Source organism: Macrobrachium nipponense, chromosome 46 (assembly GCF_015104395.2).
Source record: "Macrobrachium nipponense isolate FS-2020 chromosome 46, ASM1510439v2, whole genome shotgun sequence".
Classification (NCBI taxonomy): Eukaryota; Metazoa; Arthropoda; class Malacostraca; order Decapoda; family Palaemonidae; genus Macrobrachium; species Macrobrachium nipponense.
The window spans coordinates 25,823,646-25,884,648 of NC_061106.1; the positions used below are offsets into that span (position 1 = coordinate 25,823,646).

The 61,003-nt window shown below is 40.9% G+C and overlaps 1 protein-coding gene across 1 annotated transcript; it reads right to left on the bottom strand.

Annotated features, from left to right (window-relative positions):
* Positions 1-11,663: 11,663 nt before the first annotated feature.
* On the bottom strand, positions 11,664-56,304 carry LOC135214815 (protein CASC3-like). Its single transcript, XM_064249194.1, is given in 11 exon segments — positions 11,664-12,607; positions 15,025-15,198; positions 15,201-15,457; positions 19,689-19,928; positions 20,052-20,230; positions 20,386-20,581; positions 21,339-21,616; positions 29,912-30,103; positions 30,385-30,500; positions 30,759-30,875; positions 56,147-56,304. Coding segments are annotated over 11 exon segments (2,466 nt in total). The 5' UTR covers positions 56,255-56,304; the 3' UTR covers positions 11,664-11,998.
* Between the last annotated feature and the right edge of the window lie 4,699 nt (positions 56,305-61,003).

Consider the following 61,003-nt stretch of genomic DNA (forward strand, 5'->3'; position numbering starts at 1 on the left):
AACGGCAACCAGGAACTACTCACTAAAGGAAACTTGCAGGAAGGGAAGCACATGTATGCAAGGTGCTCTGTAGAACTGAGGGAACATTCGTCCGTGCCAAGAAAGACAAAGGACTGACGGCAGACACGTTCGGTGAGGAACGTCGGGGAAAGACACAGGCATGATGTACAGCAAAACGCAAAGGCATGACTCGTGCATAACCAACAACTAAAGCATTAGAGGTAAATTAGCTATTGAAGCTATGGCATACAGCAACAACATTTACAAACCCAAACTGAAGTAGTGTCATCTTTGTCATTCCCATCCTTAGTACATGTCCGAATGTGTAACTTCAAGGGAAGCAAGCATTCTGAAAGACTGTTATACAGCAAAAAACAATTATGAAAACAAAGGCAGCAGTGAAATTATAGAAAAGCTCTCCTGGGACTTCATCATCCTCTAGAACAAGAACGAAAGGAAGAGTAAGGAGCAAAGGAAGCCAACTCGCCCCACAAGGTAGAGTTAAAAAGAGATGCCTACCATGTTTCTATGATCCAAAGGGACCAAAGAAATCATTGGCACCTTTCAAATCTGTTGCAGAACTTAGAGGTCTGGCTCTGAACATGCTCTACCGTGGCAATATTTTCATGTGTGAATGTGAAGGAATGAAGAAAAGTTTATCCGCATACTTGACACTTACTCAGGTTTATAAGAATCTCAGTCTAAGTCCATTGACAGGGGACAGAAGAAAACAGTGACAACCACAGAGATGCATTAATTATAGAAAGGCATGGCAGTGCAATATCTCCAGGGACATACATTTTCACCCTTGCAGAGCAAATTTTTGGCTAAAGACAATCTGAAAACTATATGAACAAAAGTCACAGCGTAGCCCTCTGGAAAACTGCGGTGGCATTACTGAAAACAGCAACCAGGAACTGTTCTCGAAGGAAAATGCAGGAAAGGAGATCCTAGTACGCTAGGAACTAGTACTCTGGAATGGAAGAAATGCTCGTCTGTGTCCTGAAGGACAACAGAAGGGGAAAGACAATGGTCTGGGCAGGAGCAGCACTGACAGCAGACATATGGTGGGGAAGACACCATTGTGGCATATAGCAGAGGCAAAGCAGAAGGTTCAACTTCTGCAAAACTAATGTTGAAAGGGAGGACGGACAAAGTAGCTTTTGAAGTTATGACATATAGCAACGAAGCACACACCTAAACCAAAATAACTGGCTGAACGCGGCTCATTGCTGCTGCTCCGAAGGTGAATCGTCTTCATCCAGTCACAATATATTCTTCCACCCAACATGTCTCTAGAAGGGTAAGAAGAAAGAAATTATAATACAGCATACTAGATGAAAAGAGCAAGCTAGGCAAAGGAACTCCATCAAGAAAAGCTTCCACTTTTCATCCTTCAGAACAGGAACGAGAGGAAGGGAGGTTTTGGAGTTTAGAAATCCCACCCCAAAATGGAGCAAGAACCATAGACAGAACAGCTACTGGTCTTGGACAACTTATCAAAATCAGAAACTCTGTCTAAAGGTCCTACAACATTAACCTCTGCTTCTTCCTCATGTCAAGAGGGGATTCGATGCTGGAAGGCTAGCAGAGGTCTCGTACAACAGTTGCATAACCACCACCATTGTACCAAGAGAACCCTTCTCCGTCTCTGTGTCTCTCAAACTCTGTATCATCTGGAAGATTAAAACATTACAACATTCCAAGGAATTGTGTAGTCAAAAGAACAACTGCTTGTCCTTACTATTAATAGGGGTTAGTTTTTCCAGACCTCTGAGTCTCAAGTAGACTTCTCAGGCTGGTTATTCAACTGCTTGTTCTGAGAAAATACTTTGTTCCAGAACAGAAAACAAATGTTGAATAAGAATGTTCAATAAAACAAGGCTGAGATGTCTAAAACCAGAATGGTTGGCTGGTGAGACAGAGGCCTCTCTATTGAGGTGCATAATAGAAAAAAAAAGATATATCAACAGAATAAAACACCAAGACCAAGCTGGGTTTGTGTTATATCAAAAAGGTAAAACCAAGTTATTGAGGGAATACAAGAGAAAGGCTCTTGTGTAACAGAATACAAACAAAAAAAGTAAAATGGCAGGCAGCAGAAGAGACCCGTCTGCCTCAGATGTGGCCAAAATGTAAAGTGGATGCCTACTACCAATATCTACATAACTTGTTTTAAATTAAATGGCTGGCTCAAGCCTGCACTGTGTGAAGACCAAGGGTTTGTATATGTGTAGTAATAACTCTGAAATGTATGTATACCTAGGACAAATAAACTTGATAAAAAATGACACATTTTCTAAGACAATTTGTATTTTTCATAGCTACAAACCTGAGGTCTTCACAATAGGATAGGATCATTTCTAGCGCCTAGCTGGATCCGGTAAAAAAGTAGATGAAAGCAAGGAATCTTGTGGTATCTGGCAACGCATGCATAGAACGGGTGAAGAGTGGTCAAACGCTGAACATCTACGCCAGTCGTTCCCAACTCAGGATGACTTAACAAAAAGAGGGGCGGCTATAGGTGGGCAGTATAATGTTAAGACCTCAGGTTTGTAGCTATGAAAAATACAAATTGTCTTAGAAAATTTCTCATTTGTTCATACGTGAACAAACCCTCGGCCTTAACAATAGGATAGACTCATACTTGGAGGGAGGTATAAGACATCCTAGACCGGCTGGGGGCCTACCCACCAGTCCAGCTCTCAAAAGAAATAGATTTTAGAGAGGGACTGAAGCCCGTTGAGAAGCTAGATAACTAAAATCTAACCACTCGGAACCTGAGAGACATACAACGATATATGGGATAACCATTGTATAGGGAACCAAAGAAAAACTGTGACTGTCCAAAAAACAAACCAGGGCACTAGGGTTTGTAGTACTCCCGACTCCTCCTTCCCCAGGAGCGGAGCCTATGCTACTAAATAGTGGGTAAGATATTGAATACTGCACGACCACACTACCAGTATGACTACCTCACTCACCTGTATCAGACCAGTCCAGCAAATGACGTGTCAGTTCCTTAAACTGCCCAAAGGAAGAAGGAAAGGTACAAGAGAAAGGAGGCCAGCCAACTCACTCCTCCTCTCATCCACACAATCATCTTAGGTAAGATACAAAGGTGCCCCGTTAAGGGGAACTATGAGTTACACAACCTGTTGGGCAGCCACCACAGGACCCAGGAAAAATGTGTCCATAGATCTGTGGGCAACATCCTTAAGATAGAAAGAGGTGAACGTGGACTGGCATAACCAAGTACTAGCGCTCAGCACTCTATGTACAGCCAAGTTCTTTTAGAAAGCCAGAGAGGGACCAATACCCCTAACGTCATGTGCTCTAGCCTGCACAGAAGTGGCGATGGAATCATCAAGAGTCAAGTATGCCTGTCTGATGACTTCCCGATCCAAAAAGAGATAGTATTCTTAGACACCTCTTTCTTCATACGTCCTGTACTGACAAAGAGCCTGCAGCAGCCTGGTCTAAGGTGCAGAGTCCTTTTAAGATAGTAACGCAGGGCCCGGACAGGGCACAACAAAAGCTCTTGAGCATCACCACCCACAAAGTCAGTCAGTGAGGGAATGGAGAATGAAGCAAACCTGTCATCATGCACCGAGGGATTTAGGGTCTTGGCCACAAACTCCGGAACAAATTCGGACACAGACTTCCAACCCCAGGTGTGCTTCACCTCGTAACTCAAACCGTGGAGCTCTCCTACCCTTTTGGAAGATGCCAAAGCCAAAAGGAAAACTGTCTTAGGCGTCAGGTTCCTATCAGATGAATGCGCAAGGGCTCTTAGTCAAGCTCTTAAGCACCAAGGAAACATCCCACGTTGGGGGCTTGAGCTCTCTAGGAGAAGACGACTGCTCAAACCCCTTAACTAGCTGGGAAAGTTCCCAGGAAGAGGAGACGTCGATACCCTTCAGGCGTAACACCAAACTCAGAGCCGCGCTGTAGCCTCTAATAGCAGACTCAAACATTTCTCGTCTCTGAGAAAGGTTAAAAAAGTCTGCTATTCGCTGAATAGAGGTCGCGAGTGGAGAAAAACCCCGTTTACAACACCAATCACAGTATATCGCCCATTTGCCTTGGTAAACCGCGGAGGTTGACCTCCTAAGACTGCTGGACATGTGCCCAGCTGACTTCTGAGAAAAGCCTCTCTCGGAGGAGATAGTTGATAGCCTCCAACCGTGAAGAGACAGGGATTCTACTGACTGGTGGAACCTTTCTGCATGGGGCTGACACAGGAGATGTCGCCAAGGCAGAATCTCCCTCAGAATCTCCGACAACAACGATAGCAGATCTGGAAACCATTCCGCCTGAGGCCACAGAGGGGCCACCAGAGTCATTCTGAGACCCTGTGAATCCAACAGCCTATTCAGAACCTGATGGATCAAGCAAAACGGAGGGAAGGCATACACCTCCAGGTTGTCCCAGGGATGTTCTGCCAATGCCAAGGGATCTGGGACCACTGAACAGAACATTTCCAGCTTCCTGTTGTAACGTGTCGTAAAAAGGTCCAGCATGGGTCTCCCCCAAATCTGGACAAGTCTGTCCGCCACCACTTGATGAAGGGACCACTCTGTGCCTAAGATCTGATCCCAGCGACTGAGTTTGTCTGCGACCACGTTCTGTTTCCCTGGGATATACCTGGCTGAAAGCTCTACCGAATTGCTGATTGCCCACTGGTGAAGCTCGACGGTCAAGGCATGAAGCTGCTGAGAAACCAGGCCTCCCTGTTTGTTCACGTAAGGCTATCACTGTGGTGTTGTCCGACATGAGAACGACAGAGTGACCCTCTACCATCCCCCGAAACTCCTTCAGACCCAGGAAAGCCGCCTTTAACTCCAAGACGTTGATATGCTGCTGCTTGTCCTCTAAACCCCAAACGCCTGAAACGATGAGGCCGCCTAAGTGCGTACCCCAACCTGCGAGGGAGGCGTCCGAGAACAGAGGGAAGTCCGGAGGGAGAGAGTGCAGAGGGACGCCCTTCAATAGATTCTGGTCATCCAGCCACCAACGAAGGTCTTCTCTCACTTTCAAAGACAGTGGGACCATAAACAGGGGAGAGTTCCCTGCTGGAGACCAGAATTCCCCCAATCTCCATTGCGGAGACCGAAGATGAAGACACCCATGAGGGACCAGCTTCTCCAGGGAAGATAGCACTCCCAGAAGAACCTGCCACTGATGAGCTGACTGATGGAACTTTGAGAGAAAGTTGCACGCCACAGCCCACAACTTCTCCAATCTCTGATCCGACGGAAAAACTCTCGCCACTGTCGTATCAATGACCATGCCCAGGTAGAGAATCCTATGAGTTGGTACGAGGTTCGACTTTTAATGATTGACTAAAATGCCCAGGTCCAGGCAGAACCGAAGACGACGATCCCTGTCTTGCAGCAGCTTTTCCCTGGAAACTGCCAAGACCAACCAATCGTCAAGGTACCTCAACAAATGGATCCCCTGACCATGGGCCCAACTTGACACAAGAGAGAAGACCCTTGTGAACACTTGAGGGGCTGTGGTCAACCCGAAGCACAAGACTTTGAACTCGAAGATCTTGCCCGTCAGAGAGAAGGGAAGGAACTTCCTGGACGTGGGATGAACAGGGATTTGGAAGTATGCGTCCTTCAAGTCCATCTACAGCATGAAGTCGCCTTCCCTCATGGCTACCAACACCGAGCGTGGGGTCTCCATCTTGAACCGTGACTTTCTGATGAAGTGATTCAAGGTGGATAAGTCGATCACAGGCCTCCATCCTCCCGATGCCTTGGGCACCAAGATGCGACTGTAAAACCCCGGAGACGGACTCACTACTTCCACTATCGCATCCTTGTCCAGCATCTTCTGCACCTCCTCCTGAAGAGCTAAGAACTTCAGAGAAACTGGTGGATACGTCTTCCTGAGCTGCAGCTTGTCCGACAGAGGAGGAAAGAAGTCGAATGGCAACAGGTGTCCCACCCGAAGGACATTTACCACCCACTTCTCAGCCCAGTAACACTGCCACTTGGCCCAATGGCCAGCCAGGCAACCCCCCACCCGTGGCGCAGGAGGGAGAGGCACCCAACCTACAAACAGCCCCCTGAGAAGATAAGAGGCAATTCGAAAAGCTATTAGATATGCTACTAGAATACAACATTCAACAAATAAATCACCTGCCAACAAGAAAGGAAAATACTTTAGACCTAGTATTTGTGAACGAGATGAATTATGTTAAAGAAATAATAGTATATAATGCGAGTATTTCAGACCATAATGTCATAGAATTAACAGTCCATTCCAAAGCAAGTGAAAACAGAGATAAGCAAGAAATGAAAAAGTGGGAAGGATATGGAAAATACAACTTCTACAGTAAAAATATAAAATGGTTAGAAATAAATGAAGAATTAAACAAAGATTGGGATAACATTTTCGTAAGTGATGACATAAGGGTAAATATGGAGATATTATATAAAATATTAGAGAAAATAGTGGATAAATATATACCGAAGAAGAAAAGTAAACATCAGTCATGCATACCAAGAGACAGAAGGATCTTGTTCCAGAAAATCAGAAAGTGGAAAAAAGGTCTTGCAAAAGAAAAAAATGCATGGAAAGTTATAGAACTAAAAAATAAGATAGAAAATGCAGAACAAAAGATTATACAATCAAAAGAAAATGAAAAACAGGACTTGGAAGAAAAAACCCTAATAAATATCAAGCAAAACCCCTAACTATTATACTCATACGCGAAAAAGATGAATAAAAGAAGAATAGAAATAGGCCCTTTAAGAATTTAAGGGAGATTAACGAATGAAAAAAAGGAAATTTGCAACATATTGGCAGAACGATATAAGAGAGAATTCACCCCTACAATAGATAATGAAGAAGGGACGAAAATAGTGAATATTTAGCTGGCATAGATATTAATGAAGCTGATATTGTGCAGGCTATTAATGAAATAAAAAATGGAGCTGCAGCAGGGCCTGATGGAGTTCCTGCTATTTTGTTAAAGAAAGTAGTTCATTCTATCGCAAAGCCACTTGCAATATTATTAAGACAAAGTGTAGATACAGGCACGATTTATGATGAGCACAAATTAGCATATATTACCCCTACATTCAAAAGTGGATCAAGACTAGAGGCAAGTAATTATAGGCCTGTGAGTCTAACATCACATATTATGAAAGTGTATGAAAGGGTAATGAAAAAAATATGAAACATTTAATAAGAAATAATCTGTTTAATATAGGACAACATGGTTTCATACCCGGAAAAAGTACACAAACCCAACTGTTAGTCCACCGTGAAAACATATACAAAAATATGAAAAGCGGAAATGAAACAGATGTGGTTTATCTAGACTTTGCAAAAGCTTTTGACAAGGTAGACCATAATATATTAGCGAAGAAAATTAGAAAACATAATATAGTGGATAAAGTAGGAAGATGGTTAAAAGAATTTTTACACAACAGAAAACTGATAGTTATTGCAAACGATGAGAAATCGGATGAAGCTAAGATAATTTCCGGTGTGCCACAAGGTACGGTGTTAGCTGCATTACGGTTTGTTATTATGATTGCAGACATAGACAGTAATGTTAAGGACTCGGTAGTGAGTAGTTTCGCCGATGACACGAGAATAAAGTAGAGAAATTACTTGTGATGAAGATAGGAACGCGCTACAAAGAGACCTTAACAGAGTATATGATTGGGCAGAGGTAAATAGGATGGTATTTAACTCTGATAAATTTGAATCCATAAACTATGGAGACAGAGAAGGAAAGCTATATGCATATAGGGGACCTAATAATGAGACAATCACAAATAAGGAAGCAGTTAAAGACCTTGGTGTGATGATGAATAGGAACATGTTATGCAACGATCAAATAGCAATTCTATTGGCAAAATGTAAAGCAAAAATGGGAATGTTGTTACGGCACTTCAAAACAAGAAAAGCTGAACACATGATTATGCATTATAAAACATATGTTCGTAGTACACTTGAATATTGCAATATGATATGGTACCCGCACTATCAAAAGGATATTGCACAAATAGTGTGTGTACAAAGGTCCTTTACAGCTAGAATAGAAGAGGTTAAGGACCTTGACTACTGGGAAAGACTACAATCCTTAAAATTATATAGTCTAGAAACGGAAGAAGAAACGCTACATGATAATTCAGGCATGGAAACATAGAAGGAATAGCTGAAAACATCATGGAGCTAAAAATATCAGAAAGAGCAAGCAGAGGTAGATTAATAGTGCCCAAAACTATACCAAGAAAAATAAGGAAAGCACACAGGACATTAATCCACTACGCACCAGCATCGATAATGCAGCGTCTATTCAATGCGTTGCCAGCTCATCTGAGGAATATAACAGGAGTGAGTGTAGATGTGTTTAAGAATAAGCTCGACAAATATCTAAACTGCATCCCAACCCATCCAAGATTGGAAGATGCAAAATATACCGGAAGATGTACTAGCAACTCTGGTAGACATTAGAGGTGCCTCATACTGAGGGACCTGGGGCAACCCGAACAAGATGCAAGGTCTGTAAGGTAAGGTCCTAGGGCCTCTTCTTGGTTTAAAGGAACGAGAGCGAAAGGGACGCTGATCGTGAGACTTGGGCTGTGACGAATGGGAAGCCCTGCCAAACTCGAGGTCCTCGATGGCCTACCAAGGGACGATCTCCTCGATTGCTGCTGGACCGAGGGAGGAGGGGGTCCAAACGTCTCCGAGGGCGGGGCTCTGATTTAAACAGAGCCTGGTGCACCAGACGGTCCTTGGTGGCAGCCCGACGTCAGTCTATTGCATTGTCGAGTTCGGTCCGCGGAAACAAAAATTGCGATTCTAACAGGTCACTGTTCCTGAAGGCCAGCAAAGACTGTGTGTCAAGCGACCTCTCCATCCTAGACAAAGCCGTAACCAGAAGGAGATTAGCCCATAAATTGGCACCGAGGTGAACTAAATAAGAAAACGCCTTACCCCCGAATAGCAAAAGACTGGCAAGCAAGGTGGCACTCACCAACCCATCAGGGGACCTGTCAGAAGCTATCTTGGTAATCACCACAGACCAGAAGTCCAGCCAAGAAACCGTCTGCAACATGGAGGCCGCCGTAGATTCCAAGGCTAAGGCGTCTTGCAGAGATAAGGACGGAGCCACTGACCTCACCTGTTCCAAAGTCAAACCCGGCTTCAGGCGAATGACGTCTGGGTTAAGGTGGCGTGACAAAAATGCAGAGCTCGTAGCATAGTACTTCCTGTCTTGTGAGAGGTGGGGGTAGGAGTTTGGTAGAGCCTCTAGAGCGAAGTGAACCGTCCCAGTCAGAAACAGAGGTGTTAACCTTCTGCAAGACCGACTGAACGTGCCCTGACAACAGGCAGCTGGAGCAACGATTTGGGGTCCTGAGCAGCTCCCACCAAGACTTCTAAGCAAGAAGGAGTGTAGAACGACTAATCCTGAGTCCTACTTTCCAGATTGTTGAACCCACGAATGAGATCAACAACCTCCAAATAAGGAAGACAGAAACTCCTGCGTGTCCCCTTCTTCCTGCTCTGGTACCGGCAACCGATGACGAGAAGGATGTGTACCCTCCTCTAACACGTTTTCTTCACCAAAATTCACAGAAGGGTTAGTTGGCAAACAGTCTGAAATCTCTACTAGCCTATCTGGGCTGGGTCCAAGCGTCAGCCTCCGAGACGGACCCACTGAAACATTAGGCACATCACTTACCTCAACAGGCGACTCCAGACGGCCACGAACGGACACGGGCATGGCAGCCGTACATACGTAAGATGGGGGGAAACTCGAGCACTCGAGATTGACGGAGAATCCCTTATAGTGGAAGACTTGGAAGCACCACCTCCGTGCTCACTTCCTCCAACCTCTTGACAGGCGCCTTCAGGCCTTTACGGCGATGAATAGGCCTGGGAGAAGAAGGGGCACTACCATCACGTGCACAGACGGGGGAGGTTGCCACACGCTCGCAATGTGCAAGGACGGGGTGGCGGGGTGGGGTGGTTGCATGTACGTGGTTCGGCGGCGAAACAACCCCTGCAGAACACACATCACTAACACTGCCCGAAACCACAGCACTCTCAGGAACGCGTCCGTGCTGTTCCTCCCTCGGCGGCGAAGGAAAGGCAAGGTCCTTAGCCTTCCAATGCCTAACACGCCCACGAGGCGTAGAGGGGGAAGAGGGAGGGGGAGACAGCACCAGCTTCTTATGCGCACTCTTCTCGGAAGGCAGGGACGAAGCAACGCATTTCCTACCAGCCCTCCCAACCGATAAGGCAGCCAACTTCACAACCAAAACAGAGTCCAGCCTCTGAAGTACCGCCTGGCATATGAGCTCGGACTGATGCGCCAGAGAAGGCTCTGAAGACAAGGAAAGGAGATGATGTCACGTCTAAGAGAGGCGGCTCAGAGGCAACTGGAAGATACATCATCGATGAGAGTGACGTCACGACCTCCCCTCTGAGTGAGGGGGAAAGAGACGCCACTGGCGGAGGAATACACAAAGATGGGCCCCGTGACGACAACAATGGGGCTGACGCCGCAGCATCACTCAGAGACGAGGCGGCGGCAGCTGGCGGAGCAATACAAGATGGCCGACTGTTCCCTCCCGTGGAGACTGGGGGGGGGGGGGGGGGGGGGGGGTGGGGGGGGGGGGGGGGGGGGGTTAATAGCCTGGCTGGACTGGGGAGGGGGGGTTGCGAGCCTCCAAAAAATGCGCTAGCAACTCCCCTAAGGACAGGGTACCCCCTAGCCCAAGCGTCTTCCAAATCGCCGCCATTTCAGATGCCTCCGACTCTGGAAGAGAAGAGAATGATGGAAAAAAACCTCACCCTTCTCGGGAACCGAAAATAACTCCCGAAGAAGAGGGGGTTACATTACAAATAATACCCTGGCGACCTCCCTATACTTCCATCAACGAATCAATGGAAGATAAGGAAGGAGAAGCAGAGGCAACACTACTATGGGGGTTGACTACTGTGGAAGACAAAACATCGGGAATAGGAGTAAAGCCCTCCCAAGAAGGAAGAGTGAAGACTCCGACGTTCCCTCTTACCATAAAACTTCCTCCACTGCTCCAAAGGCCATGCCCGGCATTCCATACAAGGATTCGTAATCATACAAAAATTGGAATGGCCCTGCTGCAAGTGATGTGAGGGTCGCTGACGAAGTCAAGAAACGAGAACACGGAAATCCAGGAATTCCGGCGCACCAACGCAGACGTCGAGGAGCAGCAGAAGCAGCCATAATCTTAGGCAAAAACACACACAAACACACAAAAGGAACGAAACGGGCAAAAACAGGGAAAAGGCCAAGAGAGGAAAAACCCACTCTTGTCCCAAGGCGGTAAAGAAATGACTGGTGTAGGTGTTCGGCGTTTGACCACTTTTCACCGGATCTACGCATGCATTGCCAGATACCACTAGATTCCTTGCTTTCATCTACTTTTTTACCGGATCCAGCTAGGCGCTACAAATTATCCTATCCTATTGTTAAGACCGAGGGTTTGTTCGCTTATGAACAATTGGCATTTTCCAGTTATGCTTTTTGTTAAACAGGAGTGAAAATTATGCAAAATATAAAATCAATTTATGACAAAAAATGCCGAGTTAACAGAAATATGAACCAATTCAGTATACAGGTTACAAAAACGTCAGTGCAAAAAAAAGGTTTTATAATACTTTAATAGTGTTTAACATATGAGGGACCCCAGTTACCATAGCTCAAGAGGATCTACTTAAATAATATTCCACTAACATTAACCATGCATTAAATGCACAAGTAAATTATTTGAAATGAAAAAGATAAGATTAAAAAAAATACATAAGCTATTCCAGTATATAAAATGCATTTTCAAAATTTTTTTTTTTGCAAAATATCCATACATTACAGAAATAGTGACTGCATAGACCCACAAAGGCCGAGTGATGTAACTGGAAATAAATACGTATCAAGTCAAGAATTATTTTTACTTTATACATTCCATAATATAACAAAACATTAAGATGCTTCTACAGAGCCATCAGTAGTTTTTAATTCTTCCACTGGCTGCCCTTCACTAGCTTTTTCCTTTTCAGGATCTTTACTTTCAAGATTATCTATACTATTTTCCTCTGGTTTTTGCAGTGTCTCTGACAGTTCACTTTCTATAGGCTGGATACTAGTTTCAGGTTTGTCCTGAGCTGCAGCATTCTCTGGTGATTTACTGGCAGGTTCTTCTGTAACTTTAGGGTCTGCAACAGACTCAACCTGTTGTACGTCCTCTGTTGTAGCAGTCTGATCTTCACTTTGTCTCTCAACTTGCCCTTCAATTACAACCTCCTGGTCTTCCTCTGGGTTTGATTCAGTTTCTGCAGGAATTTCCATCTCTGAAGATTCCTGGAGAGCTGATTCAGGAACATTAGTAGAGTCTGCAAATTGCTGATCATCTTGACTTCCTTCTACTCGAGAAAATGATCCATCCTGTCTTTGTTCTCGTTCAGGAGGTGGAACTATTGGGATGGCTGCTTTTGGCCTTTTTTGCAGAGGTACACTGTTTCTCGGTAGCTGCTGCTGACTCTCAGTATTATAATAGGTAACACCATTGCTGTATATTTCACCAGGTTGTGACTGCAAAGATAAAAAAATATTTTTATAGTCGAGCAAATATTTTCAAAGTTTTAACACTACAATCGTTCTATGTTTTACCCATAGATGTCAATAAAAATTTGATTTTTGCACTTCCAAGTATTAAAAGTAAAGAGCATTAAAAAATCAAGTACTTGAACATACTATCATCCACACAATAACAGGGAAGAAAACCTAATAAAAAATCTGTTCATAGAAAGGTAAAATACAAAAAAGTTTAATGAATTTAAAGTTGCAACAGTCAAGAGCAACATTAATGGCCCACTGGCTTGGAAAATAAAAACAATGAACTTAAGAGAACATCTGCCTTGATATTTTAAAAGGAAGACTAGTTAAAATTTATAGTACATAAATATGACTTGAGGGTCTATATTTAATGTTCAACGTGAAAACCTGCTTTGTCAGAATCCTGGAAAAGGTGCTATGAAACTCTGAGGACACAAAACAATGACTGGCAAATTAGAGACTTTGTAACAAGTAACTAACTGCCACACCTGAAACGGTGCTCGTTGGGTAAGGAAAGGTGCTTGAAAGCCTTCAAAAGTCAAACCATACAAGCTATCCTTTGAGCATATATAGAAGGTCAAGGCAAACAAACTCTAATTCCTCTTGGTATAATGATATCCCAAATTTTGACAGAGTGCATTAATGGGGCTGACAGCCAGGGCTTGTTCCACTTCCCAAATTGGACTGGAACCTACTGACCAAGCCATAAAACAAATTACACCAAATCCTGAGATCTAGTAAATGTGCTGCCATCATGTCATTTCCATGAAGGATACCTTTTAATTCTAGATGATTGTGTATGCCCTGCTTGCCTGCTCTTCAAGAGCTTTTGGTTGCAATGTCTTGCAGATGAGCAAAAATCTATCAATGATACTTAGTGTTTTCTAAGAGTTCTGGGTTTGGATCATTGAGGTACTGTATAGGTACAAGAAGACCCTCAAGGAAAATGAAGTCCTGAAACTAAAAAAACAAGTCTTTGTGGCAGATAAGAAACTGCAGTTCCTGGCTCTCATGATCTATGAGGCTCTTATGTCTGTTGGATTAATCTGGTGAAATCCTAAATCATCATCATCCACGAGGCAGTAACTTGGCCAAGAAAAGGGTGATCCAGCTTTAACTGTTATTTGACTAATGGAATGTTCTTTTCAAGAATTTACAAACAGTTTTCTTCATTTATCTAAGGGCCTTGAGCAGAGTATACCAGGACAGAAGAAAAGTTATTATTCAGATGGTACAAACTCTCCTAAGGCATGAATCAAATTCATGCTGAAGTGGATCCACAACCTCATGCAAAGCGAGAGCAGCATCTTGATCATCTCAATCTTGCCTCATGATGGCCCAGTGAGTAGGCCCAACCATGGATAAGCTGAAACACAGGGCCTGAAAACCAAAAGCATTCACCCTTCTACATACTGAGAAGGAACTGACAGAAGGGCCTAATGAGTAACTTAAAAATGCCAGTATAGAAACCTCAAAATGTCAATGGTCACAAAAAGATTGTGAATTTGGACCCTTTCCTTATATTAAAGATGAAATTTTTGGCAAATAAATTTTACACAATGTAGTTTTGAACCATTTTCTCACATAAAACCCAAACAAGTTTTAAAGTGCATAAAATAGAAACAAATAAGAAAATTTAATACAAAATTCATGAAGTTAACATAGCCATCAGAAAAAATTTCCCAAAGAAGAAATTTTTTTATAGTTTACTTAATTCTAGTTTAATAAGTGATTGTTAAAAATAGGCAACTAATTACAGTTGACTGTGACCTTTGGACATTTAAGAATAATGCATAATTCCACTTTTCTGATAGGTAAAAGCAAGCAACACTAATTGCATGCATGAACATTTAACTAATGTCAATGACTGTTACTCAACAGGGGGAAAAACAGGGAACAAAAACTAGAAAAAATATGGCGTTAAAGGTAAAGGAATTAAATAGTGGAGGATTAATACTTGATTGTGTAGCCCTTTCACAATAACCAACCCTGACAACTTTAAAAAGAATAAAATCTAGTTTTCTTTATGGTGAAAAGATCCCCGAGAACACATTTTTAAAAAGCTATGAAAAGAAGATAGGTTGGATATGTGTTATAGCCTACTAAAATAACCTTTGCATAAATTATACTCTTCTACAATAATGTATTATGGTACATAACAGATGGTGATAAAATTGGGTTACATCTAAGAAATACAGTGTATTTGCATTACAAACTAAAAGAAAAAAATACTAAAGGTGTGCATTTATATGTAAAAAAATTTGTGCGCACTTAATATAAAAATATTTTAAACTGAAATGTATTTATAACAATTTTTTTTCCTACAAAAGCATAAAATTCTACAAAAGCATAAAATATGTAAGGTGAATTAAATGTCTATGGGGCTAACTTACCACAGGGCCTGGGGTGAAGCCCTGGAATGGCGGGAACTGAGGTGGGTGGGGGCCTGCTAGCGGAGATGCTCCCGGGAGAGGGCCTGCATGTGGCCCAGGTTGGGGGCCAGGGTGAGCAGCATAGTTAATTTCGTGGGGTATAAATGGTGGACCAGTAACAGGGGGACCAGGTGGGACTGGGGTGCACCCACCGGAGGAGCACCTAGAGGAGGACCAGTGAAGAGATGAGGTGACTGCGTGACTGGCGGGAACATGCGAGGCGCTGGTGGTCTCCCCAGGAATGGCTCTGGAGGAAAAGTGGGAGGAGAGGTAAAGGCTGGTGGAACAAAGGAATGGGGAGCACCACCAGCAATCGGGAGTTGGGAGGGAGGTGCCGATACTGTATGGCTGGTGGCTGGGTTTACCCCTCCCTCATACACTCCTCCCTGATAACCTGTAAAATTGGAAACGTTAATTAGATCACTGTGGTGTTTAAATAATACAAGGGCCAACATAAAATATACTGGATCACTTTTCAAAACTATGCAACGTGACAATGATTAACCCCATGCCAAATATAATTTCTGCTCATATTTTTCTTTTTCAACTTCAAAATAAACCAGTGTCAAATAGGTAAGCATTACAACAGTGACTTGTGATAAGGAATCTTGATTCAAAAATGAGTGACCCTAATTTATAGTTTTAAATACAGATTAGAATACTACACTGGTGTTATTTGTCTTGAAAATTTAGCTTTTACTCCAATTAGAAAAATAAAGATGAAAATCTTTTTTAATAAGAAAATGTAGCTAAATCCGAGTTTTAGAAATAATTTTTGCATTACGTACTTGCTGTGGATATCAAAAGACAAGTTCAGATACAGAGACCTTTTTAGAATCCAGAGCTTTCTCAGTGTAAATAAAATCTTTCAAACCATTTTTGAAATACTTTGTTATATAAATAATAGAAAAATAAGAAAACTTATATCAAGATGAAAAAAAAATATGATGTTTTCAACAAGCTGTGGAACTCTGCACTCATAACACTTGCTAGAGGTTACAAAAATGCAGTTATAACATCTTTTATCAAACCATGAATAAAGCTTTATCTGCATAAAATAGTCAAGGCAATGTCAGGTGCTTGAATATTTACTGAAAATGCAACAAATATTTCTTGCTTTCTGCTGTAGGAATTATAAGAAAAGGATAAGGTGCTACAAGAAACCCAATAACTGAGCTTGCTAGATAAAGTGTCTCTCACCACATATGCACACCAAATTCAAGCCCCCTATAACCACAGCTGAAACAGGAATATTTCAAACTGCCAGTAAAAATAAAACAAAGAAAGTTGCATCCTAGTTCTATCTACTAAATACTGCTAGATATAGAAAACTAATCTCTATCCTAAAAACGTCAAATATTCTCCAAAAATAGTTCTTGCATTGACTTCAACAAGAAATGAATCAAGTCGTCTAAAGATCAATTGTGAACTATACTAATGCTATAAAACTTCAAGTTCAAGGAAAGAATCATAACAGTTTACAAAGTTGAGACATTTCATCTCTTCAATGGCTAATAATGAGTGTCACACAAACTACAAGTTTTATTTTAATAACATATCCAAACAAAGAAAGTGTGTCAAAAATGACTATACTAAGATAACTGTACTTGTTGAAATCACTTTAATTCTAATTATACTTTTTGAAATCACTTTAACTCAAGTTATTTAATTAAGGCAACTTTACCAAAACAGTTACTATAACTTTATTAGCTATGCAACAGTACTTGAAAACAATGAAAACATGACAAAAATGTTGATTTGTCACACACAACAGAAAATACCATTGCACCAAAATCACTAATGGTTTGAAAAAACTGTTGTATATTACATATAATTCAATTACTGAAAAAAGATCAAAGAACTTCCTAACATTTCAAAACAAAATTTTAATACAAAATAAATTTAAAAAGGCAAACAACGAAGGGGCACTAACATAACTCATCCGTATTTTCAGTTAACCAAAAAAAAGTAGCCACTGGAGGGTAGTAAAAAACTAACTAAAACTAAGATTTTAAATTGTGCATGGTTTGCTGTGCATATCTAGAGGCACTTATCAATTCACACAAGGAATAATAAATTTTGTGTTTAGCATTTAGATACTCAGTGATATGCACATGGAAAATACTTTCCCACTTAAATGACATAAAAGTAAAAAAGTAATACAAAATATGGAACAATGTTTCACAGTTGGCAAGGGGTTAGTACAAATCATGTTAAATCTTATAAATTAAAATATAATAACTGAGAGCTTTTCTAATGCAAAAGAATTAAGTTTTAGATGAAAAAATATAACATACAAGTTGACAAAAAGGAACTCAAAAATTCCAAAATAATAAATACAAAAGTGGCACAATACTATATATAGCGATTAAGATGTATGCTAGTACTGTAGTTAGTTCATTTGAGAAAGTCAAAGTAATTTTTCAGGACACAAGAATCCCAAGAACTACCGAAAGAGAAAAACTTCTTCCTTTGTGATGTTCCATTATAAAAAGTATCTTACATAAATTCAGAAGGAACTACGTATATAGAGAAGGAACATGGCAGACCCCACCAAAGTGAGGCACTCTTTCCAGAAACACTGGTAGTTGCTGCAGTTTCATTAAACTAACTGTATAAAAAAAATAGTACATCTCAAATAATCTTGCAATACGTATTCCACATAAAAGAAAAAACATACTTTTTACATATTGCCTACACTATCACACAAGGCTAGTGACAATGAAGAAGTTCTAATCTTGACGGTATGTATCATCAAACATGGGCAATACAAGAACAAGTTAAAATGTATGGCCCTTAAACAAAAATCACATCAGAAGACTGACATTCAAAGAGGGTAAGGATCCAACAGAAAATGGACCTTAATGACATGCCAAAGATGCAGAAATACAAACATCTTACAAAATTTAATGGCTCTACAAAATGCTACTCTTTCGGCACTTGTGAGTTTTATGACATGCATCAACACACTACAACAATCACTGATACTCTAATCTATGCACATTTGAATGCAACTTCCTAAAGCAAATGAATACAAATAAAATTCTTGGTATTACACTCATTAACCCAAGATAATAAAATAACTATATTGCATCTATAAAATAGCTCCACAATAAGTTCTTATGCATCAGTTTAAAATAGCAGTAGCAAAATTTTGTTAAAAACTACATTATTCTGATACTACTTGTGAAGTAATTTATGAAATAAAAACGGATCAAGGGTCAATGTTCATCCCTACCATCTTCTTTTGCTAAAAGTGAATTGTTTATCAAGTATACCAATTTGAGTGTGTTCCTTGAAAAACCTGAAATTATCTAAGTTAATTTTCTTGCCAAAAGAACCCAAAACACAACACACTGCATACAGCTCCACAATAAGTTCTTATGCATCAGTTTACGATAGCAGTGGCAAAATTTTGTCAAAAACTACATTATTCTGATACTAATTGTGAAGGTATTATATTACTGAAAATTTTCCACTCTCCTCCCCGTCTTTTAATCACCCCATAACTGCTCTGATAACTATGCTCCTGAATAAAAAAAAAGCCTAATAATTTCTCCAGGTTAGTTCTCAACTTTTCATACTTAGTTCTGTAAGTAAAGTATTTATTTATAATTTCCCTTCCTCCTCCCAGCATGAATAAAAGAGTAAGTTCTTTATGATGAAGAAGATAAGTAAAAAGTTAATGTCAAAAATTAGTGAAGAACAATCATGACTCAGAATGGAGGATGCAGATAAAAAAATGTAAAAAAACAAACATAAGAGCATTTCCTCTTAAAAGTTATCACATATGAACAATTAAAGTATACAGTACTTTAGAACATACTATGCACTATGGTACTAACATAACACTAAGTTCAAACAGAAAGGCAACTTATGAGAAGAGGTAACTTATGTGCTGCAAGAGATGAAAAATTTGGGAAGATAATCACATCAAAGATTGTTGACTTATAAGCCATATTTTTGAAGGAAGACCCCTATGAAAATTCCAGTAAACACAAGATTATCAACTTTATCCATACACCTTCCCATTCTGGTAATATTAATGAAAAAAAAAATTAATACCATTATACTACTATCTGTAATGCAAAAGATACAGAAATTACTTTTATCCTGAAAATCTTACATCACCGATGGAAATTATTTAAAAAAATAGAGAGAAGTCATGTCATTTCAAAAGACCACTTTACTTGTTTAATTAATGACTTATCCATAATATTATTTCATAATTTCAAAGAAATTCTCAGGTTATCTCCAAAGATCACAACACTGGGAAAAGCTGTCCCTGATGATTCACACACTAATATCCAGAGTAAATGGGAAACCTCCAACAACTACTAGCTGATTAGTGTCACCAGTAAATAGATAGTCTTTATCCAAACAACCTTTCTCAATATAAAGATTGTAGGAAAGTCAACAATATATCTACATATGCTTAAATTTCTATTAAACAAAAAATCCCATAATAACAAACTCCACAGAAATACACTTGAGAATTTTGATTACTCACACCTACTACAGACAACAAATTTTTTTATCGCTAGAAAAGCAGTTCCAACAAACATAAATTTACATTGTACTCTACATGAAAAGCCAAAAGACTAAAATATATAAGATTCACTAACCGGCTTCCAGTGCTGGATCAATATATCCTTGCTGTTGCTGGAAGGGAGGCACTGGTTGGTCAGGAATTGACCGTTGTCTCTGTGAAGAGTATCTCTTAGGTCGTGAGGAAGCAGAACCATCTCCTCCTGGTGAAGAATTACTACCCCGTCCTCTGCCATGAAGATTAGCTGCTGCTGCTGCAGACTCCTGCAGTCGTGGAGGTACAGTGTTTCTTCTGTTCTCTACATTTCCACCTCCTCCTACAAAGACAAGACAGTTAAAATAAATTCTGACAATGAATTCTAGTATAACAGTAACAATGACTTTTTCATGTCTGATCATCATAAAAGTGGCTACTATAATTAAAATACTCAATTACTCACTACTTTTCTTATGTCTTTCATCTCTATTTTGAGTATTTATGTTTACATTCTTCATGTCTAATGTAATATCATCAACATGTGTTTGATGCTGCACTGGCCCTTTCTGCTGGTAACCACCACGATTTCCACGTCCTCCAGGATGCATATCATGATTGTTTGCACTTCTCTCATCAATATGCCTTGAGAAGAAAGCCATAACAAATTATTAAATTCTTTCAAATGCTAGTTCCTAACCTTCATGCTCATTTCTCAAAAATATTGATTTACTGCTACTACAATTACAAATTTTAATAAACAAGAAAACAACTGCAAAAATTACTCTCTCTCAGCATACCTATGTTGATCTCTACTTAATCCTCTCCCAGCACCTCTACCTCTGCCTTTTCCTCCTCTTCCTCGTCCACCCATGTTGTCAGTTTTCAAGTCTTGGAACTGGGGACTTGATATAGAATTCCTGTTCTGTAGATTATGCTGATGCTGCATTTGCATTTGCTGTTGCTGCTGATGCATTTTTGATACATCATTGTCAACTGAAATATAAGACAAGAATATAGAATTTATTTTTTAATTAAATGTCAATTAAATAAGTATCATACAAATGCAGCAAAATCCATTCAAAGCTGATTACTCAGACATGTAAAATGCAACATGTTCAAATGTTCCAAAAATAAAAAAAATTACAGTAATCTGGATGAAACTAATCACCAAGACACAGGCCTTATATTTTAAATACTTTCTAAACAACCCAATTCAGAGGGCATGGAGGGTGATCTTTCATATTGTGGTTTGAACATAAATAATTTTCCTTTACTATTTTGAAGCTCTGAAATATACTGAATATCTACATTAATAACTGAACATCTATATTGCACATTTATACTGTATATCTGCGATTTATCTATTAAGTAGAACCCTGAAAAAAATTCCAGAAATTAATTAATTTGAATATTTTTCTTTTTGGGGATTTCAGAAGATTCCCCTAAAGTACAATACAATTCTTCATACATACATAATAGTATACAACAAAACTGTTCAATATGAAGTTTCTTTTACATAAAAAAAAACTGCTTACTACTATCCATACAACAGGGATAGCATATCATCAAGCGATCTACCCTGTTAATTCTACTGATTACTCAAAAGTAGCTTGTTCTGCCTAAGACATAAGAAAAATGTTTACAATGTTAGATTAAAACTAAAAACCACAAAAAATTCATACCAAAAAGTTATTCAAATTAGTTAGAAGAGTACCATATATTAAAATCTGATGACAATCAGAGGGCTTACTTATTAAATGTTCATCTCCAGGAGCTCTCTGGATGTCATTTTTAGGTGAATGATGTTCAGCACCACTTCTGTGATCATCCTGTTCACTGCCTTGGTACTTCTGCTGGGTGGAATTTAAGGCTGGGAACTCTTCATTATTATAAAGAGCTTTCTTGCTACCAGCCAAAGACCTGTTTCCTCCTCTTCCAGGCCCTCCCCCTCGGACAGTTCCTCCTCTGACAGGTTTGGCATAGGCATCAAGATCTTCCCAATTGCGTGTATATTTATTGGGTCCACGGCTGAAAAAGGGTTTCATGACACATGAGAAACTCATTCTTATATTATACAATTAATAAAAAAGGAGAAAAAAATTCAGTTTACAAAGTTATGCCCCCAGTAACTTCATGTTAATTTAATAGAAAAATTAATTACATTGCCCATTACTTCTCAAATCTAATTTAAACACCATAAAAGGTACGCAACACGATACTTTGCAAAACCAAACTTTTAACAGATCCAATACTGTCGTGACCAGCATCTACATCAATTTAGTCTGTACGTACTTTAAGCTGTAACATAAAAAATTCTTCCAATAAACGTCTCTGTACTGAGGTTAGCTGCTATACAATGAGGTGATATACTACATAAAATCGTTATGCTTCCATCTTTGTTATTATGTAGCAACTACATAACATGACAATTTGTCGAAAATTGCATTTTTCCTAACTATACAAACCTGAGGTCCTTTAACAATAGGAAGTAGCTAGCGGCAGCTGGAACGGTCGTAAGCTTCGAACAAGGGGAGAACGGTAGTTAACTGCTTGTCCGATCGTCGCGCGCCGCGCGACTGGGAGGTAAACAAATCACTTTTGCTTTTGGCCCATGCAAAATACGCAGAGTGAGGGGTGGCATGAGGAGGGACTATATGTTAAAGGACCTCAGGTTTGTATAGTTAGGAAAAATGCAATTTTCGACAAATTGTCATTTGTTCCGATACGTAATACAAACCCTCGGTCCTTTAACAATAGGAAGACTCACTTCTTGGTGGGAGGAATCTGAGTCTTTTTGATGAACAGACTGGTGTTCGTCCATCCCTGGAATGCCTCCCTGGTCGTAAGAGCGAGGGAGGGATCCAAGCCTCTGTCCGATTGATCGGGGTGTGCACCGCAGGATCAATGGTCAGACCTCTGGGCCGAGTACTAAGAGAGAGGCAAGCGTATCTCTTTGTACCAGCATTGTAAGAACTTTTTCCTTTACATGAGCAAATGTAAAGTAATGGGTTTGTCTCATGTCGGCATCCACTTTCTCCCCCTTGTTGGAGAAAGTGGTGGATATTTACTCCTATCTCTAGTTAAAGAGGTAGGATGGAGCTCTGTTGAATAGCTTACCTGCATCTGACTCCCTTCCAGCAAGGTTAGAAACGACCCGTATCCCTCTGCCCACAGGTAGAGGTAGAAAAAGATGGTGAAGAGAAGCCAGTCACTCTCTCATTCACGCATTCATTCTCCCAGTCATACCAGGAATCGATGCGTTCTGCCTGCTCGGGTGCTGGGTAAGCTTACACAACGTGTTGAGCAGCCACCACAGGTCCCAAGGAAAAAGTATCCAAGGACTTGTGGGCAATATCCCAACCCGAAGGTAGAAGGACGTGAAGGTAGTCTGGTTGGCCCAGACGCCTGCCTTCAGGACCTGCGCCACGGAGAAGTTCTTACGGAACGCTAAGGAGGGTCCGATACCTCTGACTTCGTGGGCTCTCGGACGGAGCGTACGGATGTCGTCGCTACCATCAGCTTCGTACGCTCTCCTGATCACCTCACGCAGCCAGAAAGAAAGCGTGTTCTTGGAGACTTCTTTCTTGGTAACCCCAGTGCTAACGAAGAGAGGCGTCGACACTCAGGCCTGAGATGTCGAGTTCTCTTCAGATAGCGCCGTAGCGCCCTCACAGGACAAAGCAGCATCTCATCCGCATCATTATCGGTGAAGTCCAGGAGGGAGGGGATCGTGAAAGACTCGAACCTGTCGTCAGGGATCGACGGATTCTGAGTCTTAGCTACGAAGTTCGGGACGAAATCGAGCGTCACAGATCCCCAGCCTCTGGTATGTTTAACATCATAAGAAAGGCCATGTAGTTCCCCTACTCTCTTCGCCGATGCCAGGGCCAGCAAGAAGAGGGTCTTGAGGGTCAGATCCCTGTCTGACGACTCTCGGAGTGGCTCGAAGGGTCTTCGAGTCAAACTCCTAAGTACGAGAGTCACATCCCACGCAGGGGGCCTGAGTTCCCTGGGTGGGCAAGACCCTTTCGAAAGCTCTCATTAGCAAGGATATCTCGAACGAATTCAAGATGTCCAGTCCCTCAGTTTTAGGACGAGAGCCAGGGCGGCTCTATATCCCTTAACTGTGGGTACTGAGAGGAGCTTCTCTCGGCGAAGAAACACGAGGAAATCCGCTACCTGCTGAAGAGTGGCGCGCTGAGAGGAGACAGACCCTGTCTACGACACCAACCACAGAAGACGGCCCACTTCCCCTGGTACACAGCTGCAGAGGACTGTCGGACGTGTCCAGCCATCTCTGTTGCTGCGCTACGAGAAAAGCCTCTCGTTCGCAAGAGATGGTGGATAACAGCCAGCCGTGAAGTTGAAGGGACTGGACTGCTTGGTGGTACCGTTCTACGTGTGGCTGGGCTAGAAGGTTGTGCCAAGTGGGTAGCTCTCTCGGTGCGTCCGCAAGAAGAGCCAGCAGGTCCGGATACCAAACGGCTTGTGGTCGTTTGGGAGCCACCAGGATCATTCTGAGATTGGGAGTGACCAGCGCTCGACTGATCACTTTCCGAATCAGACAGAAGGGAGGAAAGGCGTAAGCGAAGAGGTTGTCCCAGGGGTGTTGGAGAGCGTCCTCTGCAGCTGCCCATGGGTCCGGCACAGCTGAAAAGAAAACCTGAAGTTTTCTGTTGTGCCGGGTGGCGAACAGGTCTACGACCGGTCGCCCCCACAGGTTGAAGAGCCTTTCCGCCACGTCTTGGTGTAGAGACCATTCGGTCCCTATCACCTGATCCCGACGGCTGAGCTTGGTCTGCTACTACATTCCTCTTGCCTGGAATGTAGCGTGCTGACAGCTCTATCGAGTGAGCCGTGGCCCACTCGTGCACCTGCACCGTCAACTGATGGAGCGGAAGAGACACTAGCCCCCCTGCTTGTTGACATATGCCACTACTGTGGTGTTGTCGCACATCAACACCACTGAGTGTCCCACCAAGCGGTCCTGAAACTCTTGGAGAGCGTTGAACGCCGCCTTGAGTTCCAGGACATTGATGTGAAGGTGCTTCTCGTGATGGTCCCACACACCTGCAGTCAGCAACTCCTCCAGGTGTGCGCCCCATCCCTCGGTCGATGCGTCTGAGAACAGAAGCATCTCCGGGGGGGGAGTGCGTATGGGCACTCCTCTTAAGAGGTTCTTGTCGTCGAGCCACCAGGCTAGGTCCTGCCTCACCTTGTCCGTGATAGCCACGGGAAAGTAAGGAGGATCCTTGGCCTGAGACCAACTCTCCCTTAGTCTCCACTGGAGAGACCGTAGGTGAAGACGCCCGTGAGGGACTAACTTCTCGAGTGACGACAGATGGCCGATCACGACTTGCCATTGCTGTGCTGCCTGTTCCTGCCGAGACAGGAACCGGCCGGCTGCCTCCCTGAATTTGCTGATACGCAAGTCTGCGGGAAAGACTTGCCCTGCTACCGTATCTATCAGCATACCCAGGTACTTCATCTTCTGCTTGGGTTCGAGGTCGGACTTCTCGTAGTTTATCACGATCCCCAGATCGCGACAAAACTTGATTGAGTCGATCTCTGTCCTGTAGCAACTGCGAGCGGGAGCTCGCCAGGACTAGCCAATCGTCGAGATACCTCAGAAGACGTATCCCGTTCGAATGGGCCAAGCCGACACCAGAGTGAACACTCGCGTGAACACCTGTGGGGCGGTTGAGAGACCGAAACAAAGTGCCCTGAATTGGTACACCGTCCCGTCGAAGATGAAGCGGAGGTACTTTCTGGAGGACTGATGGATGGGTATTTGAAAATACGCGTCCTTCAGGTCCACTGAAAGCATGAAATCGTTCCCCCTGATCGAGTCGAGCACTGAGCGTGCCGACTCCATCGTGAACCGCGTCGTGCGAACGAAGCGGTTCAGGGGAGAGAGGTCTATCACCGGACGCCAGCCCCCCGATGCCTTCTCCACTAGGAAGAGGCGGCTGTAAAAGCCCGGTGACTGGTCCTCCACGATTTCTACAGCTCGTTTCGCCAGCATGGTCTTGATCTCCTGTCGAAGAGCGTTGTCCTTTGCTGATCCCCGGACATAGGTCTGTAGATGGACCGGTTTGGAGATGAGGGGGGGCCGAGACTCGAAGGGTAGTAGATATCCCTCCCGAAGGACGTACCTACTATCCAGTGCTTCCGGCGCCGTAGCGCTGCCAAGTCGGCCCAATGGGTGGTTGGATCGCCAGGCACCCCTCCCCCCACTTCCGGCAGCAGGTGAGGGGGAACGCCGTCCCTAGCGTTTCCCTCCTCGTTTCGACTTCTTTCCAGCACCTCCTCGGGGAAAGGAGGGCTGGGAGGAGGGCTGGTTGCGGCCTCCTCTAGCAGAAGTTGAAACAGCTGGAGTCTTCACACGGGGTTTGGACGGTGCAACCGTCTCGCCGCCGTGGAAGCGCTAGCCAAGCTCTTTGGTTTGGCCGCAGTTACTCGAGATTGCCCAGAAACCTTCGAGACTGCCTGGTGGACTAAGCGGTCACTCTCGTCAGTGCGCCGCCGTTCCACCGCAGCGTCCACCATCTCTCCAGGAAAGAGAGCTGGGGAACTCCTAAGAGGTCCATTTCGTAGCCCGAGTGCCGCCTCACGCCCGGCCCCCTTGGTCACTCGGGTAAGGACTGCGTCCCTACGTCGAAGAACCAAGTTGGCCCACAGGTTAGCAGTCTGATGGGCGAGGTAAGAGATTGCTCTTCCTCCAGACTGGCACAGTCTCCTGAAAGAAGCGTCGTCTTCGAGAGCAGAACTCCCGGAGCCGGCCGCTACTTTGGATATTGTGAGGGACCACAAATCCAACCAGGAAACTGCCTGGAATGCTGCCATAGCGGTAGATTCCAGGGCAAGTGCCTCCTGCTGCGAGAACCATAGGTTCTCCGACAGGAGCTGCTGCAGGGACACACCTGGAGTCAGCCTCGCTAACTCCCGGTTTAACCTGTTTCGGCAGTATCGGGTCTTCCGAAGGCACGTAAAATCGCCTCGTGCGCTGTAGAGGAGGAGGAAGCAGCTTAGAGGACCGTCCGGATTTTAGCGAGTCCTCCCGTCCTGAGACGAGATTCTCCACCTGATCCAGGACCGAGTCCGCAAGCTCTGATCGTGGCAACCCCACCATCATTTTGGGCTCCCTCTTGGGACCCCAAATGATTCGAGCCGGGACGTGGGCTCTGCTGGTGGTAGCGACGATCCTTCCGCAAGGTCATTATGCAGACGCATCAGCTTAATGACCTCTGCGAAGTTCCTCTGTATCTCAGGCGTTACAGCGTCTTGTGGAGTAGGACCGTCCAGTCCCTCCAGCAAGAGCATATCCCTCGATACTCCTCCTTCAGAAGGAGGAACAGCGACAGACCCCTGACGGTCGCCTCCAACTACTTGCGCGTACGTTCTGGTCGTCCTAAGACCGTGCCTGAGCCGTACGGCGTCATAGCTGGGTCACGAGCGGCGCACCTCTCGTGATCGCTCCTCGGTACCTCGCTCCTCCCGGTATAGCCCGAGGAGGTTGAAGGTACGGGAGAGGCAGACCTGACGCTCCCCCGCTCGCTCGCTGGCAGGACCAGCGTGCGTGGAGGGCTGCTGCTGATCGTCAACCCGCGGTGACGGTCGAGCAGCAGGCCTAGCGTTGGCCGCTCGCCTGGGGCGATTGGCTCGGCTGAGAACGTCGAGACCGATCTCTAGCGTCAGGCGAGCTGCCGCTGGTCACCGTCTCCGCCCGGTCCCATCGGGAGCGGCGGACGGGTGACCTGCTAGGCTCTCTGTCGCGTCGAGACCGGCCAGCGTCCTCTCGGCGCGTCAAACCGCTGGTACCAGCCGTGGCTGGTACCGGCGGCCGTGGGACTCCTTCCTCGCCTCAACCCGTGGCCGGTCAGCGACCGTCACGTCAGCCCGAGCAGCCAGTTGATCGCTGCGAGAGCGTCCACTGGCCTGGCGAGAGTCGTGTGCACGACTCTCGCCAGTCTTCTGCTCCGCGCCGCTGTCTTGACGGCGAGCGAGCTCGGGCGTCAAAACTTTGGCTGGACGGTCCTCTTTGGAAGAGCGTCCACTCGGTGCTTCTCGCGAACGAGAAGCGGCCGAGACGGAACCTGGTTTAGCGGCAGAACCGCTAGCACCAGGTGAGGACGCACCAGCCGAGGAACTGGTGCACCTCTGGTCCCCGTCGACTTCTTCTTTGCAGAAGAAGCGACGGCCCCGTTCCCGAAGGAACAGGAGGACCAGCAGAAGAGCTCCCCAGCTCGCCTGTGCGAGCCGGGCCCCTTAGAAGATCCCGAAGGAGTCTTCTTAGGGGGGAGGAGGCACCCTTCTTCTTCTTCGGCTGTTTAGCCTTAGAAGTCGAAGGGGAAGGGGGAGAGGCAGCAGACGACGAAGAAGACGATGAAGACGACGACGACACCTTCTTCCTCTTCCTCTTCTTCTTCGCCAGGCTCCGCAGAACAGACGTCAGGTCTTCCATCCAGGAGGGAGCCGGGGCAGTTGCCGAAGCAACAGGGCCCGACTGCACCTGTCCGGAAAGACCTGAGACTGTGACAGCACCACCAGCAGCAGGAACAACAGGAACAGGTCCGGGAACAGCAGGAACGGCAGGAACATCTGAAAGAGAATGCCGATCTGAAAAGGAAAGAGTAGCTGGAACGGCAACAGGTACGGCAGGCACGGCAGGTACCACGGGAGAGCCAGGCGTCCTGTCGGCAGTCACCGTCATCCGTGGCACTGGCGGCAGGTCCAGGGGGGGTCTCTTTGGGCAAGCGGAAGTCCGGGGTCGGCAAAGCAAAGAATCCAGGTGGTGGTGGCACCGTCCTCTTTGGCACCGGCAGCAATGGGTTTTTGTATAGCCGCCGTGGGTGTCACCGACATTATATGGGGCGTATACACCAGATGCGGTGGCATCTCATATGCTGGTGTCGTCACTTGTAGTAGTAGTGGTCACCGCACCATGAGTGACCACTGCCGACCCCGCCAACCGTTGAAGCAACCCCTGGATGCTGGGCACTCCCTGCAGTCCCAGCGACTCCCACACCTGTCCCAAGTCGTCCTTTTCGCTGATGGCACACCTGCGGAAGCAACAGTCGGGTTAGTTGGAGGGCTTGGGGCCTTCCTCGCGCCTGGGGGGAGAAACACCCCCCCCAGAGCGGACGGAAGACCCCGAGTACAGCTGTACGTCCGGGTAGCGGGCGCCCTCATCCACACTCGACGGATCGAGAGAGGAAAAGGACTCCGCTACCCCCCCGCAGGGGAAGGCGCGAAACGTGGGGGCTGGCCGGGGGCAGGAAAGAGGACGAAGTGTCCGTTACCAAAGGAGTCACTGACTTTCCGATGACTTCTTGGGCGGCCTAAGTCTCTTCCTGCCCTCGTACAGCACCTCCACTTGCGCCTCGGACCAATTCATACATGTGACACATGGCTCGTTGCGGGAGCACTCTCGCCCCCGACAACGAGTACAAACCTCGTGGGGGTCCACGTCAACAAATGACCTAAAACCTCCACATCTACGCCCCTCCAGCCCGGGACACACTCTATGGGCGACTGGAGGGCGCGGCGATATCTCCATTTCTTCCAATTCACTCATTGCAAGATCAATAAGAATTGTAAAAGTACTTACAATCACTCCTGATTTATACAGAAAGAGAGGCAAATACTCAAACTCAAAGCAAACGACAAAGCGGGCAGAGCGATGACGAACACGTCCTTCCCACACACGGCCGAAAGCAAAAGTGATTTGTTTACCTCCCAGTCGCGCGGCGCGCGACGATCGGACAAGCAGTTAACTACCGTTCTCCCCTTGTTCGAAGCTTACGACCGTTCCAGCTGCCGCTAGCTACTTCCTATTGTTAAAGGACCGAGGGTTTGTATTACGTATCGGAACAAACCATTTTTTCCCTCGTATCCCAAAGGATGCTGCCCTCCTCTCTTAGCATTGTTGGAAATATGCAAGAATATCATGCCTTCCCTATTCAGTTAGGTATATTTTAACATGATTCAAAAGATTGGATCTCATACCAACTGTAACAAAATAATATTCATTTATGAATACAATATGGTCATGCATTCTTGAGTGAGAAAGAAAACATTAAAACTCTTTAGAAAGGCAGTAATAGGCTATACCAAGCAAAAAAACAGCTCTCTTCCACCCATAATTTTTGCTTTTACCAAAGACTGCTTTGACAAAATACACAAGAATGTGGCTTGAAATATTCAATGTGACTGCCTACTCATAAATTATGACAATATGGGTCAACAGTACTTCCATACCTTCTAAAAAAAAAAAACATATAAAAGATATGCCCACAAGGACAGCCTGGCATTTTTCCTTACCCGTAACGACGTCTACGGCGAGCACGTGGAGGGCCTTCCTCATTTCTGATGTCATAGCCATACACAGCAATGAGCTCCTCGCGAGTTTTTGGGGCCTGATCAAATTCATTGAATTTGTCATGGTTCCACTTGTTGTCTTCCTTCCACACTTTTTTCTTGCTGGCTTCCTTCTTTACAGTAGGTTCTTCAGGCCTATAAGTGATGCAAAATATGCTTTTAGTAGATCTTTTTGGATTCCACAGAAGCTGGCATTTTCATCTAGATTTTTCAAATCTGTAGTTATGTAATTATATACTGTAAATATGCATCTTATAATCCAACTGTCCCATAATCAATATGTCAATACATATGAATAAAAAAATATAAAGGTTATATGACTTTCTATGCATGATAAGGCTCAGTACTGAATTTTTATTGCTTACTTACTTTTTTTATATTCCACGAATGAAAAATTCTTTACTGTTACAACTTACGGTTTTTCTACATCTTCCTCAGCCGCAGTTCGGTCATCATGTTCGTAAAAAGTGCCTTTCTTGGGGATGTACTGGGGATTTTTCCGATCCTCATCATCATCCAGCTGCTTGTTCTCCTATGAGGTGACATCAAGAATCAGTCTTTCAAAACTAAAAACATCAAGTAGCTTATGTTAATTAAGAGATTGTAGTTGATTTAAGAAATTAAACATATTAAATGATTCTACCTTTCAAACAATTTCACTGACAAAATCTATCACTGACAACATACATGATCACTATAATAAAATGTACGTAACTGTATTAATAGTTCCTGAAACAGTAGTAGCAACTGTAACAATAATAAGTACAGTAATTGAAAGCACACAACTTACATCCCCTATCCCAACCCCATCTGGCATGATGAGAAGTTCATCATCTTCCTCCTCCTCTTCCTCGCCAAGCTCTTCATCATCAGCACTCTCATATTCACTCTCTCCACCATCACTTCCCTAAAGAAAAAAATATATTATGTAAACTTCTTAACAATGAAAGATCATGCTCTATGCTATATACTCGTACAACAGTTATAACTACTGATTCCAGTTTTAGACATCAGAATTTTCATAGGGAAGCATGTATCCACTATGGTGGTTTAAATTAACATTCGTATATTCTAAACACAAAAAGAAAAACAAATCTAAAAACACAAGTAAAATAGCATCAGCTATTTATGTAAATGCAGTGATCAACTTAATTCTTTAGAATTAGATTACACAATAACCAAAATTATTTATAATGTCACAGAACTTCAGCAAATTTTAACTAATTTATAGAAGTACTGCATGAGCATGAAAAACAAAGTGTATATAATAAACAAACAGACAATACAAAACCATAAAAATTAATGTCTCAAAGATTGTATCATTGCATAAACTTGTATACAAAACCATAAAAATTAATGCCTCAAAGATTGTACTGTTGCACAAACTTGTAAAGTTACAAAATTAATCAAACAAGAAAGAGTTTGACCCACTATAAATGCAACAATGGCCAGGATAGTAAAACAGTAAAAGTAACCACTGAACAGCTAGTACGTAAAGGTCATCTAGTAAGAGCAGTCACACATAACAACTGAGTGTAATACTGTAGCCTTGACCCTAACAAAAACAGACTAAGAAAATGACAATCATTGTGTTTCTCTTCATAACTTTTCCAACCATCAAATGAGAAAATCACTTCTGTACCAAAATAGACTCGGTGAATAACAATCATCGTATTTCTCTTCATAAGTTTTCAGACCATTTCATGAGAAAACCACTTCTGTCTGACCTGACTTGTTCTTGTGATGACAATAGTGAGAATTTGTTATACAAATGAAAATGATCCAAGTAATGTCTACAACTGGAAGAGAAGTGATTTTATTTAAAGACAAAAAAGAGAGCCAACTTACACGAGATAGAAAAGAAAACTCTCCTTCATATACAAGAAGCCACTGATTACACACTAAGTCCTTGTAGAAAAATGTTACACTGCATATGTGTGTATGTATAATGATATATAATAAAATATATATATATTATATATATATATATATATATATATATATATTATATATATATATATATATATATATATATATATATATCTATATATATATATATAATATATATATACATATATATATATATATATATATATATATATATATATATATATATATATATATATAATATATATAGATTTATATATATATATATATATAATATATATATATATATATATATATATACTATATATAAAATGCATACTGTATATGTAATTGTTTTTTTCAAAGAAACTTAAAATGTATAATCAGTGGCTCTTTGTGTGTGTAATATAATATAATATAATATAATATAATATATACTAATATATATAATATATATATATATTATATATATATATATATATATATATATATATGTAATTTAACTGGTCAACGAAAGATAATGCAGAAAAACATAATGATAATGAAGATGCATGTATCTCTTTCCTAACAAAAAAAAATTGCCATTTATGGTTTTCCTTTCATGGGAGACCAAAATGATTTATAGGTGAATCCAATACACACAACTACAAAAATCTTTTTATTTACTCTGATGAAGTACAAATTACTACATATAAAACTTTTGAGGTATATTGGAAAATTCAATGGTAGAATTTCTTGAACTGCATTTAATAAAATAAAAAAAAAACAGGGTAGGACAAACTAGAGAGAGAGAGAGAGAAGTAGAGAGAGAGAGAGAGAGAGAGAGAGAGAAATGATTACTATTAACAACCACAGCCTCGGGTGTTTTACAAAACTTTACTGGACTTAACCTTCTCTTGGCAAGTCTCGTCAGCGATAACTCGAGTGAAAGTGATAGAAGTTTTATAAGTAGTATTTTTTTTATTGATATACTTGGAGCTTTTCAACCTTAAATGAAATGCCGTGATCATTCTCATTTCCTACAGTTGAATCTCGGGTAACTTCCAATTTCCTCGTGTTTATTTCAACCTGGGTCGGTATCTAAGGGTTCTAACACTCGAGAAAGTGAAAGATCGTCTCTGCATCGACATACTCTGTGACCTGAGAGAGAGAGAGAGAGAGAGAGAGAGAGAGAGAGAGAAGAGAGAGTATGTGCTGCTGTCACTAAAATTCGATTAGAAAACACTCGAATCACAACAAGGTAATAAATTAATCTAGCAATCAATTAATTAGGTACTATTCAACAACAAGCACAATGATAAACAAAACTTCCTGTATCCCAATAACTCGGTAAACTAGATATATTTCAATACAACTGTTTTACATAGATGAGACCTACGACACAGTTAACGGTATAATTCGTTAAAGACGTCATTGGTAAATTTGTATCTTGGGTGAATCAGTAATGCTTTAATACTGTGATATAAGTAAGAGTGAAATTGCACTTTCAGACAAAAGAAAACTGTAAACAATGGCACGCGACCAAGGAGGTTAAAAACCGACACCCAGTGGGCATCTCTCCAAGTCGTCTACTTCCTTCTCATGAACGACCTTATAAGACGACTTTTCATGGCGTTCAACGCCATTTCATCATCACGAGTGTTTTTTGTAACATTTAGTGTCGAATAAAAACATGTACTCGTTGACTGGCGAGCCTACAAAGTATATAAAGAGGAAGAGGGTTAGATAGAGAAAGGGGATGGGGGAGATTGGAATGCCGAGTGGGGTAGGGGCGGAGCCACGGCACTCAATGCAGCCCCCAACCCCCCCGCCCCCTTCACCTGTACAAGCGGTCCTCTGACCCTCGTTCCGAACCTCCGTGGCAAAGCGGATCTGGGAGACCACAGCGTTCACTTTCTCTTTTTCTTCGTCGCTGTTAAAGGTTACTTTGAGACCTTCACTACACTACAGCAAAAAGGGGGGGGGGGGGGGGGGGGAATTGGCGATGGGGGATGGGCTGCTAGTCTCTAAATTGGCAATGTTCCAAATGCTGTAAAATTAAACCATAATGTAGCCGATTCTATTCTAATATATTATTTGAAATCACACGCCACTTTTCATAAATATAAACACGTAAAAGCTTAATGTACCTTGGGGAGAATAGAGACAAAACCCACGAAAGGAGCAACACGTCACAAACCTCTGTCACGTTCACGGAAAACTATTCGAAAGTTTTTGCGAGTGCGCATGAGCGTGTTCAGACCACTGTAAAATACCGTCTACCTTTAGCTGGTTCCACGAAAATTATGGGGAAGCATATATTGACACACTGAGAGAAACCTTTTACCTACTTACTCAGCTCAGTTCCCTCGAAATCATTAATTTGTGAACAGAGCGAAGCTACAAAATCTACATGACGATTATTCAGACTGCAAATTGAGATTTATCAGAACAGATAGGATCTTCTCAATGAAAACTCAAAACTTGTGCTCCATATCTGCCGACAAAATAAAACCTGGAGCTCAAAAAAAATGTCGATCCCAATCAGCACCATCGAAGACGAATCCAATTCATCAAGACTTTCAATCGAACCCACCCAGCCACCTCCCGCTCCCACCCCACAAACACCCCCCCCCCCTCCTCCTTCCCCTCGTCACTACCCGTCCCCTGATTGCAGACGACGGAGCCTCACCCACTCCTAATACAGCATTATTGTCCGCGTACGAAACCTAGAACTTCCTTCCGCTCGCGACCTAAGGGACACCACCATGAATCCCAGGAAAGACTCGTTCACACACTTATCCATACTCGTTTCGTGGAAAACTGGGTCATCGTCCTGATAACGGTCACTGGATATATGGGAAGTCGCTTCACTTCCTCCTTTGATTCAATCTGTATTAAAAAGCACTACACACACACGCACACTCATATACATACATGTGTGTTTTTGGATTACATATGCAGTTTCTGGGTCCTTTTGTTTACTGCTTGTATTATTGACTGGTTTTAACCAAACAATACTGACATATCTGGCAGGGTGCAGTATATGATCTGAATGTAATTCATTAGTCATGTCTGTGACTCTAGGTGTCACTACATCCGTCACAATCCAAAGTATTTCTTGTTTTTGTTGCATTGCAAAATGGCATGTCATGAAGCCAAATTCATCCCCTATACTGTATAAGGACTATATATATATATATATATATATATATATATATATATATATATATATATAATTTCCTTAATATCACACACACACACACACTATGTGTAAGTTTCCTAAATCTCCACTCTTCTCCAGAAGGACATGTCCAAGCCACTGCCACAACAAGATTCATGTCCTTATAACAATAGTTTGAACTAGAATAATTAACTTTATAAGCTCACTTAAAATATGCAAGCTGGTGTTTTTAATATGAAGCAAAGTTATCTCAAAGACAAAAAGGGGCGAAACAGAACAAAACTAACTTTTAAAGAATTTAGCAGAAATTATTTAAAGGCGGCTAATCACTTGTCCTTAGAGAGCGAAAAGAAAGATTGAAGTTTGACTGAACGAAGTATCTTAGACGTATAAATTATTACTCATATTTTCCTCCTTCCTGCCGTTAACTTTTCATCCCTTCACTTTAGTCTCTCCTCATTCAGCTGTCCTGCTTCTCCAACTTAATCTTACTCGAATTTTCTCCCCTTGTAAATGATGACTGCAACCGACGTCATGGTTTGCCATTAAAAAAATCTTTTCTAACAAATGGGTAAATATAGAACTGGCTCACACCACAGAAAATATATAATAGACTAAACCACATGGGAAAATATAAAGATAAGACATTAAGGTGATCACGCAATTTTCACCGCACAAGAATTATGCTACAACATTTCAAATCTGTCTCTACAGACAAATGGTGAACTTGCTTTATCAAAATATTTTGACTATCTTATCCGACACAGAAGTAACCTCGTCAAGGCATACCTCTACTTCCTGATAGTGTTTCCATAAACGCTCTCTCTCTCTCTCTCTCTCTCTCTCTCTCTCTCTCTCTCTCTCTCTCTCTCTCTCTCTCTCTCTCTCTCTCTCTCTCTCTCCAATCCTGACTTTATAAATCTTTATCTACAGAAAAAAATCACAAGAAAGAAAGAACAGATCATTCCACACCACCTTATCAACGGATATATACTTCAAGCCCAAACTTCCAATCCAATTCTGAATTCATAAACAACAATAAATCACAAAAGCGAAAGAACGCTTCATTCCACAGCCTTATGAACAGCAGCTATTCATTCGACGCCAACAACTTTCTAATCTCTGTTTCTTATTATGTTGATAAGCTTTCTCTTCCTCTGTTGTTCACGTCCACGAGGCCATTTGTACCAAAGTGAAGGCATTGTCTGCTTTTAAGGCATTCGTAAATCCAGACTCAACATCCATGACTAATTGTGGATATGACGCCAATTTATCTCATTTTCCCTTGGAGTAAATCAAACGTACTTACGTGAATGATTCCGCATGACGGCTGTCAATGTCCCTACCAGAAAAACGTATATGAAATACAGATTATAAATGTCCATTATTCCGAGCGACTTTCCCCAACATGCGGGAAGTATTCAGAATACGTGAATGATACATCAGAAACGAAGACCAAGACCTAATAGCCGCAGATTCCAGAAACTCTCAACAGTTACGAGTGAGCCTGCCAATACGTAAACGAACTACGTCAAGCGACTGCCTGGTTCTTGGTCAAGTTTTATGCAACTCGGAGCGAGAAGCAATGTAAAAGATAAACGATCAATCATACGGACCAAATATTTCCTGAAAGAGAAAAGTTCCTTGCAAGAAGATTCCCTCCCTATGAAGTTATACAGCCAAATAAAACATGACCACGATGCACCTCCATCCATTCAATGAATAGGAAAAGAAGCATTAACGCTCCGATTCGGCACAAATTGAAAAAACATACGTATAATTACAATCAAACAATTGCACCCACTACATCAACAAGTACGAGCATTGATTTAAATAGTTGCATTACTGACACAAGCACACAAAAGACCGACGTCACGAAAGATTCGGATGGTTTGAACATGTGGGGAAAAGGGATGGGGAACGTCACTACATATGCGAGCAGCAGGACGTATTAAAACCCGTAGAAAGGGCCTGGAAATGCTGATAAAAGAGCAGACAAAGGCCTACACTAAATGGTCAGGGAGAGTGAAAGAAGAGGAGACTGGAGAAAGTTACTTCACGTCTTGCCACATCATACACAGTGACAAAAGGCAAACCTTCTCCATCAGCATCACTCGTCGTCTTCCAAACAAGTGCCATTTACTTGGTTTTTTTTTTTTTTTTTTTCATTTGAATAAAATAGGGGGAAAAAACAACACCTGGCGACCAAGCGAAGTCTTGAAGAACCTCGTCACAAGCATTCGGTAACGACATAACACCGTTATTGACAGACCCGCAACAAGCAAAGGCTATGACAGGAGACGTGTTTGGACGATGACGTTTAATTAACACCTGAACGAATCAACGCTGAAGCGCTGAACACCCGGTGGCTCCCACAAGCTGCGCTTAACACTTTGGGATGGGGAAGTCTAAGTGTTTGTATGTAAAAATAAATTCTATATACACATATATAATTGTGTATATATATAATATATGTGTGTACACACCAAAGGATTCGGCTTTCCTTGGATGCTAATATCCCATCCAAGAACCTTATGTCCATCCATCCACTGGAACGCGTCTACCATTTCTTCTAGGTCAAGACCCACTGTACACACCCAACTCCCTGTCTTAGTGTGTGTGTGTGTGTGTGTGTGTGTGTGTGTGTGTGTGTGTGTGTGTGTGTGTGTGTGTGTGTGTCCCTACACCCAAGCCTAGTCAAGGACATGAGGAAAAAAAAAAAAAAAAAAAAAAAAAAAAAAAAAAAAAAAGAGCATTCCTTCATGATCCAGTTCAAGTACATTAAAAAGTATATCAATTCAACGTCTATTTATATTCATGCTATTCTAAACATTTCAAGTACTTTTTCCTTAAGTCCTTTCCCTTGGTTATAACCTTAACTGCATTTAGTATATAAATATAATAACTTTATTCTTTACGTTTCTTTAATAATCCTCAACGTACGTAAAAAGCATATTATATTCAATTTTAGTGCTATTTGAAACTAATGATGGGTTACTATTACTGTTTATATGTAAATAACTGTCCTCCTTAGTTAGTTTAGGAACGGCACCAAAATCTATAAAAGACATTTGGTGCGTTACCCATCTGTGCTACTGCTTCAGAATTCACTTCCAATAATCATTACTGTTTGCTTAACCCATAATTCATTAATGATACTGCAACTAAGAAATACGATGCAGTGGGAACATTGTTGTAATTACGGTTTCTATGATATACCACCTTCACCGGTGCTCAAATTGCAACTTACAATGTTATTATTTAAAACAAATAATACACACTTCACTCATTTCATAAAAGCATACAATGTAGTCATTCAAAATAATGAAAAATGAAGCTGTCTGATAGAGCTTTATCTCTATTTGTGGTAATCAATATCAAAACCGTATGTTTATATGAATGTTTGTACGCATGTATGTATAAAAAAAAACTATGGAAATATGAAATTACATTAATCAACTTTCAAGATTTCACAAAAGAAATCTGACGTACACTGAATGGATTAAGTTGCCCGTGTAAATATATATTATAGAGTAAAAGATTATACAACATGCATTCTTTTTACGATTATATACTATATAACCACTGTTTATAAGATACATTATTGGTCGTCAATTGCAAATACGAAAGACAAAACAACATCAGGTGAGAAACGTGAATGTATATGGTTTATATAAGCAGAAAAAAATATAGGTCTGTTTCACTTTCATCACACACTAGTTCTAGCTACCACTCGATTCTCCAAACTGGTTTGGTGGTCACCCTGGACCTGAAGCAATAGTTACTAGACAAGAGAGTGGATATGACCAGACAATTCTATCGAACCAAGTGCAAATGTGCAATGCTTGGGGCCATTCCCTACGACGTCTTCAATGAACGACAGGAAGTCGAGGCAATAATAAATCATTTTCAATCCCAGGACAGAAGTTAATACACGAGGAACTCGAATGAAAAGCTAAGAGTGGTCTGCAACGAAGGCAGACACCAAACACCAGAAAGCCTCTTAATAATGAAGATATATAACACCAGAAAGCTTCTTACTAATCAAGATATAACTGGATTTCCATAACGAGTTTTATAAATATCAGTATCTGGGGCCATATCCTACTTTCTACTTCATGGTCTCCATGGAGAGTAATTGATGTTTCACATATCCATCATAAACCTGCATAGGCCACTGTCATGTTCATTACATGTTCTTGTGTATCCAGTAATGTTGGCGAGTTCATAAACAAATTTACAAGCACAAATTCTTGTTCTTCATTATTCTGCATTTCCCGTTCATTCTCCTTCTATCCTTAGAATTTAATACCACTGAAATACAACAACAGGCAAATTCCACGCTAATTCTATTGTTAAGAGCTAGCTTCTAATTCCAACGTTCTCCTTCCCTACAAATCTATTGCTGTATTTTAGTCGACCAAAATGCGGAGGACAGATCATCACTTCAAAATTAACATAAAAAAAAGAAGAAATCACATAAATCAACCACTACCAACTAATAAGAGAAATGCTAATCAAGTGACGGAGAGACTGAGCTTCTGGCAACCACATCCCTTTGACAGATTGAGACAATTAATTCAAGGCAATGACACCCCAGGATGCCTGCAGCACCTCTCTCCACCCAATGCAGGAAACAAGAGACAAACCATTCCGGTGATTGTGCTAATCCAGGTCTCAATAGGTCTGCTTTCGCGCTACTTGATGATAAATCAGTCGATTAAACTTAATCCATCATCAAAGAGCGTAAACGTAATCGACTCTTACTGTCCAGCTCATATATATACGGCTCAATAACATCAAAATAAGAACGGTTTATGTGACCAAAGTTTGGACATAACTCTTATCCAATCAAAATATGCTATAATATCATCTACACAAGAATGTCTAATTGGCGAAAACCTCGAAAGGATTCTTTTCCAATTTAAAGGGAAATCAAAAAAGAAAATAAGGTACAGGCTGCGATAAGTAAATTCAGAGTTTAGGCAGAATTTGATCCATAATCAATACCTTCTATAAAGTTCAAGTCGTTTCACGTGCTGCAAGAAACGCGGCACCTGCCAACACAATTCGTATTGTATTCTAAAAACAAATAATTAAAGAGTACAAAAGTTAGGGTTAAAAGATTTATGGCGGTCTGTCTTAAAAGCCAAACGGTGGAACCTCCGAGGTAGGTATCTGGAGCATCGAAAGAGAAAGTAAGAGCAAATCGGTACCAACACAAAAAGTCTCTGAGAGAGAAGAGAGGAGAGAGATTTTTTTTTTTTTTCTTTGGAGAGAGAGGAAGAGAGAGAGACGAGAAAGAGAGAGAGAGAGATGGGGTGAGGGGGGGGAGGAGTGGAGGAGAGAGAGAGAGAGATGTGGGGTGGGTGGGGGGGGGGGGGGGGAGGGGGGGGGGGGGATTCTCAAGTACTAACAGTCAATAACAAGACCATATATCAGAGCCAAGGTTAGACAAAAACTAACACTGACCAAACAAGAGAACTGACCAACAACCAATAGGCTACCTCTGATATATCAACCCCTCTGGGTTTCAAGTTCCTTATGTGATACAAAGCGAAGCGTAAATATTTCCAAAAACTAGAAATGAGATATAATATAAATATATAATTTAACAGGCCCATTACAGATTTCCATATACAAAATAGAAATGCATTCTGAACCTACAAGACTCAGGTTACATTACTAATCGGTTTGGTAATTTTCTAAACTGTAGGAGCTAAAATGTACAGCCGAGAATATGCCAAATGAATATCCCATTTCTACAAAAAATCAGGGACCCATGTTTTACATCAGGGACCCATGTTTTACATAACAGCAAAAACGATGTTCGTTTTGCCGGTACTTCAAATTGGTGAAGCACTGCCAAAATTCTAAAACGAAATCCACACAGGGATATAATTAGTAAGTCTTTTAAACCTATTTCACCCCAATAGAATGTTTTAAACCTATTTCAACCAAGTAAAATGTAAGTTCAAATTTGTCCATAACTTCCTAAAAATCCCTTTCGGTTGCTACTAAACCAAATCAATACAGCATCATCATCATCATATAATAATAATAATAATAATAATAATAATAATAATAATAATAATAATAATAATAAAAATAATAATAATAATAATAATAATAATGGTACACCGATGTATAATACCAGTTTTTTACTAATAAATCCTCTTCTAAATAAAATACCACTTTCAGCATTATTCCCAATATGAATATTGCCCAATTCTTGCGAAGTACCGCTGAGCCAGAAAAGCGAGTAATAAGAAAAATAGGAAAGATAATGCATAAGATGAATTATGCCATTTTAATAACCACAGAAATCAAAAGGCACCATTATTTATAAAATAAAAAAAATTAAAGCTGCAAAACTTTTATGCATATTGTATATTTATGCATATACCTAAATATTATAAATGATAAAAACAGTAATAACCGCACAAACCAAAACATGAAGAAGCCTTGAGAAACACAAGGTTACGTCAGCAACTCTTTCAAAGTAGCCATTACATATTGTGTCTAGAAAATGAACGAAAGACTTTCATCTTAATAAAACACGGCCACAAATACTAATAACCTGCTACCGTATAAAACATTGACGAGAAGGAACACATAATTAGCCTGCCTACATACATACAGAGAGAGAGAGAGAGAGAGAGAGAGAGAGAGAGAGAGAGAGAGAGAGAGAGAGAGAGAGAGAGAGAGACTCGTACTATGGGACCCCAAGTGAAAAGTAGGTCATGGGTCACCTGGATTCTTTAGGACTCGATCTCATGGTTAACAAGGAAGGATTCTGCTCGACACGAGTTTTCCTTGGTGGCTGTCTCCTTTACGCTGAACTGAAGTCTAGTTTTATGGGGTGGAATATTTCATTGGTGTCTTGGATGCATTTTACAACAATGAACTGGTCAGGAAAATAATTATTGCCACCCACCCACATACTGAGAGAGAGAGAGAGAGAGAGAGAGAGAGAGAGAGAGAGAAGAGAGAGAGAGAACTTAATTGAGTCCAGTTGGGTATTACTTTAGCTAAGGTTATTCTTATTAACGCACCCGTCCCTTAATCATAAGATACATTGCCAGACATCTTAACTACTGATCACTCAACTCACTCACTCTCTCTCTCTCTCTCTCATTTTTACATGTAACATTTACACCCTTCAAACCGCATGTAATTCTTCAATTAATGAACCCCAACACCACGACCCACTTTTCAAAACTGAGAGAGAGAGAGAGAGAGAGAGAGAGAGAGAGAGAGAGAGAGAGAGAGAGAGAGAGAGAGAGAGAGAGAGAGAGAGAGAGAGAAACTTTTAATGTCTGTTATTATAAGTCCGAGTTACACCATCTGACCTTGAGCTCTCTAATTCTCTAAACGTCTCATACGAATCATTTAGCCCTCAAGGCCTGTGAAGTGAAAACGAGGGAAAAAAATACAGAAATAATCTTCCAAACGAGCACGAATTATTCCTATAAGACCTTGGCACCACTGAACAAGAAACTATTACGATTCTTTCAACTACTTTATCTAAAAAATGGGAACAACTTTTAAAAAGAGGGTAAATATGACAACTAAGGTTCTAATGAGAGGCATTTTACATAATATCAAGAAACATATCAGGGAAGTTGCTGTTCTCATGAAATCGATCGGCTCTGATATCACGAAACAGACTGGCTGGAATTGATCGTTCCTGGAAACCAGATCGAGGGAGTTTCGCGTGCTGGAATCAATTTTGCAAAACGGCCAGCGTCCCCTGCTGTAGATAAATCCTGCACGTGATTGGTCACGCAAATTAACAGAGCGGTCGTGGTTTGAAAACAAACACACGCACACACACATACGTTTTGTGTGTGTGTGTGTGTGTGTGTGTGTGTGTGTAGCACACGAAAACCTTGAAATTAACAAGCCATCCGGGACAAGAAAGTCAGGCAGACCTGATTAATGACCGGGTCTACACATTATCGATAAAATGGTTCCTCCGAGATGTCGGTCAGGGCGAACTTGATCCACTGAGAACCTCAAAGATCATGACTTCAGATATCACAGAAAAAAAAGTCTTGATATTTTATGTTTGTTTGAACATTTCTTGTATGCTGCAAAAAAATCATAATAAATAAATTCTACTATATAATTACAGGTATGATGATTTCTTGTATGGATGTATGTAAATGACATCACCATACGAGAGAGAGAGAGAGAGAGAGAGAGAGAGAGAGAGAGAGAGAGAGAGAGAGAGAGAGAGAGAGAGTGGTAAGCTCTCGCATGACCGCGCGCACGCAAACCCAGCCAAAGCAGAAGTCACGATGAGTCACCTTATTTTGTAGAGTTATTATGACGAGACCAGATGTCGAACCCCATAGTTAAATGCGCAAATAATTATCAGACCACTCACGATGGAAGTGACTCGTGCCTGCCGCATGTCGTGCACGTCGTGTGGAGCCTTCCGTGCGACCGTGCAAAGTGGCCTGATGGATTCTTCGATAAGACGCACGAAAAGATAATGCCTATAACCTGGAATCGATCGCAAAAATAAAAAAAGGGGGGGAGGGGGATGCCGGATTTTCTGAGAACGTTCCTAAATCGCCAGATAAGGAAGCTCTTTCGAGACACTGCTGTTGATGCAAATTGTTGTCAACGTCTTTTACGTAAAAGGTCAACAACGATGGATAAAGGTCACGTCCCCATTTCCACAGACAAACATCGTAACACAATGTCATTATTCGTGAACACAATGTGAAGTGTAATTGGACATAACTTATACGATTCCCAGGCCTTCAGGTCTGCTTGACGTCTCCTAAGGCATCAAGCACTTACAAAACGAAGAAATAATGCGTGACTATCAAGCTTACATTACAACGCACATTATTCAATCAGTATAAATTAGCACCCCCTCCCCCCCATTTTGGTGAATGTAAAAGCTTACTGACGTCGAGACTTGAGAATTCTTGTCATTTGACCAATCCCTTAAACATGGACAGACAACTTTCCCTTTAAAGCTCATTATTGTGGCAAACTTAAACAATAAAACAAAAGATACTATACCAACAAGCTACACCTCTAAACGACTACTAAGCATGCAAAATAGAAAACAACACATCTGCAGCATATGCAGTCTCATTAGTCCAATTTGTCAACAATAAGTACTCTCAACCGCGACTAAACCTACACCAAGTGGACGGACATCCAGAGCAACTTTCATTTTTTTTTATATAGACTTGTAGATGACTGGACATTTGTGTATTTGAGTCCTTGCGCCAGATTTCGGAGCCCTTTCAAAATCTTTGGCGCAACTGGGGCTTCTTCAACAGAGAAAGAGCGCGCTCTCCCACGCACACACGCAAACGTACACACACACACACGCGCGCACACACACACACTTTAAAACAAATTCACTCTCCTCCTCAATGCACAGCTACAATGTATTTCAATAACCGTAGTTTCATTTTTTAAACATCTCTTTATCACACAGGCTAAGTGACATTGTCGTGGTCGTCACACACAAAAAGTCCCCATCATTCTCTCTCTATAATTGTATTCGTCCACAAGACATCCCAAATTCGATATCCATCACTCTTGACATAACGAAACTCGCGACCTTTGATCGCTGTTCGCTAAGCGAGGGCGAATTAAATGCCTATTAACCGATCCCATTGAGAAGAGTCTAAAGAGGCACTGCAGGAGTGCCCCTCACTACCTGTGCATGGAGAGCAATATTCTGCTGTTGGGCTGCTTCCACCGGCACAGCACTCACGGGTGCCTGCACGTCGGGCACTGCAGCCACAACCATCTTTACGGCAACTGTTCACTGTTTAATCCCTAATGAGAAATAGTCATTCAAGGGACGTGGCAATATTACAGAAAGCACGTCGGATTCGCGGGCCACAGCTTTGATCCAGCCGGTCTTTCCTCCGTCACTTTCACACGCACACTGGAGTCTCGCGGCAAGGTTGCGAGTTCTCCCGAAGACCTTGCCTCACCAAGGGCGTGTGTTTTTCGCGCTAGGGCTCGATTTCACCTACTCTCCGAGCCGAAAAGGATGGCAATCCACCAGTGATTAATTCGAGTCAATAGGAACACAGAATCAACGACTGCCTAGAGAGCACAGGCCGCCAACCAACACAAAACACCGCCGGACTTGATGTCACTCTTAATATTGCGGCAACTGGCAGCTCGCTGTGGCATCCCAGCTGATCTACTTTCACCGAGCAAGATTTCCTCAGGCCAATCTCCTCCCTCGCTCCCTTACAGAGCACCCTTCCCCTCCTTCCATCACACCTACCGTCCCCTTTGCATGCTTGTTCCTCGCTTGTAGTATCTGAAATGCAGAACAAACAAAAAAGAAGACCTACCAATGACAACACCAACCCACTGCTGTCTTACAAGGTAATAGGTTTCTTTTGCGATTAAAAGAGGTTCATTGACGCCCGGGCCCCGTAAAATGTTCAACAAATACAGCACAGGTGATCTCACTTCTTTTCCTTAATTCTCTCAAAAACAATAGCAATAAATACAGACACATACGATGTTACAGGAGAACGTAACATTTCAACAACTAAAAGATCGGCTTTTACTTTTTTTTTTTTCTTTAGCCTGAACCAGAGAAACCACACCCAACTGTGTAACCAAACGAGGAAGCCTTGGTCCTATGTAGTGTTTTAACTCTGCATAAACTGCGTTATACTGAAAAACATCAACGAAAGATTGAAGCTTGCTCTACTTGGGCAAAGCAAGCGCTTAGATAACAGAGAGAGAGAGAGAGAGAGAGCTTCCACCTTAGAAAGACCCTGCAATAATTTGAGAACATTCTTAAAAATATTGTAAATTATATAATAAACTTGGCATTATGATAATCAGTTACAATTCGGCAAACTTACAAAAACATGATGCTAAGGCAAAACTGAATCACAGTAAGGAGTACCCTTTCTCTCGAGGTAAACTGTAATCGTGGTTTTTAAGCTATTCATCTCCAATTTTCTCAATAAACAAAAAGTCCGACTATATATCAATGCAAACCTACACAATGCATCATCAATGGAGTTTTCGGAAAATTTCTTGTGTAAAATATAGTAAATACAGTCTGTGTAGTGGGGAGGGGGGATAAGCTAATAGATAATTATACTCTATCCTTTGCTATACTTGACCTAACTGAAAAACCACTGCCAGCAGTCGTACAGTGGTAAAAACAAATGTACGGCCTTGCATAGAGAGAGAGAGAGAGAGAGAGAGAGAGAGAGAGAGAGAGAGAGAGAGAGAGAGAGAGAGAGAGAGACTAATTATACTCTAGTGACAACAAAATAAATATTAATGGGCTGTGAAAGCAACCTGTTCCGTGTCAATAATTGATATCAATACAAACTTCATACAAATGTTTCATATGAAACTTTGCTTAATGTTTAGTAAAACAAACTAAATACCTTAGCAAAACCCTTCTATTTATGTATCTCCTTGGCAGACGGTTTGGAACAATATCAAAATGTACAGTTGTGATTTCAGGGAGGTGTGGCCCACTCATCAAAGAGCAGACAGGGTCATACCCCGTCTACCTCAGCAACCTCTTGTCAGTATGCTGCACTGTCGAATTACAAGGAACTCAAATGTTGTTCATGCATTCTACATAAAACAAATAATGCCTTCCTTAACTTGGGTTTATTTTGCCATACTGCAAACTGCAGCTTTACTGAAGCCAAATACTTATTTGAGGTAGGAAGGAACTGACATACAAAAAGACCACTCCGTTTTAGTAAGATGCTATCAGGAATGATGAACTACGTATCCAACTTAGTCGAGGTTGTAATACTGTACAAAGTCCGTGATTTAATGCCACTTAGTGGTCAACCTGGAATGTAACAGGTTTGGTAATGTATGTCTACCAGTGAATACCTGATAAGATTGCTGGGCCACAGTGTATGTTACGAAAGGAATGAGAACCGGTGAAATAAATGCAGGATTCGAAACTGACTTTCCTACCACCTCTGAACAACATATAAAAAATGTATTAATGTACAGACTAACACCTTACCACCTGCTACTGCTGCCTCCTCCACAACGTTAACCAGCCTGGTTGCAATTTTTATTAGATAACCTGCCTTTAGTGCCTCTTCAACATGCTCCTATGTAGCCATAAAAGTTAGAAGATATTCAGCTCATCAACTTAACACAGATCAGCATCACCTGAATGCCCGCTTCTGTGGTACTTCAAGCAGAGGTGCAAGCACTAACCAAGGCATTCTTATATGGAGGTTAGCCAAGGACCAAGATCACCTCGGTACAACTTGCTCCAAGTATCCTAGACATACCTCATCCAGCTGGGTCTGCTCATTAGGCACATATGGTGATCATGATTTCAGCCACATCTTAAAATCACTCAGAACTGAACTTCATATCACTCTTCAACTGTTATTGTTTATCCCGAGAAAGAAAAAAAAAAAAAAAAAAAAAGCTGCGCATATTGGCAACTATATATACATAATAGTTGCAGTAGGTAAATTCCATCTCCTTATTTAAGTAACGTTCCCCTCTCTCCCCTTAAGCATACGCATCCAGAACTAGTCATTACAAGAGCGGTGGTTTGGTGGTCCACAGTGACTAAGATCTTGGGTTCCTGTGATTCCAGAAGGGAAAAAGAGGTCACTGATTAACTATGAATAAGAAGTGTTCCCCATGTCTTATACCACCCAGTTCAATCCTCTCCAACTAAGTTTTCACTTGGTCAGGTTTTCTAGTTAGGACAAAGAGATAACCCAAGTCATGCTGGAAGAGGCTTCTTCCTCTGATGAGATGACAGAGTACAAGACAGCTTCTAACAAGATTAAGGACATGTAACTCTAGGTTCAGGGAATTCCCAAAGGTCCCCTGACAGAAATTAAGCCAAGCAAATCCAATAAGCTTGGACACATTCTTAGCTGATAGGAACAAATCCATAAGCCAATACTGCTACCCTGGAAAGATCTGTCATCAGGCTACAAGGGCCTCATGTACAAGTTGCTGTAGGTACCTTATGGATGATATCAGCTTCATTAGGGATGGGGATAAGGTCCCTGTGCCAGTATCAAGCAGAACAAAAGAAATGCCTACAGATATGAAGGTACTCTCACCATACATAAACATGTACATACTCCATTGCTCCCCAACACTTGACTGGAGTTCCTAAATATCAAAAGAAAAGAAGGTACTTATAAGATTCAAGAAAAGACACAGCCCACTAATAGGAGTGGTGTCAAACCTCTGCAGTCCTCATATAGAACTCAACATCTTTCAAATAATGCAACACAAAAACAGAACTGTATATCCCTTGTAAGAAATTCCATAACATCCTTGCTTGTAAGAAGCAACTGCTGTAGCCATCTTACTGTCTGCAACGAAGGACATCATCGCAGATCATATTACAGAAGGCGATTCCAATGGTATTTCAAACATGTCCAAATTCCAGGCTAAATTATGACTTGGATTCCTGAGCTTTTCAATCTCAAAGGTTCTGATAGCTTCCTACAGGTCCTCACCTACAAACCATAGTACTGAAGCTAAAATAGAATCGCACAATTTTTGCTTGCAGCCATCAGATACCTGGAATATCTGAGAACATGAAAAATTTGATATCTACGTAGAGTGGTACAGGTTAATATTCCTCGGGAACTGCATCAGGATCAACAATAGCCCAACTGGTGCTAGTATAATTCTTTAGTGGAGGTCCTTCCTAGATGATTCTGTGAAGGATCTCGCTCAAAGGAGACAGTTGACAGCCTCCAAGCAACTACATTAATTGAAACATGAGGGACTTTTGATGGAACTGCCAAATGTGGGGTTGTTTTAGTGATCTGCTCTAGGAGGTAGACAAGGAGTATTTACCATTGAGAGGAGGGAGGTCTGGATACCATTCTCGTCTTGGCCACCTAGGCACAATGAAAATCATGTGTGAATTCACATTTCTTCGTTTGTTGAAAACTTTCCGACTTAAGCATACAGGGGAAAGCATACAAGTCCACTCTAACTGGAGTGTCTACATCCCACACCTGTGAATTATGGTACAGTGGGAGTTTGCAGTTCAGGCTTGTGGCATAGAGATCTAGAATTGGAGTCCCCCAAGTCCTCAAAGCATTTCGTAATGTCTAGGTTAAAGGGAAACTTTGATAAAACTAGGTCATTCCAACTCAAAAGGTCAGTCAATGCATTCAGGAGCTTGCCTGGTACATATTAGGGAATTAAAAGAAATACTTGTGACCTCTGCCCAACTTGCAGCTCCCTTATTAGAGTAAAAAGGCTCTCTGACTGGCTGCATTCCTGATGCCTGATGTAGAAGACGGCTGTTACGTTGTTTGAGTAAATGGCTGCTGTCTTGTTGAGGGTACTTTCTAACTGCTGAAAGCCCTTCCAAATCAACAAAAACCAAAAATGAACAATAAGTAGCAAACTTTCCTAGAGTGACTACAACCCACCATCTCATGGTTCGCTAGCAAGCGGCCCCTCCCCCAAAAATAATTACTACATATTACAGAAGCACAAGAATAGAACGAGAGTTCTGGGTTCCTGATTCCATGGAGGTTCCTTCCAGCAGTCAAAGACAGTGACTCCACCATAAAAGGGTCTCTGTATAGTCCAACAGCCCAGGAATACGTAGTGTGAATCCAAAATGATTCTCCTGTATCACATCTTTAGATAAAACTGTAAGGGGTCTGACGAAGCCCTACTACAAATTTTTTCAAAGAGGACATGTGCCCTAAAACAGTGAGCCACCTCTCAGCTGCTTTAATAAAAATTTGTTGACAATTAAGAGCTGTAGACTTATGTCACCACTGGAGAAGTCTGAAAACCCTGGATTATGAAAATATGATGGGATGTGAATCAGAGACAGGGACAAGGGCAAAGGAGACTGGAAGGGAATTGGATACCTGTCCCTCAATACCTTCACCAAATAGTGCCCTGCTTCAGGCTGATTCCAAACATGCCAAAAGTGGCATCAATTGGGATTTTTTTTCCAAAATCTCTGAGTTCAGAAGACCTTCAAATGTAAAACCAAAAATGATAGCAGCTTTTTACTGTTCAGACACCAATTTGATAATAAAAGAGCAAAGGTGCTCATACTACTTAACTACCACATTAGCTAACATACAAGGTTTAGCAACTTCCCAAGTAGGGAAAATAATCTAAATCCTTGATCTGGGACAAGATCTAACACGGAAGAGATCCAGTCACATAAGAAGCCACCCTTTGTCTCCTCAAATAATGAGGCAGGATAAGAGAAGGACTCTTAGAAGTCACTTTTGGGCCAAAAGTCTCAACAATGTTATAAAAGCCTCTTGAATGCAATAGGGGTCTTACGTTCTTCAGTGTCAGAATTTAATTTCCTAGGAAAGAGACCAATCATGACTAAGCAAAGAGCAGAAGGGATCTTGGGTTTCAAGTCTCGAGCAATTACACAGTTCAGCAAATTATTATAAATCTCTTTTCTACAGGGGCATTTACACAGTCAAATGGTTTGTCCAACCCAGTTTGCCCAACAAGTGTTTGAAGTGAAATTTGACTGTGTGAAAGGGGTATTTGGTTGGCAAATGCTGTTGAAAAACGGTTTGAAAGAAGTTCAGCTTGGCCTAACTTTGGTGGGCAGGGCTAAATTTTCCAAAAACACTTTGCTTGTCTGAACAATTGGCAAACATCAAATTTCAGTAGCTATTCAGATCTTGGCTTGGAAATACCATCTACTATATTCAAGTAAGCATATTGAGGAAGATGAAGAGGAATGAGGAGGAAGTTTTATTGGAATTTATTCTCAAATAAAACACATAGAGCTTTATGTTAAGCTGAATCTAAAGAATACGTATGCCAATGATATACTATCTAGTAACACGAGGTTATCTGCTCTTCAGGAAATACTGATGGAATTTGAAACTAGTTGCTCACGTTATGAAGAAAATAAACTACCTCCAGACTGCTTTCAGGAAAGAATATAAAAAACTCGAAAACTCAAAGCAATCAGGGAGTTTGGCTGATGACGTCTATACTCCTCTGTGGTATTTTTATATTGATGCTTGTTTTGGATCAAGACTTTCCATGAGAGAGCTCTTTCAATCTGGAGGTATAACTGTTGCTAAAAAATGCAAAGAAATGCAGAGGTACTCAACATCTCACAAGGAGGAATGGGCTTTCTCATGTTTGTGTCCTGGTGCTTAATAAAAGGAGTGACAAGCCTCAGCAGATCTAAATATGCTGTCTCGTCCATTCGCACATAATTACACCAGTCCTTTGGCTGTCATTTTTTTTTCAACAAGCATGTGTGCATGAGAAATTTGGTCTCTTTAACAACCAATCTTATGCCCACTTAGATCTTTTTTCTTTTTCCTTAGTGCCGCCACTCAACCAACAGCAATGAATGTCTTGATCCAGAGGCATCTTTGCTTCTCAACTGCACAACTTGCACTGAGGTTGGATGTATGTCAATTTGGTTTGACTGTGTGACACCTCTTCCAATCAATACATTGTCAAAGAACTTGGTCAAATGGATTAGACAAACTGCTTGAATGTATAAATGTGCCTTACATCTGAGTTTTTGTCAGGTTCATGTTTCTATAACAGGAGACAGGTGACAGGTGCAAGTCTGGTAGGCAACTCGTGGTGTAGGAGGTAATTCCAGCATGACAATGACAAACAGCTAGTCTGGAGGAGAACCATGATCAAGTGTAGACTGATTACACTCAAGAGGTAGCAGCACCACTTCAGCAAAGTCCTTATTAATTAATGGAAATGGATGTAAACACTTAGAATTCTGATTATGTTGCACATGTCAGGAATGACATTTTAAAGTCGGAGGTTGGAGAGAATTCCCACCATAAGACAACTTGACAGAAGCTTGCCAATTGCAATACTGATCAATACATTTGTACCATCAAGAAGGCGATTGGGAAAACAAGAGGGATGAGACTGAATGCCATCAAGAATGAACACACTCACGAGAAAGGGAGCATGAATGCCACAGAAGTAACCTACTGCACAAAAGAATGACGAAACAGCATAGGCTGCTGCTGTCCCAGGAAGTGGCAGCTAGGGAAAGGCTCCTGACAGATGAATGCAAGAGCTGAACAGAGTCACAATACTGTACCTGAAATATTGGGAACTGCGTTCTAGATAACTATGTGAAAATGGTGATTGGTCCATTGCAAAAAAGGCTTACTTAAGACTATTCTTAATCCTACTGAATCTATCGTTCAGCAAACAATGGGCAGTCACAAAAAATCCTTCACACTGGAATGGCAATATGAAGGAGTCACTGGGTACAAAATCTTTAGATATACTGCCTTTATTCCCTAGATGAAGGGTGCTCAAAAGATATCTCAGAGGAATGGCTAAAGAAGAGTGGGAACACTATCACCATTTCTCCAGGAGGGAAAAAGCGCACAAACTGGCACACACTGGGGAAGGGTTTACTGGTAACAGCTAAACCTAACAGTTTTTCAATCAAACTTTCAAATTCACAAAACTATAATTCTAAGAATGAAATCCTATTATAAGAATCCTGAACTTTACAAAGAGATTTGAGGGGAAGAGATTACAGTTGAGGAATGGGAGGTGGGGGAAGAAAAGCAGGAGTGCGAGGCCCATTGGGGAAGAAAAGACTAAGAAATAACTTTTACACTGACCTTATGGTGAACAGAAACTGTAAGTCTCTAGATTATGTCCTCTTCCTACTCCTATTAATCTTATTCTTTTCTCTTCTTTCATGGTTTGACCTCCCTGGATCAGTCCATGCACTGTTCACAATAATCCTCAAATTTACATTCTTTACCCTTACAAAAATGGAAACGTTGTGGTCACTGACTGGACTAGCATGAAGTTCATTATTGCAGCATCTAACCTTCCTTAATTTTGTAAGTCCTAATCAAGATGGAGAAACAGAAAGCATTCTTAAAAAAAAAAGGAAATAAAAATCAAGGTGCAATACCATAAACAACTGGAACAATTGCAACCAAAAGTTCAGACACCATAAATCTGACCTTCACAGGACAATTAGTAACAGGAACTGAGTAAGAAACAATTGATGTTCAAACCCTGAGCCAACTGGTGGAAGACAGGTAGATCGACAAACCTGATTGGTCAGCCAAGACATTCTTCTTCAGACTATTTTTCTCACTGGCGCAGAAATGGAGGCATTCGTGATAGAGAGAAGTTAATTTTATGGGGAAAAAAGTAATTTCAAATATATGAAATAACCTATGGTATTTGATAGTTTTCTATGTGATTTTCACAACCTTCACAGGTAACTTTCGTATCTGGATGTTTCAGTTTTGGAATGGTCTATAACTTAAGTAGGCAGTAATATGAAATAGATATACGGACATAGTTTGAATAAATATAACTTTCATTTCTGTGGGCAGTGGTTGATTACAAACCCTTAAGTCTTGGTCAGGTCAAGTGGGGGCATCATTCAAATGACCAGGCAATCATTCTTTTGCAACCAAGGTTAGGTTATGTTGGGCTATATCCCCGTACTTTGCCTCTTAATTTATTCTAGGCCAAGTTAGCCTGCCCTTGAGGGTAGTATTATGTAGAACATCAGCAGGTTGCTTTTTTTTTTTTTTTTGCATGTACTCATGAGCTGGAATTTTCCAAACTCTGTCATTGATGTGAACAGTAGCCACACACCAATCTATCCTTAATTCTTTTCAAGCATGTTAGATGGCTTGTCAATCACCTGAACTGTAGGCTGCAGAATTTTCAAATCAAACCAATCTCATCCACAGGTTAACAAGAGTCATACACCAAGCCATAACTTTAGCCAGTAGAAATCAATTCTATGATATGCCCAGAAGACGTGTTTACACTCATCCATTCTGATTTCTGTGAGTGGTTCTGCAATGGACAACAATGCAATGTACAACAATGCAATGTTTCTTATGAACATTCTAGCCCAATCAATAGCCCCAAGTTTGATTATGCATCATTTTTCTCCCAGACTGATAATAAACTGTGAAAGTTGGCATATTAAAATGGCTTCTTATGCTATTGACTGGTGGGTGCAATGCATACCTACAACAATGGCAGCATGTATAACCTGTATGACTTACAACAGTAAACCTGTGTATTTTAAACAGGGTGAATTTAAACACAAACTGAATAAGACAAATGTTTGTTTCTTCTCATGTTAATAGGTAATATTAAGGAAGGAATGTGTGGTCCAGATACTTTTTACACATTCACAAGCTATCACAAATGCAAGTCAGTTTAGTCTAAGTTTCTACTTGTATGTCACTGAACCAAGTTTCATTGTCGTTAGATATGAAACACATATCAAATATATCACAGCATTTCATTATAAATACTGATTTACGAATAGCAGTGCTGCTGATAATACTTTTTGTGGAATGATGATACTAACCTGTATCATCCAGCAAAAATGCACTTTTCACTACGTTTCTACTTCAAAATTAGGCTAGCATCAAAACTATTGTAGAGTTAAGCTAATTTCGTTCACTAAGCCACCCACAGCCATCCTTCTACAAACATATCATCCTTGCTGTATCTTGGTTCCTTAAAAGTTTTTGGATGATTTTTATTATTGACTAGAATAAGCTATAAACTTATTTGACTGACTGGATTGTGATTCACAAGTACTACTTCCTATCTTCCTAGCTTGTAAATTAGATAATTATAAGGAAGGCTTCTGCACTGACATATTGTGAATGAAAGTTTTAGACTGAAAAATATACAAAACAATGTATATATGATGTAGTACTGGTGAGATAATTTGAGAAACTTACCAAATTAACATAAATTTACTCTTTTATGTTTTAATGTTAATGCACAAGGGGGCTGGTCCTAAACCTGGCATCCCCCTGAGCTTTTCAGTATAAAAACTTAAAAAAAAAACAAGATGCTAAACTTCTAACAATATTTCAATTTATGAATAAAATGTCATTAACATGCAATACCCAATCGCTTTGCAGAGCTCGCCCTTAGAATTACTGTGCAATATATCTTACTTTGGTTTTCATACATCCAAAAACACATGGTCCCAAAGAAGTCACCTAAATTTGTTGGATAAGCCAATGCTATATATGAAATTAGGGCTAAGTGATGCTTAATAAGCATGGTCTTTGTTGTAAAAAAAATGTGTGCACCATTTTATCAAGACTAAAATCTGCCGCGGTTCTGCAACTGAAGTCAGAAAGAAGAAAGTGGGCAGCAAAATGCAATGGTTCTTTCTCATATGCACTGCCTTTATGTGTGTTTTTCAAGTCTGCCTTTGACAGAATCCAGGGAACCTCTGGAATATTTCATTTTATTGTGTATTTTATGCTAGATCGATTACGTTAAAAGATTGATTGTGCAATGTATGAGTAGCAAAAATGCCTAAGTCATCACGGCATAGGTGAATTGGCAGGTGCAAAGATGTTTCGCCCTTCCCTTCCAGACCATACTAGAGGTAAGACGCGATTTATATAGTTTCAGTGCTTCCGGCTAAATCATTGCTACTATGTGTTGTAACTAATTGGATTGGGGGTTAAAGTTCATTATGTCAAGCTTACCAAATGTGTCGTTGTGATAAGAGTTCATATGAGTATGCTAATTCCCTGACTTGTGTCGTTATTTACTGAAGGCCTGATGTGTTCTTGTTTCATTTAATCAATTGTTATAAGGGTAGAATCATGAGACATAGATTTATTTCTGTAATATAAAGTTAAAATTTTGCTGATCACGTTCCCTTATCCTTCGTGAAGGGCTGCCTACTGAGCCCTAGGCTAGACCATCTTACCGATAGCATCCAGCACACCGATAACTAACCTGTTACAAGTTTATTTCGCAACAGCCTTATTACAATACACAAAATTTCACTCAGAATTACTAGGATAGTCTATTATTTGTTACCCAACCACAGCCCACCATTGGCGAGTTAGCTACCACAAAGCCACAGCTTATCCTACAACAGTACAGTTGATGATCCTTTCAAAATGTATGGACCCAGAAATAACCAATTTTTCAGAAATGCCGCAAACCAGAAAATCTTCGTCGAAGGTCCCGTAATCGACGAATGAAGCACAAATCACTAGAAACCTTCCATCAATGTACCACCGGCCCCGCCTTTCCTACGTTCTTCAACAGGCTGGTAACACGTTATACCGGGGTCTATTCGGAGAGTAACTTAACGTAAGGAATCTACTTACCGCAAGAGACTTTCGCTGACCAGGAAGACGCTCCTCGTCTGAATCATCGGATAATTCCTCCGAATCTTCCCCACTTTGTACCTTTCTTCTCCGTCTTCTCTCCGCCATGTTTACAACGACTTGATCTATGTTGACATCCTCAAGAATAGAGAGAGCGCAGACAGATGGACCCGTTTTCCTTGTGTAATTTGTGAAGGTTTAGAGCAATGGAATCTGGGAAAGATTTATGATAAATTTACTTGAAATCATAACATTAAACTTTAAACATCTAAAAAAAATTATTCCCTTTTTCTCGTTTATGTTACTTTTTAACCATTGTTTCATAAACATATCCCACATTCTCGCTGAATCTTACGTCTGACCAGTGGGAAGTCTCAGCAATCCCTATTACTTCTTACAATATTATGGAATAAAATAATATAACTTAGCATCTCTGTACTTTTATAGAACTCTAAATATCACATTTAAAGAAAATATACGTTAGATCTAAGTAATTTTGAAGACGAGGTCTGGTTGAACTGAAAAACATATCATACGATACATCTATCGTAAACTCAAAAGACTACCGCACACTTACATTCTTGGAAGGATTGATTCACTGTGTTCCAATTTAGAACAACGTCAGTCTAACTCTACCAGTCTGAAAAATATACCCGATATCTATAATTGAACATTTGAAACTCGCCTGGCTATGGAATGTACTACTAGGTATGAAACAAAGCTCATGAACTTCCTTTAAAGGGGCCATTGTAAGGGTTGCACTGTAGTTACTATTTGTAAACATTATCCGTCTCGCCATGTTTACGGCAGTACTACCTAAAATATGAGGACGGATAGAGTACAGACAAGTACAGACTGCGCAGTTTAGCGATACTTATATCAACAGAAAGCAAGAAAATTATATAAAGAGAATGTATCAAATATTGCCCTTTATTTTTTAGATAGCAATCGTGGGTCTTACTCTTAGCTAATATTACGCAATGTGTCTGGCTGTATCTTGGTAGTTATGCATTATGCATAACAAGACCTTTGGTATACGTAACTATGTATTGCTATAATTATCGAAAATCTGAACCATATTCCATTATATCCTAGACCAAAACACTTATTTGTTCCAGGGCAATGATAAATAAGCAACGGGTAATTGATATTCGTATAATTAAGGTTCGCTATCATTCATGACAAAATCAGTTAGATGGGGTGATCTTACATTAGGGGAACACCCTCCGTTCTGCAAAAGGAATACTGTGTTTCTGAGTTAAATGAAAAGGGTAAAGTTAAAGTTATGTAGAGGCTTTGCGAGTAACTAAAATCTCGCACTATGCTACGTAGTTCTATGCCGATATATATATATATATATATATATATATATATATATATATATATATATATATATATATATATATACGTATATATATTATATGTGTGTGTATACATTTCTCATTATCACCATCATCATTGTCATCACTGTTTATTTGTGGAGGTTCTATCAGCTTCCTTATATTTTATCAGGCGATTGCTATTTTGTAGTTTATAATTTTGAATAATTATCCCTTAAAGTTCATAGAAGTTTTTGGAATTGTTTGGGTGTCGTCTCCAATGGCTAATATCTTCGGATGCGCTTTTAAAAAGAGGTATAATAGTCTTATGATTTACCTATAGGATAACGTAGACCTTGATCAGATCAAATCATTAGTAAAATTAATATCTCGGTGCTGCAGTTCTTAAGTTATGAGGCAACTAACGTCCACTGATTGGAAGAATTATGTAGTACTACCTTCCCTCCAGCAACAAAATGTGAGCTATTGTATTATTTCTACATACTAATTAAAAGTAAAGTTAGTACTCCTGAAAAAATTTAAAATTTTAAAAGCAGTGTTTTATTATTTTATTGCATTTGAAACATGGTTGGTCATTCTGTACTTTTCTCAAAGACGCAATAAGAGATTGTGCGTATTTCTTAAGAGCAGCGTACCATTGCATTTCTTAAAAGCAGAATCTTTAAAGCATGGTTAGTACATTTGTACTTTTCTTTGAAAATAAGTAAGGTTAGTTTTTCTAATTATTTCTTAAAAGGAGGGTTAGTATTTCCACGCATTTCTTAAGAGCATGCTTGCCATGACTATGCATTTCCTAAAGTTGGATTATTATCTCTGCGTATTTTAATGGTATGTTAAGTATTTCTACTTATATCTTAAAAGCAACGTACACATTGCTTGAAAAATTCCAGCACACAAAGATATCTAATAAAAAAAAAAAAATCCTATTCCCAATTAGGTCATGCTCACATCACCGCCTTTTTCTAAGGGTGAAGCATTAGCCGATGTTTTAGCCAACTTAATTTATGAAGAAACGGAAACAGAAAGAAAGTTGGATGAAGCTACAAACGCAGTAGGTAAACACAGCTAGTTAAATTTTCTACCATCTTCAATGTATGAACGAACATCCAGTAAACTTGAGAGAGAGAGAGAGAGAGAGAGAGAGAGAGAGAGAGAGAGAGAGAGAGAGAGAGAGAGAGAGAGAGAGAGAAATCCATATCAGAATTAGTTTAACTTTAATCACCGGCCGATGTATTCGCAGTTATTCGATAGATCAATGCAAGTCTTTGAAACAAACCCGTCAAAAGGGAAAAAAAAGAGAAAAAAAATGAACATTAGCCCTTTCTGAGGGTAATGTCACCAAAAGGCCAAAAAGCCTAATCATTAAGCGCAATAAAGAGTCTGATCCCTATAGGTCACAATAAATTTAGGATAGTGGCACGTGTTCCAAACATCAGCATCGGAAATTCCTTCACATTGATCCTTTTTTTCTGATAAAAAAAAAGGTATATTTGTTTTTTGGTATAGGTATTCAACGGTGTAATGAAACGCTAAGTTGAAATGTCCGAATGACATCCCGATTAAATGACTACTAAAAATATTAAAGAAAGTGAAGATTTGCAACTTTTCCATGCCATAGTAAATTCCTTTACATTTCAGAGCAAGGAAATCTGCGATAAAGATTATGTAAAAATCGTATGCCTGTATTCCCGTGACGGAATAACGCGTAAACTGTAGCTAACGAGCATCGATTTTATATTGCTGTAAGATTTCGTAACGAACATAATTTTCACGTGTACAGGAATTCCTTGTATATTAAAATCACTTTACAATGGACTGTTAGATGATGATAAAATGTTCGTGTCTAGGAAAATATTTCACTAACACGTCAATAAATTAGCTATTGCTATTACCAACCCCGCCAACAAAATAAATTCTAGTAATTCAAGTAAGATCATCGCTTCACTGCGCGATGAGCTTTTAATTTACCAAAACTACTTAACCTCTTACATAATCAATATCCCTCGAAAGCGCAGATGCTCCATCCATGTAATTTACCTTCAGTCCCAGAAAAAATGGTGAATTATTTTATGCTTATAATTTTTCTAAGGTTTTAATCCATCCATTTTGCAAGCATGAATATTCACAAGACATTCCTTCTCTCTGAACATCTGTCGACGTATGAAATACCACACCCTGCTACACACACATATATACACACACACACTGTCTGTATGCAATGCATTCACCTGTATACACAGGACATTCATGCATACCGATGTACTGCATATAATTATAGACAATAACAAATCTGATAGAAGCCCCAGACGCACGTAAATATCAAACAATTCGAGCTGTCTTTTTTCCGTGTCGATAAGAAATAATTAATAATTAACTATCGAGGGTAAATAACATTTTCGGTTAAAAAAGCTATTGTAAAATATATGTACGTTAGCCCTCTACTCATAAAAGCTAAAATTAATCCCCTCTCTCTCTCTCTCTCCGTAATTAGATGTCAAGTTGTAATTAACGAAATACTCATCATATACGATAATTACATAAATCTCCAAGAGTCTAAATATTTGTTTATAATTTTCATTTGGATGATCACGCGGCAATTGCGATCGATCTTGCTTTTTAGTTGCATAATAATGAAACCCTTTGCCAATACTTTTTTTTTTAACCCATCACCTTTAACTACTCTTGTACTGTGGGTCAAGATTTATAGTCCATGATTGTATAAGATCGTCTTATAAAACGGCCCACTTTGTCTCAGGTTTTTCCTGTATTTGACTTTCTTTGCTGAATCGCCAATGATCTCAAATTCAGAAAGGCACACTAGATGGGAAATGAGTGAGTCGATATTTTGCGTTCTCGTGTTATCTGAATTCTTACTCTATATTTCGCCAAGGAGGTGTGCACTGAGTTTGTACCGAGCTTCTAGGTAATGTGCCCATGCGATTCAAAAGTCGCATAAGTTTCTCATTTTAAAATGAAATAGTTTATTATTGCTTATTTCTAATGAAGAAACAAACTGGCATTCATATCTGTTGCGTCATTTGAGAATAGTCCCTCTAGCCTGGAGTTTAACTATCGTTTTTACTTTACTATCAAAACAGTATTACCAACTGTATACGTTTAAAGAAGTACATATAATATAAATAACATAATTTACATTATAATTATTGCTTTCAATGCCCGTGCGACGCAATAAGCCTCTGCACAATCCCGCCCCCTGTGTAATCTATGCTTTCGTATCCGCAAACCTCCACCTTCTGTCTCATATTTTTCTTCCAAATAGACCTGGGTCTTCCAACTCATCTGGTACCCAAAGGATCCAGGGGGATAATAATAAAATTATCCCTATCATAGCCCATATCCGTAGCCATAAATAAGAAATAATCAGTCTAGCGTTCTTTTCCTGTAACAATTGATCATAGTTACAGGGATTTGAGTAATAAGAACATTCTACTTGGCTTCTTTCACCTGATCGCTAAAAATTGTCTCCAGTGCCTTTTGCTCATGCTTTAATTTCAAT